The 72,089-nt window shown below is 34.7% G+C and overlaps 2 protein-coding genes across 3 annotated transcripts; one reads left to right on the top strand and one right to left on the bottom strand.

Moving 5' to 3' along the window:
• Nucleotides 1–6,279: 6,279 nt before the first annotated feature.
• On the bottom strand, nt 6,280–8,965 carry LOC104899288 (hypothetical protein). Its single transcript, XM_010686450.4, has 2 exons — nt 8,662–8,965; nt 6,280–6,790 (listed from the first exon to the last, which is right to left on the bottom strand). The coding sequence occupies exons 1-2, from the start codon at nt 8,914–8,916 to the stop codon at nt 6,530–6,532; spliced, it is 516 nt and encodes a 171-aa protein (XP_010684752.2). The 5' UTR covers nt 8,917–8,965; the 3' UTR covers nt 6,280–6,529.
• Nucleotides 8,966–39,326: 30,361 nt separating this feature from the next.
• LOC104885471 (hypothetical protein) lies at nt 39,327–44,978 on the top strand. Of its 2 annotated transcripts, none has more exons than XM_010670160.4 (4): nt 39,327–39,640; nt 41,519–42,098; nt 42,179–42,298; nt 43,611–44,978. In XM_010670160.4, exons 2-4 carry the CDS (start codon nt 41,538–41,540, stop codon nt 44,427–44,429), a joined length of 1,500 nt encoding a protein of 499 aa, XP_010668462.2. In that variant the 5' UTR covers nt 39,327–39,640; nt 41,519–41,537; the 3' UTR covers nt 44,430–44,978. The 2 variants fall into 2 exon arrangements, with proteins under 2 accessions (XP_010668462.2, XP_010668463.2); XM_010670161.4 differs by having other exon boundaries at nt 41,496–42,098.
• The last annotated feature ends 27,111 nt before the right edge of the window (nt 44,979–72,089 follow it).

Genomic DNA, 72,089 nt, shown 5'->3' with positions numbered 1-72,089 from the left:
TATTGTAAGTTTTGAAAAATACTCTTTATTTTTCAATATGGTGTGTGTTGTCCCACTGTCCAGGAGACATTGTTCTTTGTTCCAACTTCTGATGAATTCATATCTTCATAAATATAAATACGATGATTAGTATAAGAAAAATACGTATTTTTATTAATAATAAGGAAAAAATACATGAAATGATATAATTTGAAACTAAGCACATTAATCGATTGTGATCTAAACAAATTATTTTCACTTCAGCATCATCCATAAAAAAATCTGAAACATCAAGGCTGGGCATGGATGTAGTGGCTTCATTAACAAAGTTTGCTTCAGCATTTTTTCCTTTGTTTTTTATTGAAGCTTGATATAGATCTACCAAATGTTTGGCAGTACGACATGTGCGGCCCCAGTGCCCAGTCATGCCACATCTGTGGCAAGTGTCATTTTCTTTATAGGACATCTGCCTATGATTTCGAGATGATTGTCCACAATTTTTTAGAATGTTTAAAATTATTATTTCTTGGGGAAAATCGGCCTCTGCCACGTCCACGCCCTCGGCCACGGTAATTACCACGTCCTCTCCCACGACCGTTGTAATTACCGCGTCACCACTATGTATAGCATTTGCTTCTGGTGGATTAGAGCTTTTAATTGCATTTATCTCATGAGTGGCTGAAGACCCCGTAGGTCTAAGATTATGATTTTTCAGCAAAAGATCATTATTTTGTTCAGCCACAAGTAGTACTGAGATTAGCTCAGAGTACTTTTTGAAAGCTCTGAACCTGTATTGTTCTGCCAATATGATATTAGAGGCGTGGAAAGTGGAGGCGTTTTTTTATCATTTGCTCTTCTGTGATGGGATGATCACAATATCTTAACAATGATACAATTCTAAACAATGTTGAATTGTAATCACTGACGTTTTAAAATCCTGGAACCTCAGATTGGTCCAGTCATAATGTGCCTTTGGAGAAGCACATTTTTTGATGCCCATATCTTTCATTTAGGCTATCCCATAGTTCTTTTGGATCATCCACAAGTAGATATTAATTTTTAAACTTTCATGTAAATGATGTCTTAGGAGGACTAAGGCTTTTGCCTTTTCTTGTACAGTCGCAATTTTAACTGATGCGGCTGTTGTAGTTGCATCCCCTTGTTGGGTTGTCACATCTTTAATTGTATGTTCCAGTCCTTGGCCTTTAAATTCATTTGGGCGTCCACCGTCCATTCTAAAAACTTTTGCCCAGATAGATCTAGTATGTTAAATTGTCTTTTCACTAGATCTCCCATTCTTTTGACTACAAATAGGTAAATATTTGAAATTAGTAATGATGATAAATCACATATATATTATCTCCCCTGATTTATATCATTATAATTGTACATAAATAATACAAACAAAAAAAAAAAAAACTAAAATAGCATACATTATTAATGAAGCAAAAATACAAAAAATAGAAAAAAATACAAGTGAATAAAAAAAAAATTCCTAAAATGCACTTAAAGACAAAAAAAATTAATATTCATGTGTATTTTTCGCCATTCTTCGGGGGAGGGGGGACAAATTTTTTTTGTCTCCTACCGAGATATATCATTAATGCCATGAGGAGGAAAAAGAAACCGGCTATAAGAAATAAGTAGAGTCTTATTTTCCTAAAATCCTGCTCAAAAGAAGAAGATGAGGGCGGAGGACGGTTGTTGAAACATGGTGGCCGGAAGGTTGAGGAAGAACAGAAAAAATTTGTGGTTTAGAGAAAAAAAATCGGAAGAAGATAAGGGATTGTGGTGAAAATGGGGATGGTAATCCGCTTTTATAGAGGGTTATCCCTAACTGTGCAGTTCATTACATTAAAAATATACAAGCAATAAATTTAATATTGACAAATATATATTAGAGCATGCTAGTAAATTGGTAATATAAATATACTAACATGAAAAAAAAATAGAAGATTAGAGACAATAATATATAATAATGTTTTGAATGCTTCCCTGCATACATAAACATTATTGCACATATAAGACATAATAATGCTTATTACTTCACTAGGCCGTCCATATAGGCGGCAATTTCAAAAAAAAATTAACCTGTCCATATAGGCGGTTCAAGAGCAAAAAAAAAAAAAATAACGTAAATAAAATGTCCTTGCCCTCCATGAAGATGGCGTATTAAATTATTTTTTCTGGTTAGCAGATGGTGACGTTTACCACTAGTTTCTTCTTGTTCATCTCTATCTCTTTTATTACTTGGTGGGAGTTGATTTTCAGCTGGTTGTATAGGAGGGTTATTATTGGTGTTGGGAACAGGGGTTTGTGGATTTTCTCTAGCATGATTATTTGTACCGCCGTTAAGGTTATTGGGTTGGGGTTGTCTTACAGATCCCCTCGTTGGGTTGGTAGTGAATGACACATTGTTTTGCTCTATACAAAAATAGACACCCGAGACAGGGATATTGTGCAAAACAATGTTAATCCCGTTACTTTGTCGATCCATGTTCGGATAGTAAAAGGTTAGGCTTGGAGAAAAAATATTTAGAACTTGAAACTTAATGCATGTAAAGATTTTAAAGATACCTTTAATTTTTTTCGGTAGCAAACTCATGCTGATAACGTGTTGTGATACAAAGGAAACGGAAACATTATAGGGTGAGAATGAGAGAGAAGTGATTATTTTTCTCAAAGTTGTGTATTACCACTTATGGCAATAGCCATATTTATACTACAAGATACATGCTTCAAGTCAACATATGTACATTACCCTAGTATGTAGGCTTACGAAAAATTTACCATGCATTAAATACATGGCATTCATTTTTCACTCAATAACAGTTTGGTCTTTATTCCTCCGGAAGAAAGTTGCGTCATTCTAGGTCGTCGCCTGGGAGTAGAGATGGCCAACAGTGCGGGAGAATCCAGCCAAGCCCACCTCGTTGGTTGTATGGGTCGGGGCAGCAAAAAGCCCGGTCCAACCCAACTCGAACCGTGATATTGGTGGGTGGGCCATGGGCCAGATTTCTTGAGCGCAGCCCACTAAAGCCCACTACTAAAACCGTCTAGCCCGGACCATAAAATCGATCCAACCCGACCCATGAATCATACCAGCCCAATCTAAGTAAATATTGAACCAAATTGTGTATATTTTAATCAAATTGTATATATTCTAATCAAATTGCATATATTATAATTCAATCAAATTTTGAAAAAATGAAATTACTCATTAATATTAATATTTGTAAATATTTTAAATTCATTTTACAGATTTTATGTAACAATAATGAATAATATCAATTATTAAATAATTTTGAAAAAATATATTCTCATGCCGGCCCGTCAGCCCAGTCCAGCCCACCAGACCTACGAAACGTGAAAACTGGTAACAGACCAGTGTGGGCCAAGACTTTTCAGCCTGCGAACCAGCCCACCCAACCCATGAATTTTATGGTCTGGTTCTGGGCCGTGAAATCTCAGCCCAACCCACTATGGCCCACGGTCCGGCCCGCCCAGCCAGCACCAGTGGCCATCATTACCTGGGAGTTAGGGATGTGGTCTTGGAAGGTGACATTATGGTGGTTATTGATGCTATCCAATACTTCCTCCGTTCTTTCATACATGCTACATAGAAAAAGTGGAGGTTTTAAGAAAGGTAAAGAGAGAAAGTAAGGACCACTACTTTTTGAATAAAAAACTATTTCTTAATGAAAAAGTATGGGTATTTTAAAGAAAAAGGTCGGAGACCACCAACTTTTTTATAGTGTTTTAAGATATTTATAGTGAAAAGGGATCCATTTATAATATGTAGCATCTATTATGACATTTCTATTTAAGAGTAATGTAGCAACTATAAAAAATTAAGAAAGTATATTGTTGCTGCTCTTATTTTTCTTGCTTGTTCCGATACTAGAAGTCTAGGTCTTGGTTCTATTTCCATGTCTCATGTTAAACGGCCGGCCAATGGTGTAGCTCATCTTGCTGCTAGGTGGAATTCTAAAGTAAATTTAAAAAGAAAAAATTGTTTTAGATAAATCAACTTTTTTGCGATCTTCCAATTTTAAGTCTGCTTTTTTATTATTCCTGTTGGAGTTAGGCTTGTATGTCTATTTTCTTCTATTGAGTTTCAACTTGTTTGTGACTTTGTTTAGTAGGTTACTTATGATACGTGTTATAATTTCCCACCCTCGCCTGTTTTAGAAGAAGAGACATTGTGACACGTATCATAAGTAACCTATTAAATAAGTCACAAACAAGTTAAAACTCAATAGAATAAAACAGACATACAAGTCTAACTCAATCAGGGATAATCAAAAGGTAGACTTAAAACGAGAAAATCACAAAAAGATTGACTTATTTAAATCAATTTTTCCATTGAAAAATCGTATGTTGAACTCTTTTTCCCAAAGTAAGTATGCTTTAACGAACATTGATTTAAACATAATCTTCCTCCCCATTTAATCTATAAAAAAAGTTGTGTCACGGTATATTTATATATTGATATTTCAATTATTTTATTTATGCTTTTTTTGCTGAAGACTTTGGAATAGGAATGTAACTAGTGAATGTCCCGGGCAATGCTCCGGGTTGTTACGTTTGTCAAGTGAGGAAAAATTGACGTAGTGACATGATAAGTAATTTTCATGATTTTTGAAAAATAAACCTTTAAAAATTTGGAGATGAAAGCAATAACTTAACTTTCTACAAGGAATTGAAGTAAGAGTTTATGTCTATAATATATAGTCGTTGTTATCATAGAAAGGTTAGCTATCTAACTACTTGTGCAAATCTTTTCATAAGACATATTAATAAGACCTTATGATATTTTATTTTGAAATACTAAACAATGGTGTTATGTTGGATTAATGGTTATGCTTCTACTTTTCATTTCAAAGATCACGTGTTCGATTCCTTGTAACTACACACTATTATTTTTTAAATTGAGGGTTTGACTTGAAGTATTGCATTAGAGTCTTAGAGAAGAGTGCCACGTGGCACACAGACTTTTTTATGAACGCCTTTTAATATATTAGTATAAATTTTTTCGAAGTCTAGTGAAAAAATATATTTGTGATCATTTATTTGATAGTGAATCGAATTGGAACAAATTTCAAACTTCATTTAAGAAACGAGGTTGAACATAAACATAAATAGGCATTGATTGTTTATGGTTTTTTTTTTTAATAAGGCAAGCAGAGACCTTGATAAATTGGTAGAATAAAGGAAATTCCGACTTGTCAAGCGTGAAAATCGATCCCATAACCTATTAAAATAGAGAAGAAAGCTCTAACCACTACACTATATCTCACCCTCATTGATTATTTAGGTGTATAATGAACAATGAGTTACATTTGTGGAAAGCTTGTATATTGTTTTCCCCACAAAAGCTTGTGTAGATTTTATTTCATTGTTCATTTACAATCTTCTCGTATTTTTTCCTCACTAATATATTTTTAAAATTAAAAGTATTACAAATATATACTTCATCTGTTTAGAAATAGTTACACAATCTCTAACTTTCACGCATGTCGATGTATGATTTATATCATCAATATCTTTAATTATCAATAAGTAAAAATGATAAAAAGTTTATATTAAAAAACTTTACATTCGAGACAAATCTAACAAGACCCCACATGACTATGTTTTTCCTAAATATAAATCACCAAAGACAATCTAACTGTAAGATATGAATAGTGCACAAAATAGATTTTTTTTTCTTTAAGGTAAGATGAAATCCCTTGCAAGAAAAGGGGGAAGTTGGAAATCCCTCGCAATGGGTGAGACTCGATCCCTTGACCTCTAGGATCGGAGGTGATGTCAATACCACTAGGCTATTACCTGCTGCTCGATGCACATAATAGAAATGATGCAACTACATTAAATGGAGGAAGTATATTCCAACTCTAAACAAACTGCCTTAACATAAGGGACAAGATACAAAAAACAATGATTTGTCTAATGCGTGCCTAGGTCACATGTTAACTTACAAATTACAATTGTTATTTGTATTTGGCGGCAAGCTACAAGTCTATTTAAATTGGCGTCCAAGGTCATGCATGGCCTGTTTAGCCGTATCCAACGTGGAGGAACGGACATCTTTACTTGCTCCAACCTATGGTAATGGCAAATAATCATGGATCCATGAAAATATAAGATTAAGTTCAAACATGTTGTAGTTTTTGTTTAACTATGGCTGACAACCTCTGCAAACAACCCTTTTGAAAGTCCAGATGAAAGGCATATGCCTATACCCCTAGAGTGTACGTCGATTGAAGATCTCAGCTCCCTTTGGTGCAAGTAATTGGGTGATGTATAATTATTGAGATAAAACAGCTTTAGAATGGAAAGGGCACACATTAGGCATGTGAACTGTATATAAACATATATGGTACAAATGATCAGATAAGAACAACTACTAGCTGTTCTAAAGAACCAAGGTAAACCGTAAAACTCCTCTCTTGTATTTCACTTTTCCTACAGCTTCCACGCAAGGTAGGGATGAGGGTGGAGATGGGCGGAAAGCAATAAAGAAGAATTAAGACAGAAAGAAACATATCTAGTCTTGCTCTATCCTCTGAGCAATTAGATCAACAGCAGCATTGGCAGAAGAGAAAGCTCCATGAAAGCTTTCCTGGTATGAAATAGATTCTAGTTGACGGGCCATTTTCAACAAAATCTCACCCAGATCAGTAGTCTTCTGCAACAATGACTGGTAATAAGAGTTGGCAGCAACCTTACTGATGTCGTTATTAGTTGGTTCAGGACAATACTCATCATCTAACCACTTATGAAGTGCCACTCTAAGCCACTCAGATTCCTGACAGAAAATGAAAGCAATACACAGGAGTCAGGACTACTACAAAGGTGAACACGACAAAAAATACCTAGGGGGTGGAGGGGAAGACCACCAGAAAAGAATACCTAGGGGGTGGAGGGGAAGACCACCAGAAAAGAATACCTAGGGGGTGGAGGGGAAGAGCACCAGAAAAGGAAGCTATGCAAAATGTTAAACTGTTGAAGGCAGGAGCGTAGAAGGTACAGAATTGGAGAAAAATAGAATAAACCAATTCTAATTGAACTTCCACCATTCAATTAAATGCACTTCAGAACAGACAATAGGAAAAGAACTAGAATCATGTACAAAGCAATGTGAAAGCATTAGCAACCGTCTTACAACTGAATAATTTAATGTCCTGCATTCCAATCCAGGCCAGGTCAACAGAAGTGAAAGTAAAAGAGTTTGATGCAGTTTATCAAGGAGAAGGATAATGAGTTTTTGTGTATTGGGGAAAGGAATGTCCCATTTTGATGTCGATAGTAATGCATCTGCACTATACACACGTCTTTCTTCAATTTCAGTCACACCTTCAGTACATTATGTATGAAAGGTACGTGCAAGCTCTCTCTCTCTCTCTTCCTCTCTATCTCTAGCACCACATAGGTGTTTTCAGAGTTCTTTTCAAAACCCCAACCCCCAATTTAATGAAATATAGCATAGACATTCTCTTTCACATAAACAAAGACATATGCACCTTCATTGTGAAAACTCATGTCACTTATACCAGGCATAAGAAAGCCTCTCGAGTCAGTAGGCGAACAATCTTGAGCAGAGAACCTAATAACTTGTAACATATATAATCCAACATATGGGTACCCCTAGTCCCCTACTCAACCTGATGAAGAACTGTGCAGAAACGCATCTATGAGGTTGTTCTATATAATCCTGCAATTTCATGAATAAAGCAATATGCCTAAACTTCAAGAATGAAAACTGACCTACAGAAGACAACACATCATTATACCAAATATTGATTCTGGGTCTGTTATCCCATTCATGTATCTCTTCTTAAATTGACAAATGAAGTACTTTAAAAAGAAAATGTTCATAGATTTATGTTTGTGATGTGGCATGAGACTGGAAAAAGAAGAAAAGGTGTAGGGCATAAGAAGAGACATCAAATGCGACAGAGAATCTCTGCTGGCTACTGCCAAAGATCAACCACATCAAGATTCATGATAATCCACAGATGGTACATATGTACAGAACAACGAAATAAGATAAAACGCTTTTTTTTTTTTTTTTTTTTTTTTTTGCAAACTTCTGAGTTCCGACTGCTTGATGATCTAAGTTCATAAGTGCTGAAAGTTTGAGATATCTTCTTTGACATTAAGTCGACCCTAATTAGCCTCACTCGATTCCCCATATATATATATATATAATATATATGGAAGAGTAATAGAGTGTAAATTCTAACTTGTAACCTCCACATAAAGAGGCAATTCACCATCATAGGATCATACCATCGCAAACTGAACAAAGGTTTGTCCTCTTCACATTAAAATAAAAAAGTTTCTCCCAAAATAAGTTTAATTCGTTCCTCCAATAAGTCAAATAATAAGTTATAACATAAGCTTCAATAAGTTGAGTTTAGATAAGTGCAGAAAAATTCAGGCCAAGAGAACGAACCTCAAATGGCCAGACCGAAACTACTAAAAGACGACTAGTTCATCATAAGAAACTATCCAGCTTAGATAAACTATGATACTGTATTAAACAGGTTAACTATGATACTGTATTAAACAGGTTAACTTTTTCTTCTTGCAACAAGAAATAAAATTAGGGCAATTTTTACAGTTAAACATTTGCAAAACAAAGAAATTCTGAATTGAAGGTGAATTAAGAGTTACTTGAAGAGCTTTGGCAGGTTCAAGCCAATGATCAGGAACCTGAAGAACCTCAACTGAGCCATTTGGGTCACCTTCATTGAAGGAAGAATTCAGAGAAAATCGAGATTTTGTTACCCAAAACCCTAATTGAAATCGGCGTTTTAAAGGGTGAATTGATGAACAATTGAGCGAGGATTTTCGGGAATTTGAGAGAGAATTAGAGAGTGAAAAGTTAATTGTTCGGAAGGGGATGATAGAGTGGAGAATGGTAGTCATTTGGCTGGAAATTGGAATTCACTTTTAGCAATGGCGGGAACAAGGGCAACCAGACGTTTGATATATATATATATATATATGGGCAAGATCACATTAGATTAGAATGCTCCTTACATGAGAAATGAGAATGCTCCTCAACCACACGATTGGTTTAGAGTTACAACACTTATTCATTAGAGTTATGTCCCTCTAAAAAATTTTGAATTCAAAAAACATTTGTTTTGTTTTTGAATTTTTTTTTCAAATATTTTGTTTTTGGAGTTACATCACTTTTTCATTAGAGTTACATCACTTATTCATAAGAGTTATGGCGTGTAAAATTCATTCTCATTTCTCATATAAGTATGCATTCTCATATGAACTCAGTGAGTTCATATGAGAATGCATACTTACATGAGAAATGAGAATGATATTTACGCGCTATAACTCTTATGAATAAGTGATGTAACTCTAATGAAAAAGGGAGGTAACTCCAAAAGAAAGTATATTAGAAACAAAAATTCAAAATTCAAACTTTTTTTTTTTGGCTGTAAATTTTTTTTTAGGTGGGTGTAACTCTAATGAACAAGTGTTGTAACTCTAATCCAATTGTGTGGTTGAGATTCATTCTCATTTCTCATATAAAGAGCATTCTCATGTGATCTTGTATATATATATATATATACTTCCTCCGTTTTTTATTACTCCCTCCGTCCCAATTTATTTGCTACATTTTGCCATTTAGGGGTGTCTCAATTTATTTGCAACATTTGCAAATATTTTCATACTTCCTCCGTTCCATAATAAGTGAAACACTTACTATTTTAGAACGTTTCAAAATAAGTGAAACATACCTTAAATGGAAAAAAAAGTTATAAAATGACAAGAATACCCAACACAAACTAGTGTGGTTTGCTTTTCTCTCTCCTCCTTTTGATAATAGAAAGAGTATTTTATGACTTTTTGGCTTTTGAAAGTGATGTTTATTAAATCTTGTGCCCAATCCCTATGTTTCACTTATTATGGAACGGAGGAAGTATATAGTACATAGGTCCCACACTTTATTTACAAATTTGCCATCACTCCCTTCTTGATTTTGTAAATGTTTCCGTATATAATACATAGGTCCCACAATTTACCTATTTGCTTTTTTGTTAATTCCATTCATGTCAATGGTCCCCACTCCCTCCTTGGTCTTTGTGAAAAAGTGCTTGTAGCAAATAAATTGGGACGGAGGGAGTAGATGTTACACTTTTCAAATCACAGACTCCTGGGTAATTTTTGGAGAGGAGAGAGATAGAGAGAATGAAAAACAAAAGGGTCCCATGTGAACATTTGATAGGAGAAAGATAGAGAGAAGTTATTACCCAAAATAAAAGTGTAACATCTAATTTAAAATCTCCTAATATAGAAAGTGTAACATCTAAAAAAAACGGAGGAACTATATAGATTTAGGATCATATGAGAACACCCTCCTTATATGAGAAGCTCTACTTATGTTGGTGACAAGTAGAGATGGCAATGGGTAGAATCTGGACAGGGTCCTCCAGGATCCAGACTCGTTTTTTAGACAAGAATCCATATCCTACCCGGATCCACTGGGTAATAAGAATGAGGATCCAGATCCAGATCCGTATGGATCCTATGGATCCGGGTCCTAAACGGATCCAAAATGGATCCTTCCCTATTGTCTTCAAACTAACCTAATTTTCACAATAATTAAAGATTTTAAATAATAAAGTCATCTAATATCAACCATAAAATACATTTAAATTTTGAAAATAACTATTGCAACTACTTACAACTATTCAATTATCAAACTGTAGATTAGTTATTATCAACCCAATTTCGAACTTAATTATCCTGTAAATTCGCACAAAAATCACACAATAATTAGAATAATAATCTTAAATTCAAGCGAAAATCCGTTTTACATGTAATAACTAATATTATAATATTATCAAAATATAATATGAAATTATAATAATATTATAAAAAATGGGTAAACGGATCTGGATCTGGGTAATAGTTTAGGACCCGGTCCAGATCCGTTTTTTTCAAGAAAGATCCAGATCCTACCCGGATCCATAAGGTCCAAAATTTGAGGATCCAGATCCATCAAAAATGAATCTCGATCCACGGATTAGGGTAGGGTCCATGACCCACTGCCATCTCTAGTGACAAGCAGCAGAGTTGCAGTTGTTAAGTTGGATGATAGGAACACCTTATTCCTTGTTCCTCCTTCAGATTTCTCTCAAAATATACTCAAAGTAGCGGGGAAGCTAAGTATATCTGGTGTTCAAGTTTAGAACCTGCTAGTCCTAACTTAGTTTCTCATCCTTCAGAAGATGAGATGAATGATAGAGAGTATATAGCCCATGGTTTGGATAGCATTAATTGCTCTATTGATTTTCTACCTTTTTATTTTATTTTTTCCTACTTCGTAAACATTAATAAAACTATTCTCGTGCTTCCATGATCTATATTTTTGGTTCTTGATATTGATACTATTCTTAGAAATGTTTCTCAGTAAGCTAGAGCTATAAAAGATGATTACATTTATTATGATCAAATAATTTGCTTATGTACATCACTAATTACTTGAATGTACATCATCGATGACTTGAATGTACATGACCTTGAACCTAAATCATGATGTTTATTCTCACTAAATCATGGTGTCTGGAGCTAAAAGAAATGTCAACCTCAACTCAAAGTATTGCATAATCCTTCATTCTAAAGCAAGATGAGCTGCAGTTGCTAAGTTTGGATGATAGGACCACCTTATTTGGTACCTTAGAAGAGGATCGTGATGTGCAAATTTTTTCTTAGAGTCTAAATATCAAGAACACTCAACTATATTTTCAAGAATATTTTTTGAAATTTTAAGAGGTGTTGGTCTACTATATATCAAACTAGGCTTGACTACACCTTTACATATTTGTGAAAGTTAGCGATACTTTTATTGAGTTTTTGCATCAACACATCCAATAATCTTAGCTAAAGTCATGATTAAAATCATTGTACTATCTATTATGGAAATCCAACTTTTATGGGAGCTGAATTACTTCAGCTTAGAGTGACTTAATTCTTTTGAACTACACATGGCCTTTATGAAAGATAGAAGTTGAAATCATCAACCACAAGGATTGTTCATACGTCTAAAAAGCATCAAGCATACTTGTTTTGGCATCTGGTTTACACACGTTTAGTCAGAGACACTAAGTCATTACATTTTCGAAAGTTCATGACCCCTGGCCAAAAAGTACATTAATGATTGCTTAGAAGTACATTACCCAAGATTTAAAAGTACATCAACGATTACAAATGTCTAATTTCTAAAAGGATAAACTTGTAATAGTCTGCATCTTTTTATTTTTTTACAAAAGATTTGGAAAAATTCTACCAAATCCAAGTTCTTCCTATTACTCGCTCATTTCATTGCCTTAGCATTCTTTACATAGGTTGTTGACCACATTGAGTTATCATTAAAAATATCATAGCAGTATTTGCTTTGGTTCCGAAACTTTTCCAAAGATGACCCTAAAATCAGAATTAATATATTCATTATCAAATTTTTCAGAACAAATTATTTCAGCTTATAACCACAATACTCTTAAACACAAAATTCATATCAACTCATAACCAATATGCAACAAGTGAAATCGAAACAAATTGATGTGATCAACATCTACGTCAATTAATTTTCTCCAAAATGATGCTCACTTGCGTATGTTGTTGTAAACAGCTTAAAATAATGTACTAGTTGAGTTTCTTTTTCGCCCCTCTTTCGCAACACCTTTTCTTTTTCTTGTGACAGGTGTATATTTTTTTTTTTGTGCTATAGAACCTTTTAGTTCTAGTCTTATTGAACTAAATGGAATAAAGACTCACTACTCAATTCTAAGGCAAAACTCCTTCATGCATTTACAAAAGTTTTACTTCTGTTTTTGTTTCCTACTCAGGTATTATAAGTCAAACTATAATAATAAGTGTATGAGGAAGTTGCTAGCTAAGTTCTACAAGGCTACAAAGCATGCAGATATTTTTATGTGGAAGAAGCTATCTTATAGCTAACCATTTTGCTTATACACTTAAGTAGTAAGATGTTTTTATATCTACAGGAAAATTAAGTATCTTTTTGTTCTTAATGCATATTGTTTATCTAAATCTTTCTTTCTTAATTTTATCTAAAAGTTATTATGTGATTGGTTAATTGTGAGACTTTTAACAAAATAAGTGTATGTACCAAAACTTTCAATTTAAGACTTGTATGAAACTTGTGAGAGAGTGCACAAATAAAAGCAGGTTGCTTCAAGCCTACAAGCCATCTCGCTGAAGGTTGACTAAAAAATGCTATAAAATCATACTTGTTCCTACATAGACTCTGACCCATCTTAAAAATTTGGGTGGACCTCTGCTATTGTTGTTGTACTTACACTATATTATTCTTCTATGAGACTTGTCACAATTAACAACACATGGTATAGATGAGCAGTAATGGCATGTACTTATTTGTTATCTATTGTATCATCTGTACAAGTGACACATAACTTACAGTAACAATTTGAAAATAAACATATATAAATCTAGAGTAGTTGCCTCCATGGTCCTAAAACGTAGGAACTAGCTTTGCTGCAGGATCATTAAGCATCATGCTTTTAACTTCAATATGAGATTTCAGCGGGTAGATGAAATCTTAACAGACTAACATTCTCTACGTTCATCATATGGATTCATTCGAATCATATAAATTTCATTATGAATAAAAGGCCAACTCTAGTGAAAGAACGTAAATCATATTAACAAATTATATCAACTTATAACCGATATACAACTAGTGAAATAAAAAGTGCATCAGAAATCTACTACATGTACATCATCGACACAATAGAGGTACATCAAATCTCATAAAAATATTTCATGTACATTTCCCCCATTACTAGGCATACATTTAACTGATCAACGTATTGATGTGTACAAGATTTATATGGAGGGCAATGAATGGTTAAGAAATACATTCTAGCTTGTGATTCCTTACTCATCTTGGCCTGGAGACACAAAACGCCTATGCAAGTCCATCAAATATGTTGTTGATTGGGGTAACAACCACATTGACGAAGTAAATGCAATAGAAAGTACAACATAAATCTACTACATGTACATCACCTGTACATTACAGGTACATTAAATCTCATACATATACATCAAAGAGCTTATAACATATAGTAGTTCAAGCAAAAAAAAAAAAAAAGATGTACAATATCACCAGCTTCAGCCTTCACAGCTAATGATACCAAAATCCAAAAAATAATACCAAAATCAAAGTTAAATACAAAATAATATAGGAATATTTTGGAAATGATAACCTGATATCTAAATAGCTCACTGCTAAATTGATGAAAGTAAGAAAAAACTAATGAAAAACACACAAAATTCATCCATAATTAATATTGATACAAGCAAACACATATCCTCAAAGTCATCCCAAATAATACCAAAATTCAACTTTGATCTTCAGTAAGTTTAACATAATAAGATGATTAATATCCCAAAACAAATTAAGAAAACCTAACCTCAGTTTTCTCCTTGAGCCTCAAATCAAGCTATAGATGTCAGAAAGATACCAAGATTTAAAGACGAAATTGAAGAGCAAGAGCAGACAAAATCCAGAAAATCAATGAAATCAAATCACGAACCTGATGATTTCATCCAAAATCACGCCCCGTATTTGACGAGATTGGAAGCAAGAGTAGATTATATACAGAAATTGGAAAGTCTAATTGTTTCTTGTAAATGATTTCATCCAAAATCACGAAACTAGTGTTGAGGAGTTGTAAAATTAACCAACAGAAGTTAGTGTCGAAGAGAGAGAAAGAGGAATGAATGAAATAGTAAAAGGCTTAAAAGTTTGGAGGGTATTAAAAAATGTGGCAAAACAACAACCCTTAGATCTACTAATATCAAGGGGTAAGATAAGTTCTCACATAAGTAGAGCTTCTCATGTAAGGAGGGTGTTCTCATATGATCCTACATCTATATATATATATATATATATATATATATATATATATATATATATATATAGAGGAGGGCTCTTATGAGAACACCTCCTTTATTTGAGAACACTTTTTTATGTGAGAATAAATCTGGACCTTTGAATCTAATCTAATCTAACCATCCTAAATACATTTATGAGTAATGGCATTTTCATAATTTAGTTTAACCCTTACCCCCTTATCCCCCCACCCCTTTCACGCTACTTTTTTTCTTTCTCTATCTTCTCTTTCTCTCTCCTCTGTATCGTCGTTCATGGAGTTTTAGTTCTTCAAAGTTTTAGTTCAATTATTTGCGGATTCCAAACTATTTTTTCTAGAAATTGTGTTGGTTACTATGTATATATATGTATATGTATATATATGTATATGTATATATATATATATACATATATACATATATACCTATATACATATATACATATATACCTATATACCTATATACATATATATATACATATATGTATATATATATGTATATATATATGTATATAGGTATATAGGTATATATGTATATATGTATATAGGTATATATGTATATATATATGTATATATGTATATATGTATATATATATATATATATGTATATATATATATATATATATTATTATATATATATATAATATATATATATATATATATATATATATATATATATATGTAGGAGGGAACTTCTACGAACAACTCATAATGATATTTTAAAGAAGAATTGATGGAGTTCAGTTAGTAAGACGATTGGCTTCTATCACAAATTCTCCCAAAAACTTCATTGGCAGATCTCCGTGGAATAGTATGGCATGAGCAACTAGAGATAGCAAACGGGTCGGGTACGGATAAAGTCATATTCGGGTCAACTTTTTTTTCATGTTACGTTCGGGTCGGGTTCGATCGTGTATGAGTCCATCTCAAGTCCATGAGATTTTGGATCAATATCGGGTCGGGTTAAGTTAAGTTGGGTTTAATCAAGTTTTCAATCTCGCAAATAAATAAAAGACATATAAGACTAATGAGAATAGTTTAAATAATTAATAGATAGTGGCTAAATCATATATTGTATTTGATGATAATTTTTTCCTTAAATTTTTTTAAGAAGTAACTAATATGATAACTTTTCGGGTCGGATTCAGATTTGGGTCATCATTATCGGGTCCATTTCGGGTTAGGTCACTTCCTGATCGGATATATTCAGGTTCGGGTCGTATTTTGGTCTATTATACTTTCGGGTTCAGCTCGGCTCGTGTTATTTCAGGTTTTGCTTCTATTTCATGTCATTGTTTTTCGGATGCGAAACGAGTCTTGGGTCGGGTATTTCAGGTCAGGTCAACGAGTACGCGTTTATTTTGCTGATTATACGAGCGACATTAGTTGATTAAAGTTTTAGAAAGTGATGTCTAAAACCATAATGTGTTTCTGTTGTGAATAAGAGAGAAGTGATTCTTTCTTCCCAAAGTTGTGCATTGCTTCTTATGGCAAAAGCCATATTTATACTACAAGAGATGTATTACAAGTCAATATGTGTACATTACCTTAGTATCTAGGTTTAGGAAAAATTTACCATGCATTAAATACATGGCATTCACTTTTTGACTTCATGACACTCCCCCTTGAATGCCCATATTTAATAGGATATTAGTTGTCTCGTTAAGAACTTTGTTGGGAAAAGCCCAGTAAAAAAAATCCATAACTAGGGAAAGGAGTACAACTACTATGTATCCTTATATGCTTAAAATTAATTGTCTCATTAAAAACCTTGTCAGGAAAAACCTGGTGGGATAAAAACTTGATCGAAGGGAAAAAGAGTGCAACACATATAATACTCCCCCTGAATCTAGCATATATTGCAAAGATGATGCATTCTAATTTCGCGGACTAATTCTTCAAATTTCTTCCGGAAGGGATTTGGTAAAAATCTGCAAGATTCTCACATGATTGGATTTGTGATGTTGATCGTCCCTTCCTTTTGGAGGTCATGAGTAAGAAAGCTTTGGTGATAAATTTTAGTTCTTCCCTTTTGATGTACCCTTCGCTTACTTGGGTGATCATGCAGTATTTCTTCGTAGATGATAGTTGGATTGTTGTTATTGTTTCCATTCCACATCTTCTTGGATATTCTTGATCATTGACCTTAGCCATACACATTCCCTTCCAGCTTCATAAAGAGCAATTAATTCTGCATGATTTGATGATGTCCGTCAAGGTTTGCTTTGTAGATTTCTAAGATATTGCAGTACCTCCATAAGTGCACAGATATCCGGATTGAGACTTAGCCTTTTGTGGGTCTGATAGGTAGCCAACATCTGCATATCCAATGAGTGACGCATTTGGTTTCGACTGATAGAATAATCAGAGATCTTGTGTTCCTCGAAGATAACGTAATAAGTGTCTGACTCATTCCAATGTCTCTTGTTGGTGCATTGTGTATCTAGCTAACAAGTTTACTGAAAAAGCTATGTCAGGTCGAGTATTGTTAGCCAAGTACATTAAGACCAATTGCACTTAGATATGGTACTTCAGGACCAAGAATTCTTCGTTTCTTCTCGTGGTCTGAATCGATCATCTTTCTCATTCAGGGAATGCACTACCATTCAGAACTTATTGGGTGGGATTTGTCCATGAAAAACGTTTCAGAATTATTCTGTATAGTTTGATTGATGGACAAAAATCCCATTTCTTAAATGTTCCATTTGCAGGCCAAGGAAAATTTTTGTCCTCCCGAGATCTTTTATCTCAAATTATTTCATCAAGTACTTTACAGTCGCTTCAAGTTCTCAAGGAGTTCCGATAATGTTCAAATCATCGACATAACACAATGATGCGAATCCTGATTTAGATCGCTTAATGAAAACACAGGGACTGTTTGATTATTTTTGAATCCTTTTTCAATAGGTATTCACTAAGACGATTATACCACATTCTTCCAGATTGTTTTAACCCATAGAGTGATTTTTCTAATTTTATTAAAACATCTCTTTGGGCATTGATTTTCTGGTAGTTTTAGTCCTTCAGGACTTTCATATAAATATCCGTGTTAAATGAGCCATACAATATATGCGGTCACTACATCCATCAATCTCATTTGCAATCCTTTTGAAACTGATAAACTTACCAAAAATCTTAGTGTAGGAGAATATGTTTCATCATAATGAATCCCTGACATTTGTGAGAAGCCTTGGGCTACTAGTCTTGCCTTATATCTAGTAAACTCATTTTTCCCATTTCGCTTTCTCACGAATACCCATTTTGTAACCCAACTGGTTTTACACATTTTGGTATTTGGGTTATTTGTCTGAATTGTTCACGTTTTTCAAGTGATTTTAATTCTGCTTGAATTACTTCTTTCCATTTTGGCCAATCTTTTCTGCAGCGACATTCATCAACTGTATTTGGTTCTATATAATTTTCATCGTATGACATTTCAACCGTTATGGAGTAAGCAAAGATTTCATTCAAGACAACATCTTTTCGATTCCACTATTTCCTTGTAGAAACGTAATTAATTGAAGTTTCATTGTTGTCTATGTTTTCATGTTCCTTTTTTTTTTCTGTAACATGCTTGTCTTCATTCTTATTTCCATTATGAATTTCATCATGCTCTGTTGGAGGACTTATATTAATTTCGTTCGTTATATCAGCTTGCTTTTTCATTTTTCTCGATTTTGAATCTTAAGAACCGGGTGGTCTGTCAGGTTTTCGACGTGCTACTGACTCATTTTCAATGGCCTTATTGTCACTAGGAATTTCAATCCATTCCGGAGCATACTCAACAGATGGGAATACTAACTCGTTGAAATGACAGTCGGCAAATCGAGCCGTAAATAAATCGCCAGTTGTTGGCTCTAAATGTTTGATAATTGATGGGGATTCAAATCCAACATATATTACCATCCTTATTTGTGGACCCATTTTAGTACGTTGGGGCGGAGCAATAGGTACATGTACAGCGCACCCAAAAATTCTCAAATGTGAGATATTCGGGTCTCGACCTGATACTAATTGTAATGGTATAATAGGCCGTATTTTTAAGCATGTTTTAGATTAAGTAATTATGTTTATTAGTTTAATTAAGTTTTAATATTAATGAGAGATTATCTAAGAATAATATTACTATATTCTTATCTGTATTGTGGAAATTTATGAATTAAAAATGTTTTAGGAATTCAATAATTTAAATTCAGATTTTAGATTAAAAAAAAAGAAAAAGAAAAAGACTCCAATTTACTTGTCTTTCGTGGCTTTTGGTGGGAATGCCACAACATTGATTTGTTGTCAAATTTCCAAATTCCTTCAACAAGATAAAGGAAACCCCAAAACCCCCAATTCTTTCTGATTTTCGATCATCCTTTCTTTACCTTCTCAGTACCATTCTCCTCTTTCCTCTATCACCGTCAGTTTTGCCCCTCTGTCGGCGTTATTGCCGTCGTTCTTGCGCCTAGTGTCGCCGGAATTTCTCTCTCCTTTATTCTATTGTTGATTTGTGCTGTTTGGTTAGGTTTTTCTCTTTCCTCTGCGTTGTTTTTCGGTGTTCCTCGCCGGCGTGTTGCTGCTGGTCGTTCTGTTCTTTTTCGTCCCTTGTGCTTCTGTGTTGCTGCCGTTGTTGTTCGATTGGTGGTCTGACGCCGCTGCCGCTGGTGGTGGTCAAGTGTATCGTTGTTATGATTGTTGAGTTCTTCAAATTCTTATCTCTTTAACAAGGTATGAATTTTGGGTTAAATTGTGAATCTTATTTCATCAAGTTCAATCTAATTTATATGTTAATAATGGTTATGATTTTTATAAGTATAGTTGAATTTGTTATTGAGTTGGAAAAATGAGATTATGAGATTTAAATTGGTATTATTTGGGTTGTTGATATTAAAGATTAAAACTTTTGCTCAATTATTAGATTGAAACTTATTTCTCTTTTTTCTATAATCTGAATTCCATTTCTATTTCGAGTTAAAGTATGAAATTAGTTGTTGATTTTTGTTTTAGGTAACTAAGTAAATTCAGAAATTGGTATTGTTTTGTAAACCCTCATGTTAAACTAGAATGTGGGATGGAGAATTGAACTTGCAAATTATATTAGTTGTTAAGAGGAATAAGGTTTATTATAGTTAGCAAGTGAGGACAATGATGTGAGTTAGATTAGAATAAGGGTTTGTATATGAATGTCATAATTAGTTTGCATATAAGATGTTGTGTTTAGCTCATGGAAAAGTTAATGAATATAGGAAAGTCAATTTATTTTTTTTCTAAATTGTAGTAAGATTGATGATTAATTGTCGGTATTGCTTTTGAGGCATCTTATGTATATCAATTTCTGGAGCTTGGAGAATTAAAGGAGCTTAAGGGGGCTGAGTTATTGGATTGCATTTTAAGGAATTAGTTTGCAGTTGAGGTAACCTTTATGTTCAGCAAAACATATTTACATGCTCGTGTGTGTATGTTGTGTTTTTGATATCGTATCATTGTTTATAGTCATGGCCATGGTTATAGATGCATATTTATAAGTTAATTGTGAATTGAAATTTGATGGTTATGAAAGAATAATACTTTGTTATATTATTGGAATTGTTCGGAAAACTATAAAGTATTCTAGAAATGTGAATTGAGTATGATAATGAGGAAATGTTTTCGAAATGGTTTTAGCTGGCTTAGTTTATGAACTGAGATGAATAGTGGGCAAGGTACAGGTGGAGTAAAATGATTCGTATATGAATTAAGACCAGATAAGGTCGAATATTATGTTAAGTTATGTTATAAGCCTGTACTTACCAGCGATTTATGTAATGTGATTAAGCTATGCCAGCGATACATTTAAAAGATGAATTATTTCCGAACAATTACCAAGTTGTTTCTGATATGAAAAATCATCTCTGTATTATTCTCAATTATCACCTCGGCTTTTTCAGTCGGTCTCACCATTCCTTCTTTATACACAATGTTGTCTCCACCTGGAGACCTCAATCTGACGGCTCTAGCATAACATTCTATCACCGCCCTATTTTTACTTAACTAATTCATTCCCAAAATCACATCATAATAATCTAAATTAAAGGGTATCAAATCTACCCGCAATTCGGACCCTGCTATCCTAATTTCACAATTCCTAAATATCCATTTACAACATATCGACTCCCCATTTGGCATACAAATATGCATATTTAAAGGTTACACACATGGTCTACACGACAGATTGCTAACAAATATATTTGAAACAAATGAATGTGAAGCTCCATAATCAAATAGAAGGGGGTAAAAAGGAGGAAAGGAAAATTGAAGAAATTCCGGTGGTAAGAGAATTCCAGGATGTATTTCCAGGAGATTTACCGGGACTGCCACCGCATCGGGTGGTTGATTTTCATATTGATCTGGTGCCGGGGGCAACACCGATATCTAGAGCTCCTTATAGGATGGCTCCTGCATAAATGGCTGAATTGAAAAAGCAATTAGAAGAATTGTTGCAGAAAAAGGATGGTACGATGAGATTGTGTATAGATTATCGAGAAATTAATAAAATCACAATCCGAAATAGATATCCATTACCCCGAATTGATGATCTGTTCGATCAGTTGAAGGGGGGCGGAATATTCTCAAAGATAGATTTATGATCGGGGTATCATCAAATGCGCATCATGGAGGAAGATATACCGGAAACAATATTCAGAACAAGATATGGGCATTATGAGTTCGTGGTGATGCCGTTTGGACTCACTAATGCTCCAGTAGCCTTTATGGATTTAATGCAGAGGTACTTTGAGCCTTTGCTCGATCGGTTTGTGGTAATTTTTATTGATGATATATTGGTGTACTTTAAAGATCGCAGAGCGCATGAAGAACATTTGAGAGGAGGTGTTAAAAAATTGCGAAGAGAGAAACTCTATGCAAAGCTGAGTAAGTGTGATTTTGGTTGGATCAAGTAATGTTCTTAGGACATGTTGTAACCAAAGAAGGTATAGCAGTGGATCCTGAAAAGATAAAAGCGGTAAAAGAATGGCCTGCACCTACCAATGTTGGGGAAGTTAGAAGTTTTCTTGGGCTTGCTGGATATTATAGAAGATTCGTGGAGAATTTTTCGCGAATAGCTTTGCCGATTACGAATTTAATCAAGAAGAATACAAGATTTCAGTGGACAGAGAAATGTGAGAAGGCTTTTCAGGAGTTAAAAGAAAGATTGACTACCGCTCCAGTCTTAGCTCTACCTTCTGGGACAGAAGGATTTGAGGTTTATAGTGATGCCTCTCAGGAAGGATTAGGATGTGTGTTAATGCAGAACCAGCGGGTTATAGCTTACGCTTCCAGGCAATTGAAGATTCATGAGAAAAATTATCCTGTGCATGATTGGAGTTGGCAGCAGTCGTCTTTGCACTGAAATTGTGGAGACATTATTTATATGGAGTTCTTGCAAGGTTTATACTGATCATAAGAGTTTAAAATATATTTTCACCCAGAAGGAAATGAATATGAGGCAACGGAGATGGTTGGAATTACTTAAAGATTATGATATAGATATTCAATATCATCCGGGAAAAGCAAATAAAGTTGCAGATGCTCTGAGTAGAAGACCTCGTCGGGAAGTGAATGCATTGATATCAGTGCCAGAGGAGTTGTATAACGAACTGGTACAATTAGATTTGCGAGTGGTTGCAAGAGGTCAATTACAGGGAGAATTAAATGCAATTACAATGAAACCGTCTCTCTTTGAAGAAATTTGGGAAAAGCAGGATAAAGATGATTTCATCAAGGAGTTGAAGTCAAAGATAGAAAAGAATGAGATGACGGACTTCCAAGAATATGCTGATGGGAGTATTCGTTTAAATGGAAGATGGTGCATTCCTAATGACGAGGAACTGAAGAATAAAATTTTGAAGGAAGCGCATAGCAGTGCTTATTCAGTTCATCCAGGCAGAGATAAAATGATCCAGGATGTAAGAAATATTTCTGGTGGAAAGGGTTAAAGAGAGATATCTCACAGTTTGTGGCAAGGTGTTTAATTTGTCAGAAGGTAAAATTTGAGCGGAAGAAATGTCTGGATTGCTGCAGCCATTGCCAGTACCGGAATGGAAATGGGATTCGATTTCCATGGATTTTGTATTAGGCTTACCGAAATCAAGAAGGGGAAATGATTCTATATGGGTTGTAGTGGAAGATTGACAAAGAGAGCTCGATTTATTTCCATGGGAGTAACTTGGAGCAAGAAACAACTGGCGGATGCATATATCAGGGAAATTGTTCGATTGCATGGCGTACCAACCACCATTATTTCTGACCGAGATACCCGGTTTCTGTCACATTTCTGGGAGAAGTTGCAAGAAGCCTTGGGGTCGACTCAGAAATTCAACACCGCCTTCCATCCAGCAACAGACGGGCAAACCGAGCGAATAATCCAAATATTAGAAGACATGTTACGAGCCTGCGTGTTGGAATTTAAAGGCTCCTGGGAGGCTAAATTGGCATTAATAGAATTTTCCGATAATAACAGTTATCAATCTAGCATTGGTATGGCTCCATATGAAGCTTTGTATGGGCGTAAAGGTCGAACACCTATTTGTTGGGATGACGTGAGTCCGGGTATACCAGTTGGACCTGAGTTGATTCAAGATACAATGGAGCAGGTTTGGGTAATTCGAGAGAAAATGAAAATCGCACAAGATCGACAAAAGAAATATGTTGATTTAAGGAGAACGAAGCTGGAATTTAAAGAAGGAGATAAAGTGTTTCTCCGTGTTTCACCTACTCAAGGGGTGAAAAGATTTGGGCTGCGAGGAAAATTGAGTCCTAAATTCATAGGACCATTCGAGATTTTGCGAAGAATTGGTGAAGTCGCATATGAATTAGCCTTACCAATAGAACTGTCTAGGGTGCACAATGTTTTTCACGTCTTGCAACTACGGAAATACATATATGATCCTTCACATGTGCTATCATACGAACCATTGCAAATAGACGAATCATTGTGTTATGAGGAGAGGCCTATAAGGATTATGGATAAACGAGAAAAGGTGTTGCGAAACCAAACCATACCTTTAGTTAAAGTATTATGGACCAATCATGGAGCGGAAGAAGCAACCTGGGAAAAAGAAAGAGATATGCAAGAGTGATACCCTCAGTTGTTCCAAGGTATGTTGTACGTTTCGGGACGAAACTTCTTTAAGGGTGGTAGAGTGTAATAGCCTGAATTATTAAGCTAATATTAGAATCAATAATCCGCAATCAATTAAGTTAATGACGATTAAATTAAACTGTGATCGATACGCTCCGAATTCTAAAAGTGTAAATAATGTTATGTGAATTTGTTTCTAACGTGGATATTTTGTGTTATTAGCTAACTAATAACATGAGCTATGTGACAACTATTTAATTTATGGATTAAGCTAGGAATATTGAATATCGTCTCAGAATTATGGGATTTGTGTTAGTATTCGATATCGGTTTGTTATTCGAGGAAGTGAGATCAAGGAGTTGATTAGGTTAAGATGTCTTCATTTAGGTATGTGGTATACTTGGGAGAGATTTAGTTAATAATAATTAAGGATTAGGAAGAAATTAAGGAAGATTATCCAAGTTGAAGCTTTGGAAAAATCTGGTTAGTACATAAGCGAGTGAAAGGACGATTTTACCTGTAACAGCCCACTCCATTAGTTGCTTAATCCATTCATGATTCCACTCATAAACCCTCAGTCAATCATGAATTAAACATCTAATCAGAGGGGTGTTACTGAACTACCTCCTAATAACAAGGGGTAGCAAAACGATATCATAATTAACCTACTTGATAATTAGCAATTAAAATATAACTATCAACTATTACATCTTAATCTGAGAGATAACTAAATCCAATTTAAGAATTTACATAACCCAAAATAAGCAGACTATTATAATTAACAGAATAACTCAAAAGCCCAGCTTCCATGCTCCATTTTAACTATTTGAATCACATGCATACTCAAGTGGGTAATCCTTCACACCTTTTCTCCTTATTCCTGCACTTCCATTCAGACTTGTTTATTTTTTCACCTCCCCTTGAGGTTTAAAAGTTACTCCAGTTCCCTCCTCTTTCTTGAATCTTTTTACATTCTCCGCTTTAGTTTTTCCCCCATTTTTCCTCTTTCGATACTCTTCATCTTTCATCTCGATTCGCTCCTGTTCCAAGGCCCTGTCATAAAGTTCCTCGAAAGTGGAGTATGATCCTACCCGCTTCTGATATTTCAAATTCAACCCTTCAAAAAATCGCATAGATTTGATTCTTTCATTTGCCACAAAATCTGGGGCAAATCTTGATAATTCTAAGAACTTTGCTGCATATTCCAACACAGACATTTTAGCTTGTCTTAGAAATAGGAATTCATTTTCCTTAATTCTCCGCAAAGCCAGAGGAAAGAATTTGTCTTTCAATTTTTCAGTGAACTTTTCCCAGCTGAAGTCAGGCTGCTTGGAAATTCCTTTAGTGGTGTTCCACCAAATATCAGCAGGTCCTTCTAAATAGAAGGAGGCCATTTTGACCTTCAGGTGCTCTGGACAACTCACCACATCCAGCAATTTGGTCATATGATTCACCCAATCCTCAAACTTAACAGGGTTCGCCTCCCCATCATAGAATCGAGGTTGATGAGAAGCTAACCTTTTGTAAAACTTTTCCTCTTCATCAACCTTACTAGCCCCTTGAGCTTCTAGTAAGGCTAACAATCTTTCATTCATTTCTTTCAGCATTTGAAAAAGAATCATCTAAAGATGAGCAAATTCAAATGCTGAAAGAAATGAATGAAAGATTGTTAGCCTTACTAGAAGCTCAAGGGGCTAGTAAGGTTGATGAAGAGGAAAAGTTTTACAAAAGGTTAGCTTCTCATCAACCTCGATTCTATGATGGGGAGGCGAACCCTGTTAAGTTTGAGGATTGGGTGAATCATATGACCAAATTGCTGGATGTGGTGAGTTGTCCAGAGCACCTGAAGGTCAAAATGGCCTCCTTCTATTTAGAAGGACCTGCTGATATTTGGTGGAACACCACTAAAGGAATTTCCAAGCAGCCTGACTTCAGCTGGGAAAAGTTCACTGAAAAATTGAAAGACAAATTCTTTCCTCTGGCTTTGCGGAGAATTAAGTAAAATGAATTCCTATTTCTAAGACAAGCTAAAATATCTGTGTTGGAATATGCAACAAAGTTAGAATTATCAAGATTTGCCCCAGATTTTGTGGCAAATGAAAGAATCAAATCTATGCGATTTTTTGAAGGGTTGAATTTGAAATATCAGAAGCGGGTAGGATCATACTCCACTTTCGAGGAACTTTATGACAGGGCCTTGGAACAGGAGCGAATCGAGATGAAAGATGAAGAGTATCGAAAGAGGAAAAATGGGGGAAAAACTAAAGCGGAGAATGTAAAAAGATTCAAGAAAGAGGAGGGAACTGGAGTAACTTTTAAACCTCAAGGGGGAGGTGAAAAAATAAACAAGTCTGAATGGAAGTGCAGGAATAAGGAGAAAAGGTGTGAAGGATTACCCACTTGAGTATGCATGTGATTCAAATAGTTAAAATGGAGCATGGAAGCTGGGCTTTTGAGTTATTCTGTTAATTATAATAGTTTGCTTATTTTGGGTTATGTAAATTCTTAAATTGGATTTAGTTATCTCTCAGATTAAGATGTAATAGTTGATAGTTATATTTTAATTGCTAATTATCAAGTAGGTTAATTATGATATCGTTTTGCTACCCCTTGTTATTAGGAGGTAGTTCAGTAACACCCCTCTGATTAGATGTTTAATTCATGATTGACTGAGGGTTTATGAGTGGAATCATGAATGGATTAAGCAACTAATGGAGTGGGCTGTTACAGATGGTATCAGAGCCGAAGGTTCTTGGTTACAGACAACTAAAGGAATAGGATATAAGAATAATATATATATATATATATACATATTATGTGGAGTAAAACAGATCTAGGGGTAAAGAAAAGGAGGATTTAAGGTTGTGATAATTATGTGGATATAGGATGTTCTGTATATAATGGTTTATTGAACTATAGGAAAATGGCTGGAAATGGAAGTGGATCAAGCGGGAGTAGAAGATCTGTGTCCGTGGAGTTTGAGGATGGACCTGACACATGGAAAGCTACTTGTTGGGATGAACCTATCAGTCACATGATAGATGTGAAAGAAGGAATCAAACAATGGAATGAAGATCATGGTGAAGGAGATCATAACCCATTCTCTCGTTCCGAGATTCAAGCCTATACTCTGATTAAGACCTTACCTCCCTATGAACCTTGGGTGACGTTTAAAATGACCTATTGGAGAATATTGGTACTCTTTGTGGCCACCGGTGCTTATCAAAATGATGGTGTTAACATGGAAAATATTAGCAAAAACCTGATTCGTTGGAGGGGGGTCCCGGAAGAGGTAGAAAAGGAAGTAGAGTGGACTAAGGAAGCATGGGCTGTTACATTACCCCTAATACTAAATCGAAAATGACAAGTTTACCCTTACCCATTCTGCATATATTAGAGGGGAAGGTCCTCATTCAGTATCACCAAAATCATCTCACAAACAAACACAAGAAAACATCTTCTTCACTCTCTCTTCTCACGCCATATCTGGCGTCCCAGCAGGGGAGCTTTGGCAGCTTGTTTCCCTTGGTTCTTTGTTCTTATTGTTCACATGCAAATACTTCCATAGATTCTTCAAGGTGTCCTTAACACTGGGCAGGCGTTAGTTTTAAGGTTTCATCACTGTAAACATAAGAAAAACTAAGGAAGGTGAGACATGGCTTAATTTCAGCATGCATGAGGTATATTGGCTTTAAATTTGATTTCTTTGGGTTCAATACTAACTTTGAGGTAATGAATGTTTCTATTAAGGTCTTAGGAGGTTGCAGAAGGAATAGTAAAGGTTGCTAAGCAAGGTTTAATTTCCTAAACACCAAAACTAAGGTACACAAGAACCACCGTTAAGCTTATTTTTCTCCAGTTTTGTCATAATACTTGTTTATGGAGATTATTGAGCTACGAATACATTTTGTGTGGAGGAACTTACTGTTTTGATAATGAGTTATAAGTATGTGATTTCAATATGTTAATTATACTTTGTGATTGATGATTTCGAATAAAAAACCGTTGCATGTCAAGTTCCTCTTAAAAACTGACTTAACCATGTTTCTATTTCGATTGTGTTTTGGTATTAGGTGCTTCCATTGTTGTTACCCTTACATGATTCCTACTGTAAATACACTTATATTGCTGCTTAATGACCTTGTAACACATCTTTTTCGTAGATTGAATATAACCTCTTTTGAGAAGAAAACTACACCTAAAAACTCGACTTTTCGCTTAACCACTTTTGGTCTTGAAAACCTTTGTGCCTTCGACCCTTTGAATGTGTTTCTCTTGATGAATACCTACTGTATTTACATATATATGAAGTTAGAATCCTAAACTTTGGCTAAACTCAAGAAGTCCTATTAATTCATCGCATAGAACCATTGTTAATAACACCAAACCGAGAACCATCTAAATGGACCTATGTTCTATTTGTGTGAAGTAATCTTCCATAGGTTAAGTTCGCTTTATGAACCTTTCACCTACTGCCATACCTTGTTAAATCATCCTTTGATCACCTTTGTTCACTCTTACGCCTTTTAAACCATGGTTGTTAAGTCACCTTTCCAAACATCGCGGAACTTGACATAGCAAGTGTGTTTTCGAAACTTGTTTTGATAATTAAGCTAAGTTGATTATTAAGTTGGTTAATCAAGTATTGGAAAAGAAAGTTTTGGATATAATTAAGTATAAACTAAGGCTATTTTTAAAAAGGGAAGTAGCTGCATTAGCAGTGATGAACAACAATTATAGAGCGGGTTTACTCTTTGAGTCATTAGAGCAGGTATTGCTCCGGAGCGGGTATTGCTCTGTTATATAGGGTCATGACCTAAGAAGTCTTGCAAGCAGAAGTTAAGAAAAGTAGGGAGACGTCCCTCGAAAAGTTTCCATTTGTGTTCCTTCCCAAATTAAAAGTATTTTGAATTTTGTATCTATGTATTTAAGTGAGTATCGGAAGAGTATAAGTATTGTTCTTGAGAAGTTATTTATTATGTTGTATGGGTGCCATTATGCTACTTAATTTCGAAAGAGGAGCATTATGATATTTTTTAGCAAAGAAATATTGATATTTATGGATTATGATACTATTTAAACCAAATGAAAATCTACTTTCCGCCACCTTAATATTGTGAACTAGTGGGCTTGTGTACCAGCGTAAGCTGACTGTTTTCTTCCTTTGAACCTGTCCTGGTGGGGGCAGATTCAATTGTTTTGCAGGAGTGAACTGAAGGTCAAGAATTAGCTGAGTCTGGAAAGTCCGTGCTACATGTTTCTGTTGCTACGTTATGTTATTGTATAAATTAATTATGTAATGTAACTTATATTTTTGAACTTAAACTTTTAGTTACTGAGACTATGATGTAATAATTAAGTATCTTAAGTGGATTTCGTAAACTAAGCTCAGATATATGCAGGTTCCTAGCCTTCCAATGGCTTGGTGGTTAGGAATCTGTATTAACAGCATCTCTAATTAGTAGCTTAATCCTTTAATTAATTAGAGTTAGTCTTAAATAAGTTGCTAACTAGAAAGGACTGTTACACTCGAATAATAACGGCAGCAACACAGAAGCATAAGGGACGGAAAAGAACAGAACGACCAGCAGCAACACGCCGGTGAGGAACACCGAAAAACAACGCAGAGGAAAGAGAAAAACCATAACCAAACAGCACAAATCAACAATAGAACAAAGGAGAGAGAAATTCCAGCAACACTAGGCGCAAGAACGACGGCAATAACGCCGGCAGAGGGGCAAAACTGACGGTGATAGAGGAAAGAGGAGAATGGCAGTGAGAAGGTAAAGAAAGGATGACAGAAAATCAGAAAGAATTGGGGGTTTTGGGGTTTCCTTTATCTTGTTGAAGGAATTTGGGAATTTGACAACAAATCAATGTTGTGGCATTCCCACCAAAAGCCACGAAAGACAAGTAAATTGGAGTCTTTTTCTTTTTCGTTTTTTTTTAAATCTAAAATCTGAAGTTTAATTATTGAACCTTAGTTTATGAACTGAGATGAATAGTGGGCAAGGTACAGGTGGAGTAAAATGATTCGTATATGAGTTAAGACCAGATAAGGTCGAATATTATGTTAAGTCATGTTATAAGCCTGTACTTGCCAGCGATTTATGTAATGTGATTAAGCTATGCCAGCGATACATTTAAAGATGAATTATTTCCGAACAATTACCAAGTTGTTTCTGATATGAAAAATGTTTGCGAATCAAAACCTTTTTGACGGGCTGAAGTAAAGTTACTGAGTTTTCGCTCATTTTAGTTTTGTTTTTGTTTTGTATTTTCGTCTGTAATTTGCAGGTGTCTGTTCGGGTTTCGGAATGAATCAAGAGAAAGAGTATTCAGTTAAGAGATGAAAATTAAATTAGTGATTCGAAGTTATATTTAGAATATAAGTAGTTGAATTTTAAGTTCTCATATGATATTTAAGTATTGTTTTGTTTTGGGATTCGAGTAGGGTATTATGTAATCTGTTAATTGGTATTGAAGGTGATTTATTATTGTGGGCCCATATCCCACAAGTCCAGGATCACTTTAAGGTTTATGTTTCCGCTGTAAGTAAATATTAATTCGAGGTTATTAAGTGTTAATTGAGTTTTATTAATGTTTAGTATGATTAGCTAGCAGCTCAGAAGTGCGGGCTGTTACAGGTGGTATCAGAGCATGGTTATTTTAGAATTGTCGTGATCTTCATATCATGGCATATGAGGTTAAGAAAGATATTTGGGAATGTCTGAAATTGATTGGGTTATTAGTTAGTTGAAAATCTAGGAATTGGAATTGAGAAATTGATGGTTGGGTGTTGTGAAATTTGGAAAAAGGTGAAAAGTTCTATCGGGGTTTTAGATTTGAGTGGTTATAAGAGAAAGATCGAATCATATAATTGATATTGTAGAAAGTTAGGAAGTTTTTCTTTTGAGATATTATAGTTTGTTATGAGTTCTGCGTTAATTTTTGTGAAAATGGTTTATGTAATGTATTCGTTATGAAACGATCTAAAGTTTTAAGTTTTTAAATTTCGAGGACAAAATTTATTTTAAGGGTGGTAGAGTGTAACAGGCCGTATTTTTAAGCATGTTTTAGATTAAGTAATTATGTTTATTAGTTTAATTAAGTTTTAATATTAATGAGAGATTATCTAAGAATAATATTACTATATTCTTATCTGTATTGTGGAAATTTATGAATTAAAAATGTTTTAGGAATTCAATAATTTAAATTCAGATTTTAGATTAAAAAAAAAGAAAAAGAAAAAGACTCCAATTTACTTGTCTTTCGTGGCTTTTGGTGGGAATGCCACAACATTGATTTGTTGTCAAATTCCCAAATTCCTTCAACAAGATAAAGGAAACCCCAAAACCCCCAATTCTTTCTGATTTTCAGTCATCCTTTCTTTACCTTCTCACTGTCATTCTCCTCTTTCCTCTATCACCGTCAGTTTTGCCCCTCTGCCGGCGTTATTGCTGTCGTTCTTGCGCCTAGTGTCGCCGGAATTTCTCTCTCCTTTATTTTATTGTTGATTTGTGCTGTTTAGTTATGGTTTTTCTCTTTCCTCTGCGTTGTTTTTCGGTGTTCCTCGCCGGCGTGTTGCTGCTGGTCGTTCTGTTCTTTTTCGTCCCTTGTGCTTCTGTGTTGCTGCCGTTGTTGTTCGGTTGGTGGTTTGACGCCGCCGCCGTTGGTGATGGTCGAGTGTATCGTTGTTATGATTGTTGAGTTCTTCAAATTCTTATCTCTTTAACAAGGTATGAATTTTGGGTTAAATTGTGAATCTTATTTCATCAAGTTCAATCTAATTTATATGTTAATAATGGTTCTGATTTTTATAAGTATAGTTGAATTTGTTATTGAGTTGGAAAAATCAGATTATGAGATTTAAATTGGTATTATTTGGGTTGTTGATATTAAAGATCAAAACTTTGGAAAAATCAGATTATGAGATTTAAATTGGTATTATTTGGGTTGTTGATATTAAAGATTAAAACTTTTGCTTAATTATTAGATTGAAACTTATTTCTCTTTTTTCTGTAATCTGAATTCCATTTCTATTTCGAGTTAAAGTATGAAATTAGTTGTTGATTTTTGTTTTAGGTAACTAAGTAAATTCAGAAATTGGTATTGTTTTGTAAACCCTTATGTTAAACTAGAATGTGGGATGGAGAATTGAACTTGCAAATTATATTAGTTGTTAAGAGGAATAAGGTTTATTATAGTTAGCAAGTGAGGACAATGATGTGAGTTAGATTAGAATAAGGGTTTGTATATGAATGTCATAATTAGTTTGCATATAAGATGTTGTGTTTAGCTCATGGAAAAGTTAATGAATATAGGAAAGTCAATTTATTTTTTTTCTAAATTGTAGTAAGATTGATGATTAATTGTCAGTATTGCTTTTGAGGCATCTTATGTATATCAATTTGTGGAGCTTGGAGAATTAAAGGAGCTTAAGGGGGCTGAGTTATTGGATTGCATTTTAAGGAATTGGTTTACAATTAAGGTAACCTTTATGTTCAGCAAAACATATTTACATGCTCGTGTGTGTATGTTGTGTTTTTGATATCGTATCATTGTTTATAGTCATGGTCATGGTTATAGATGCATATTTATAAGTTAATTGTGAATTGATATTTGATGGTTATGAAAGAATAATACTTTGTTATATTATTAGAATTGTTCGGAAAACTATGAAGTATTTTGGAAATGTGAATTGAGTATGATAATGAGGAAATGTTTTCGAAATGGTTTTAGCTGGCTTAGTTTATGAACTGAGATGAATAGTGGGCAAGGTACAGGTGGAGTAAAATGATTCATATGTTAAGACCAGATAAGGTCGAATATTATGTTAAGTTATGTTATAAGCCTGTACTTGCCAGCGATTTATGTAATGTGATTAAGCTATGCCAGCGATACATTTAAAAGATGAATTATTTCCGAACAATTACCAAGTTGTTTCTGATATGAAAAATGTTTGCGAATCAAAACCGTTTTGACGGGCTGAAGTAAAGTTACTGAGTTTTCGCTCATTTTAGTTTTGTTTTTGTTTTGTATTTTCGTCTGTAATTTGCAGGTGTATGTTCGGGTTTCGGATGAATCAAGAGAAAGAGTTTTCAGTTAAGAGATGGAAATCAAATTAGTGATTCGAAGTTATATTTAGAATATAAGTAGTTGAATATTAAGTTCTCATATGATATTTAAGTATTGTTTTGTTTTGGAATTCGAGTAGCGTATTATGTAATCTGTTAATTGGTATTGAAGGTGATTTATTGTTATGGGCCCATAACCCACAGGTCCAGGATCGCTTTAAGGTTTATGTTATCGCTGCAAGTAAATATTAATTCGAGGTTATTGATTGTTAATTGAGTTTTATTAATGTTTAATATGATTAGCTAGTAGCTCGGAAGTGCGGGCTGTTACAAATGGTGAGAATTTGTGATAGCCTGTCAGCCTTAATCTTATCAATGATACTGCATGTAATATAGCATGACCCCAAGTAGTAGAGGGCAATTTTGACCTCATTATTAATGGTCTTGCAATTAATTGTAGTCTCTTGATTAATGATTCAGCAAGACCATTTTGTGTATGTACATGATGTACAGGGTGCTCAACAATAATCCAATAGACATGCAATAGTCATTAAAGTTTGGGATGTAAATTCCCCAGCATTGTCTAATCTTATTCTTTATTTATGATCTGGGAATTGAGTTCTTAATCGAATTATTTGAGCCAAAATTTTGCAAATGCAACATTTCTGCTTGACAAAGGCTCACATGTGACCATCGAGTAGGACATCAATTAATACCATGAAATAACAAATGGTCCCATGAGGTGAATAGGCCCACAAATATCTCCTTGAATTCTTTCTTAAAACGTTGGAGATTCAGTGGCAATCTTATTTATAGATGGTCTGATTATCAATTTGCCAAGTGAGCATGCAGAGCATGTTAATTCATTTGACCGAGGAATTTTGACATTTTTTATAGAGTGTCCATTTGAGTTTTCAATGATTCTATGCATCATTCCTGTTTGGCCTAGGATGACCTAATCGGTCATGCCATAGAGTAAATGATTTTCTATTATCTAACTTCTGGTTAGATATCATATTAATTTCAATCGGACGTATATCTATGCGATATAGTCCCGAGGAAATTGCTGGCAATTTTTCATAGATGTATTTCTTGCCGTTTTCTCTGCCATTAGGCATATATGAATTCCTCTTTGTTCACTGTCATTGTTTCCAAATGGTAACCATTCTGACGTACATCTTTGAAACTTATGAGGTTCCTTCGAGATTTACTCGAATATAATGCGTCATTAATTATCAATTTTGTCCCATTTGGAAATATAATGCAAGCTTTTCCAGAGCCTTCAATTAGCTTGGCTGTCCCAGAAATTGTACTAACATTTGCTTGGAATATTGTAAGTTTTGAAAAATACTCTTTATTTTTCAATATGGTTGTGTTGTCCCACTGTCCAGGAGACATTGTTCTTTGTTCCAACTTCTGATGAATTCATATCTTCATAAATAATAAATACGATGATTAGTATAAGAAAAATACGTATTTTTATTAATAATAAGGAACAAATACATGAAAGTGGATATTGAAGATTAAATAAACTAAGACATTAATGATTGTGATCTAAACAAACTTTTTTCTACTTCAGCATCATCCATAAAAAAATCTGAAACATCAAGGCTGGGCATGGATGTAGTTGGCTTCATTAACAAAGTTTGCTTCAGCATTTTTTCCTTTGTTTTTTATTGAAGCTTGATATAGATCTACCAAATGTTTGGCAGTACGACATGTGCGGCCCCAGTGCCCAGTCATGCCAATCTATGGCAAGTATCATTTCCTTTATAGGACGTCTGCCTCTGATTTCCAGATGATTGTCCCCAATTTTTATCAGAATGTTTAAAATTATTATTTCTTGGGAAAAATTGACCTCTGCCACGTCCACGTACTCGACCCCGGTAATTACCACGTCCTCTCCCACAACCGTTGTAATTACCGCGTCCACCACTATGTATAGCATTTGCTTCTGGTGGATTAGAGCTTTCTATGCATTTATCTCATGAGTGGCTGAAGACCCCGTAGGTCTAAGATTATGATTTTTCAGCAAAAGATCATTATTTTGTTCAGCCACAAGTAGTACTGAGATTAGCTCAGAGTACTTTTTGAAAGCTCTGAACCTGTATTGTTCTGCCAATATGATATTAGAGGCGTGGAAAGTGGAGAGCGTTTTGTTTATCATTTGCTCTTTTGTGATGGGATGATCACAATATCTTAACAATGATACAATTCTAAACAATGTTGAATTGTAATCACTGACCGTTTTAAAATCCTGGAACCTCAGATTGGTCCAGTCATAATGTGCCTTTGGGAGAAGCACATTTTTGTGATGCCCATATCTTTCATTTAGGCTATCCCATAGTTCTTTTGGATCATCCACAAGTAGATATTCAGTTTTTAAACTTTCATGTAAATGATGTCTTAGGAGGACTAAGGTTTTGCCTTTTCTTGTACAGTCCCAATTTTAACTGATGCGGCTGTTGTAGTTGCATCCCCTTGTTGGGTTGTCACATCTTTAATTGTATGTTCCAGTCCTTGGGCCTTTAAATTCATTTGGGCGTCCACCGTCCATTCTAAAAACTTTTGCCCAGATAGATCTAGTATGTTAAATTGTCTTTTCACTAGATCTCCCATTCTTTTGACTACAAACATGTAAATATTTGAAATTAGTAATGATGATAAATCACATATATTATCTCCCCCTGATTTATATCATTATAATTATACATAAATAATACAAACAAAAAGAAACTCAAATGGCATACAATATTAATGAAGCAAAAAAAAAAAACCAAAATAGAAACAAAATACAACAAGCAAAAAAAATACCAAAACAAAATGCACTTAAAGACATAAAAAAAATTGATATTCATGTGCATTTTTTATCATTCTTCCGGGGGATAATTTTTTTTTTTTGTCTCCTACTTATGTATTAGGAGATATATCATTAATGCCATGAGAAATAAGTAGTCTTATTTTTCGAAAATCCTCCTCAATAAAAGAAGATGATGGTGGAGGACGGTTGTTGTCGGCGTGAAACATGGTGGCCGGAGGGTTGAGGAGAAGAGATAGAATTTTATTTTTGTGAGTTTAGAAAAAAAAATTAGAAGAAGATAAGGGATGTGTGGTAAAAATGGGGATGTGTAATTCGTTTTTATAGAGAGTTATCCCTAACTTTGTAGTTCATCTACAGTTAAAAATATACAATGCAATAAAATTTTATGATTGACAAATATATATTAGAGCATGTTATATTATACTACAAATGCAAAAATAATAGAAGATTAGAGACAATTATATATAATAGTGTTATGAATGCTTGTTCCTGCATACATATAACATTATCGCATATATAAGAGATAATAACTTTATCACTTCGCTAGGCTGTCCATACAGGCGGCGATTCCATAAAAAATTAACTTGTCCACATAGGCGGTTCAAGAGAAAAATAAATAAATAACGTTAATAAAATGTGCTTGCCCTCCATGAAGGTGGCGTTATTATCAAATTATTTATTTTCTGGGTTAGCGGCATGATGACGTTTTCTACTAGTTTCTTCCGGCTCATCTCTATCTCTTTTATTACTTGGTGGGGGTTGATTTCCAGTTGGTTGTATAGGGGGGTTATTATTGGTGTTGGGAATAGGGGTTTGTGGATTTTCTCTATTATGAGTATTTGTACCATCGTTAAGGTTACTGGATCGGGGCTGTCTTACAGATCCCCTCGTTGGGTTGGTAGTGAATGACACATTAGTTCGCTCTATCCAAAAATAAAACCCCTGAGATAAAGACATTCTGCAAAACAATGTTAATCCCGTTACTTTGTTGATCCATGTTTGGATAGTAAAGAGTTGGACTTGGAGAAAAAATTTAGAACTTGAAACACAATCTTTTTTTTTGGGTAGCAAACTCGTGCTGTTATGAAACAAGGATAACAGAAAGATTTATTGAGTGAGAATAAGAGAGAAGTGATTCTTTCTTCTCAAAATTGTGCATTGCTTCTTATGGCAAAAAACATATTTATACTACAAGAGATGTATTACAATTTACAAGTCAATATATGTACATTATCCTAGTATGTAGATTTATGAAAAATTTACCATTTAGCATAATATACTTGTAATGCAACCATGTGTAGCTTAGTGATTTTTGTTCAAAAGCATTGAATGCATCTTCAACTGCCTTCACAAGTTCATCTACATTAGAAGGAAAAGCTTTGTATTGCAATGATTGGATTGCTGCAAAAAAACCCAAATCTATGTTTAAATCTGGGCTTTGGGCTGGCTGACATGTTAATCTGATATGAAACCCATCCTTTGTTGCAGCTTCATTGAATTCTGCATCATTGACATTGATATGGGGCCTTGCATTGTCTTGTTGGATACAAATTTCCTTGCATGAACGGTGAACCTGCTAGCCATTTTACCCTTATAGCGGGAAACACTTCATTAATGAGCTTTGATCTGATAACCTCTTTAGTTATTCTCTGAATTGCTTTAGTTTCTGCTGTCCCCGCATCCTCGTTGCATGAATTTCTTTTTGCATACTGAATCTGAGGAAAGCAAATATTCCAATCTTCCCATCCCATATCATGACCCCATTTTCAGCAATAATTGGCCTAGCTACAACGAACATAATTTTGGAATAAACTTTTGTTTTGACATGCTCGAAGGTTCTTCTTCCATGGAAAAGATAGAACTTTGAGTTTGTTTGCTCATATAAAACCACTTCTCATCTATTGTATGACATTATACATACATGAAAATCTAGGTAATGAATCAACAGTTCTTCGAATTATTTGGCCAAGTATAAAGCGAAGCCTATTTATCTTATGCTTATCTGAAAGTGATGGCTTAATACTACTTGTATGTGCTCTTAACTTGCCTGATTTCATTAGTCTATAGACAACAGAAATTCCAACCTCAAGTGCATTGGCTAAAGCTCTTATAGTTGTTCGTTTTTCAATTGGGATTGCCTTGATTTTTTCTGAATCCATTCTTTCGGTTTCCTCCCTGCCCTTCCTTTTTTTTTGTTGTTAACATCAACTACTAACCTTGTTGCAACTGTGACTTGACTGTTGACCACAATCTCCAAAGTGTGACCCTAGTAACATTGTATTCTTCACAATTGTCTTCATGGCTCCTTAGGTAAACACCTCAGTTCACCTCATTAACAACCTATCAACTAAGAATTTCCTTTGGTCATTTGTTAAATATTTTTTGTTTCCCTCTCTGTCAAAATTAATGACATTAGTCCTATTTTCTGAGTTTAATATATCCTCTTCATTTTCACTTTCAGATTCAGATGAGAAGCATACCTCCATGCCTGAATCAATATCATCATCTTCCGGGTACAAGGAGAAATATTCTTGCAGTTGAATGAGCTCTTCTACAGCTATTTGTTCATCCATGGAATTGAATTTTGGTTGCTCTGAAATGTGCTTTTGCTGCCACGTTGCTAAATAGCTGAACTTTTGTAAATTCTCTTCAGCTATAAATTTTAAAGAGAAGACTAAGTGGAATGTGTAAATTAATTTTTAGGATAAATTTTTTTGTAAAGGGAGCTGCTGTCAGGCAGTTGACTTTTAAAAATGTTAACTAAAGGTAACTTTTGAAATGTGAAAAGAAAGTGGAAGGAAGAAGCCAAAAAAATAGCGCCACATCATTTCCCACCACTTTAATTTGGGGTTCTGTTTTTCATGATGTTCAATATGGATGTGATTTTCTCTCTCCTCCTTTCACTAATATAAAGGGTATTTATGATTTTTTGGCCTTTAAAAATAATGTTTATTAAATCTCGTGCCCAATTCCTATGTTTCACTTAAACGGAAGAAGTATTAAATACATTATATTCACTTTTTGACTTCATAACCGTTCTTTTATTATGTTCGATTCACTTTGAAAAGTCTGAACTTCAATTTATATCATAGCGGACCCAACTTTGAGGATATCTATACTAATATATTAAAAGGCGTACCTAAAGAAGGAACGGTGCCACGTGGCGCTCTCCCTAAGGGGGGTTTACTCCATGTAATTCACAACAATAAAAAAAGTTAGAAATTGCATAGCATATGATTTGATCCCGGGACCTCAAGAACATATACTAAAGTCTTAACCACTAGACCAAATAATATTTAGTGTTATCATCTTAAAGTATATAATATTAAAGAATGAAAATTTTCCTTACCCGGAGCATAGCCCGGGCCTAATAACTAGTTGAAACAAATAAAATCCCGTACATGAAGAAGAAGACAATTAAATAAAATAAAATAATATAAAAAGAGAAGAGGAAAACCCACCATAAAAATTGAATCTCTAACCCTAACCCTCGATTACAATCTTCAACTCTCTTTCTCGGTTCATCAATTTCAGCTTTCAATCTAAAAAGTTGAACAATTATCGCACAGTTTCAGATTTCCAGTATCAAATTGCCTTCTCCAAATTCGATGAACAGATAAGAAGATTGCGAGAAGTAGACTGCGGACAAATTAGACATTTTTCAACCATCAACTATACTAGAAACTTGAATTCTCCAAAAAGTTTCAAGGTTTGTTGTGGAGTAGTTTTAATATTAAATTTTAGGATTTAACATTTGTATCTACTCATATTTTGGGCAAATTTCGGAATTTATCTCTCTTTATTTTCATTGGTAAGTTTGAGAATGCTCGGATTTGATACTTGAGATATGTGGCTGACAACAGTTTTACAATTTACATAATATATGTCCACAAATTACGAGCTATACATATATGAATTGTTTTGGACGGAAATGGTTGCTAAAAGCCTGATGTATGGAATATTTGTTTGGTGGCATTGGCGAGGCTATGCATATATAAACAGTTGTAAATTGTCTCTAATTTAGGAGGATCCAAGTATGCGTTTGACTACATTAGCTGACAAACAGTAAGGTTGGACTGTTGCTTGTGGCCTTGCTTGATTCGAGCTCGTTGATTGCCAATGTTAAAACTCAAGGCCTGATTGTATTTGACTAGGATAATGTGCCCATATATAAACAGTTTTGATTTGTATGTTGTTTTATAAGACTCAATCGGAGTTTCTGAAGTGTGATGCTAAGTAGTGCCCATTGTTGTTAATGAATTAATTGTCTAAAATGCATATCCCCACTCCACAATTTCACTTCACACTTGCCTGCATCCATCAATCCTCTATATTCTCTTTTAAACCACCACCGCTGCCCCCTTCTACCACCCACTTGTGGATCTATAACCTGGCTAAGAAGCTTTTTGTTTGATGAAAACAAGATTGCAAAAATAACTATCACAATTAAACACAGTCCGTTATACATGATTCGTGATTATATTCTTCCTCTATTTTTTTAGTTGCACCATTTGGTTTGGGCACAAAAAACAAGTAAAGAGGAAAGAGAGTGAAATTGGACATAAATGAAAATTTATTATAATAGGAAATGGTACAACTAAAAAAAAATTACCCATAAAAGGAAATGGTTCAACTGAAAAGAACATAGGATGTCAAAGTTCCCAAAATTTCCAAATGCCAGAAAACTGTAGAAGCACAACAAAGAAAATTGATTTGCAAATGAATTAAAACAACCATCAGTTGCTGGACTTTGAACAATCAGCATCATGATTGGTTATCTCAAAAGGCCTTCATGTGTTGTCTCATTAACACTTCAATATCAACAACTATTATGCTCATCAATGTCCAATACTTTCTAGTGGAACCATGGCAGGATCATCTGGAATTTCTGATGGAATCATCCGGAGATTTCAACTCCAGAATGGCTTCAAAGGAAATTCCTGTCCTGTCATGGTAGTATGGTAACGTTGAATTTTTTGGAAGGTTCCATTAAAATTTGTCTTTACATTGAATCTTTTTTTAATATAGAAACCTTCCGGGTATGTTATTCAACGATGTTTTAAAGTAGTGTTGTAGTTCGGTGGTGCATTGATCCATGTATTCAACAATTTTCTTGTGATATTGTGGTTTCAAATTGTTCATGGTTTTTTTTTTTTGCTAGAATGATAGGGTCTATGTATTACGAATCAGCCACCTTAGCAGTATAATTTGTTGGTCACATAGGCTCTCTTTTCCGGTGATCATCCGATTTAGTGGAAGACTTTTTTTCTGTTTAGGTATGCTTCTAAAATGATGCAAGGTTAATTGTGCGAAAGTTATTACTATTTTTGGTGGACAGTTATGAAGTTTTAATCATATGCGAGGAACAAATATGGTTTTTGTTTAGTCTTTTGCTAGTGAATTTGAGAAAGAAACTAAACTGGTGCTCGTCTTGGAAACCTGAAAATTGCAATTTCAATAGTTTGTTAAAAGTCTATTACCAATTGATTTTCTGTATATATATTCTTTGAAATTTAAAAAGCTCATTGATTTGTTAAACTAAATGAGCTGACTAATTCTGAAAGGTTTCACTAATTGGGATGTTCAGTTAGCAAGAAAAAAAGATAATGGTGCAGAAGAGTGGTAAGAATTCTAAAAGGTTCCACTCTGCTCAACTCCCAACCTCTGAAAGGTATGCTTTGAAGCTCAAAGGAAAACAGATGAAAAAATCGATGAGACGGAAGTTGAAGAAAGCAAAAGATGCAGAAGGTGTCTCAGGGAGTCAAGTCCCAAATGAGAATAAGAACAAGACAACTGCCGAAGCGAGTAAAACAAGCAATCTAAATACTAGTGAAATTGGGAAAGAGAAATTTTTTTGCAAGGGGAACAATGATACAAAGAATGCAAATAAGAGGGGTGAACGAAGAACAGCTGAGGCTCCAAATTCTGACAGAAAACTTGGTGGATTGATCTTCATGTGCAGTGCAAAGACAAAATCTGATTGTTTTCATTACAAAATCATGGCTCTCCCTGCCAGCAAAATGGAGGTTGTGCTTGGTATAAAGCCTGGTTTAAAGCTCTTTCTTTATGATTTTGATCTCAAGCTTTTGTATGGAATCTTTGAAGCATCTTGCGCTGGGGGTTTAAAACTTGAGTCTGCTGCTTTTGGTGGGGCTTTCCCTGCGCAGGTGGATCATCTCATGTATGGTTTTTTGTTTTGCTAAGTACTTCTCCCTTTCTTTGTATTGATATTGATGGCGGTTTTCAGGTGCGCTTCAAAATATTTGAAGACTGTTTGCCTCTCCCAGAAAGTGTTTTGAAGAAGGCAATTAAGGAAAATTATGATGAAAGAACCCACAAATTCAAGACTGAGCTAACTTCCAAACAAGTAAGAATTTAGTTGTCTTCTTTTCCCTTGGGCTGAAAGTGGAACTCGAATGGCTGTACATTTTGATTGGTAATCCTTCGTAAAACAATCATACACATTGTTAGGAACATTAGTGAGAAGCCTTTTGGAGGAGTAGATCTATTATGGATGGTAAGCAACAATCTAAAGAGACATTTGAAATATGAACAATCTCAATGTCGCATTTACTAGTCGGCAAACTAGTTTTGAACATATTTTGCACATAGGCAAGGCTGGTAGCATAATGGGGACCCCGATGGGAAACAACAAAATGCATAATTTTAAGATACTGTTAGGGAAAAGAAATGGTTATATTGGATAATGTGAAAGAACTTACTATTCGTTAATTTCTTTTAGCACACAACTAGTTGTTGATTCAGGCGATGTCTCGGATCATTTACCAATGTGAATCTAAAGCGTTAAATCAAATAATTGAAAGAAGTGGAAAAAGAGTAATAGGTATTGGATTGTGCTCGTGAAATAATTTTTAAGTTCCTTTTAATTTCTTCACATAGTAAATTATAATATGCATTATAGATCAATATAACCCTAAGCTTTAAGAGAGTACATATACATAAATATATAATAAATTAAAAAGATTTTAATACAATCTTGTTTTTGAAATTTAGATTGATGTGTAAGAATATATCCGCTCCAATTAAATAGTGTATATTGGTGCTAATTAGGGAGGTTATAAAAATTTAAGAGTTTTTTCTTTTAAAAAAAATGTAAGAGTACTGAAAGGTAGGACAGACTATTATCAGCATTAGATTAATGAATATTAATATATACATTTGTATTTAATTGTTTTAAGAAGACAAATATTAGTTGGTTAATGCATTTGTATTTCAAATAAGAGGTTATTGTTTCGAGTCTTACCACACACATTTGTATTATTTAATATATCTCATTTGATTGTGTGGGGAAAGGGGAACTACATGTAGCATCATGACATGTTTTTGCCTTGGATTCTATGTATATGTGTAGATTTGGGATATTAGATGGTAAAACAGTTGGGGAATTAGGTTCACACACTAAGTCAATGACATGAAGGGAGAAAGTTGGGGAGAGATAACAGAGGAGGGTGAGAGAAAGGAGAGGGCCTCAAGACAACGATGGAAAAGCCAGACTCAGCACTGAAAAAGATCGACTAATTTAATTATTATGAGTCACCTTATCGCATCTGTGTCAGATGATAAAAGGGTCTCTTCGCAGTGAGTTATTACTTTTACATACGGAGTTTTAAGCTAAATGCTTCTAACAATGTATTGGATCACATGCTCATCATTTGCAGGTGAAGAAACTGCAATCTTTATTTCGTCCTGTTCGTCAGTCTCATCAAAAGGACCATTGTGCCCTGCGACCTACATTATCTGATCCACTTTTTGTCACTGAGGAGGAATATCGCAGTCATGGCCTTCGACCAGAATTACGTGGTTTGAGGCTGGATACTACTCCCTACATTTCAGTTCAGGAGTCTTATGGAACTAATCAAGAGAGGCAGCAAGTTTTCAGGAGCCCTACTTTGATATACAAGGAGGCACCAGCTACACAGGAGCAAGTATTCAGGAATCCTTCCATAACGTATAGGGATATATCCTACACACAGGAGGAGAGGTTTGGGAAGCCTGACTCAGTATATGGGCCTTTTTCCTCATTGCGTGATCCGGGAGTTGGATCTGAGCCGCTGTTTTTTAGTGAAAATGAGTATCGAAAGTATGGTCTGCGAGGTCGAAGCGAGCATGCACCATCATTAAATGCCACAAGAAGGCCAAGTAATGAGTCGGATGGTTATCGAGAGAATCAATACCAAACCCAAAATTACAATGTGACCTCATCTGATCCGTTCTCTAGTTTAACAAGATTAGGGGGTGCTACTCATACATACTCTCAGTTGACAGCGACTGAGGCCTATCGTAGTGATCTGCGGTCTGCAAGTTTCACTGCTGATCTTAGTATACCAAGAAGGGTTTCTAGTGAAGGGCTGTATCCAGCATATGCTTCCCATGACCTATCTTACAACCAGAGTCATGGTGATGATCAATCTGAGCCTGCACCTGCATCCGTCTCATCTCGATACTCATTTGCTGGGGCGTCCTATTCCTTAAGTTAAACAATATTTCAATTACATCATTGCTGTTCCAGAATGTTCCCTGACAAGTATTGGAGTGCCTAATGCAACTGGAGGCGAGGTTAATTTGGTGATCTCATGATGCATCTGAAGTATCCCTTCCTGTTCTACTACATGTTGTTACGACTCCGCGCATTTGATTGCTAGTTGAACATCAAGAAATATCTCGAGAATTTAAGAGTGGATGATGTCGTATAGAAGCATCAAATCATAATTAAGGCTGCATCTTTATGTCCTAATGCAACAACTTTATCCCTTCTCGAGCATTTCAGGTTGTCATTTTATAGTTGCTGTATCTGCCTTTATGTCTCGGTGACGGCCTCAGCTGATTAAAGCATATTCAGTGCAGAAATAGAAAATCCTGACTTATAATCTGAGGGCAGGAAGGGAAAATACTTTCTGATTGGCCATATACTGCATAATTTGAGCAGCCATAAACTAAAGCAATAGTTACTACACTTGATATTGTGAATAATTGTGAAGAATTGCATTTGGCTGTTTATGTTATTTTTCTTTAGATTTGGTATTGTATGTCCATTTCTTTGGTTTATTATTAATCTTTGTGGATAAAATGACAATGACTTTAAAACAGCTTTTACATTATACGAAACATCTGCTTTTGGAAAAGCAATTACATTATTGTCAAGCAGCAGATGGCAAAATCATTGTTTAACGGCACATCGGTAGTGAACTGGAAATGGAAATAAACTGTGGAACTGGTGAACGGATTATTTGAGTTAGGTTTATGTAGGAATTAGGATTATAAGTTTTATAAGCGGAATTTTATGAATCATATTCATAAGCACTTAAAACAAGATCTCATGTATGTTGAATTTTTAGAGGAGAAAAAAGGGAAACATGAAGAGAATCTGAAAGACTACGTTTTTATATATTTTTCATACATAAATAACTAAGGAAAAATTGATTCTAATAATCCAACCTTTGAGCCGTTCGCTCAAAATAATCCAACCTTTTGATTATTATTTAATAATCCGACCTTTTAGTTGTATTTGCTCATAATGATCCATGAAACTGGTAACCTGTTGAAGTTGTAAAATTAATTTTTTTTTCCATATATTTTTTTCTCTAACCCCTCCCTCCCTATCTCTCTTCTTCCCCCTTACCACCCTTTACTCATCACTTCACCCACCCCCTCCCCTCCCTGACCCCCACTGTTAGCACCCCTCCCTTCCACTTCCCTTCCCGACCCCCACTGTGAGCACCCTGCCCCCTCCCCTGCCCTCTACCCCTACTTTGAGCACCCCCCACCCCACCCCACTAGCCCCCTCCCCCGCAGCAGCGCCTCCCTATCCCGCTCACCTGCATCCCCCTCCCTCTCCCCCGCCCCGCATCCCCTTTGAATCCCCTCCCGCTCCCCCACATCCCCCTTCGAATCCCGCAGCAGCACCTCCCCCCCTTCGAATCTCTATCTCTCTCTTCTTCTTACTGATGCCACGCCTCCCATCTTGGAATTTTGAATTGGGGTGGTGGGGCAGATTGTGCAAAAGGTTTTGTGGTGGTTGGTACTGCGATTGTGTGGTGGTGGTGTAGGTGAAATGGGGGTTGTTAGCAGTGGTGGTGGTGGGGTGGGGTAGGGTGTTGTTTGGTGGTGTGATGTGAGGTACTGCGATTGTGTGGTGGTGGTGGTGTTTGGGGTGGGGTGAAATGGGGGTTATTGGCAATGGTGGTGGTGTGGGCGAAATGCGGTTGGCAGTGGTGGTGGTGTGGGTGAAATGCGGTTGGCAGTGGTGGTTGGTACTGCGGTTGTATGATGGTGGTGGTGGGGGGGGGGGTTGTTGGCAGTGGTGGTGGTGAGAAATGGGAGTTATTGGGAGTGGCAGTGGTGGTGGTGAGGGTGGGGTGTTTTTTGGTTATCTTAATTAAGATTAACATGGATTAATTAGATCACAACAAATTAGAGCAAGACATGTGTGCAATTAACCTATTTTAATGGTCACCTACCTGTTTCAACAGGTCACGGTGCATTATTTGCAAATTGTCCTAAAAGGTTAGATTATTAAATAATCAAAAGGTCGGATTATTTTGAGCGAAGTGCCCAAAGGTTGGATTATTAGAATCAATTTTTCCAATAACTAAACAAAACCATCTTTAAATAGGCATACAAAACTCTACTAATAACATGTCCACTACTTAACTCACTACTTGCTATCCCACTACGTAAACCATTATGTAGACCACTACTTGTTAGTCCACTAACTACTTATTAGCCACTAGTCCTAACTATTAGGAAAACTATTTGAGTAGTTTTGGAGCATAATCCAACACACCCCCTTGTTCCAAAATTTCTAAGAGCCAACATTAAACATTGTATCACAATCTTGCTTGTTCGTAATTCTTCCCGGATGATGGACTTTCAAATTTTTTTTTCTTAATCTTCATGGAGCACTTCTCCCCATTAACATAGAAGCACTTATCTTCCTAATGTAATGCACTTCTCATTACCATCTTCAAATTTGTTGATGGACTTCTCATCAACCTTCAACGATTGAGTGGAGCACTTCTCTCCATAAACTCTCTTCGACATAGTCTTGTAAATTTGACCACATCCCACTAGTAGATTAAATGCTATTTGCTGCGGTTTTACCCCTACGCAGCAATATATCACGTTAAAAAAAAGAAAAATATAAAATAACCATATTGCTGCGGTTTCGGCCGAAAACCGCAGCAATATGGTTTCAACGGAAATTTTTTGAGATTTTTTGATTATTTGACCAGATATATTGCTGCGATTTCTGATAAAAACCGCAACAATATATTGAAATAATATAAAAAAAATATTATTTGAACCTATCGCTGCGGTTCCTACAAAAAACCGCAGCAATAGGCGTTTAAAATTAATAATAAAATAATCCACCCCACTCTTCACGCCTAAATTAAACCCTAAATGTTCTCACACTCTCTCCTCCTCTATCAATCTCACGCCTCTTCTCCTCCCCCTCATATTCTCTCTCTTCATCTCATCAGTACCTCTCCTCCCTCATCTCCTCTCTCTCTTCCTCTCTCTCTCTCTTCCTATCTCTTTTTTCCCTCGTCGTTTCCGCCAGATTTCGTCGGAAAATCGCCCAGATTACTACGGAGAGGCGCAACGTCTCGAGTTCTTCGTCGGTTGTTCAGAAGAATCGATCTGAAAACAGATCTGTTCTTCGTGGCTGTTCTTCGTCGGTTGTTCTTCCTTCTTCGTCGCGCGTCTGCTTTCTCTTCGTCGGCTGTTCGTTTGTTTTTCGTCGGCTGTTCGTTCGCGCGTCTGTTCGTTTTGTCGCGCGCCCTGATTCCTACGAAGATCGAGGCTTGAAGATGGAAGACTCCAAGATCGAGGACTCCAAGATCGAGGCTTGAAGATGGAAGACTTGAAGATTGAAGACCGAGTCTCGAAGATTGATGATCGAAGACTCGTTTTGTCGCGCGTCTGTTCATTTTTATTTTGTTTGTTTTTCAGATTATTTTTTTCGTTTTTCAATTGTATTTTTTTTTCGTTTTTATTATTATTTCACATCAGTTTTTTTTTTTAATTATTTCAGATCTGTTTTTTTTTCCTTTTGTTCTGATGTAATATAAGTTTGTCTCTTTATTTTTTTTTTGTTTATGTGTTAGAATTAATGTTAAGTTTTTATGATGTAATTTTAAGTTTGTCTTCAATTTTTTTTCGTTTTGTAGCTAGATTTTGATGAAAGTTTAAAATTTTTGGCTATTTTTCTGAATTTTGTTCGATTTCGAATTTCATGGCAAAATGAAATTTTTTTTTTTTTTGGACCTAATGGAGTATATTGCTGCGGTTTTCCTTAAAAACCGCAGCAATATACTCAATTTTGCTAATATATAAAATAAATATATTGCTGCGGTTTTACAGGTAAAACCGCAGCAATATGTTCAAATATTGCTGCAGTTTAAAACCGCAGCAATATATTAATTACCTATTGCTGCGCCCTTAATTGCTGCGCGGCCCAAACCGCTGCAATAGGCCAGTTAATCACCGCAGCAAATATCATTTATTGTACTAGTGTCCACTACTAAAATTCCCAAATCCGTGTCTGCATTGACTACGGACTTCCACCATTATCAGATTGCCAATTATTTGATTTTCTTGTGAAGGTTGTCCCATCACCCTAAATATTTACTCCCTCTTTTTTTTTATAGTAACCAAAAATAATTTCATAGACTAAAAAGGAACTCATTCACACATCTAAGTAAAACCATTACTTGCCATGGTTAAACACATAAAACACTCATAAATTTTCTCATATTTTTTTTTAAATTTTTTTCTTTAACACTTTTTCTCTCCCCTTTTTTTTTTCTTCTTCATTTCTCTCTACTTTTTTTCTATCTAACCTGATGCTCTTGATACCATGTAGAATTTTTAGAGGAGAAAAAAGAGAAACATGAAGAGAATATGAAAGACTACATTTTTATATATTTTTCATACATAAATAACTAAACAAAACAACCTTTAAATAGTAGGCATACAAAACACTACTAATAACATGTCCACTATTTAACCCACTACTTGCTATCCCACTACGTAAACCATTATGTAGACCACTACTTGTTAGTCCACTAACTACTTATTAGCCACTAGTCCTAACTATTAGGAAAACTATTTGAGTAGTTTTGGAGCATAATCCAACAATGTACATACAATCAAGGATCACATAATAATTTAAGAATTAATCTTTGATGCGTGATTTCCACAAAGTTCGTCGAGGTTCGGAGATGGAACCGCAACTGTGATTTCTCTACTTGGCCCACCAATCCAGATCAACACTCCACTAATGCTAGTTGGAAGGAAGAATCACTACAAAAAAATTTGGTTATAGAGGCACGTTGTTTGGCCGACTTGCCTCTAAAAGCCCCTTTTAGCATTGCATAAACACGGTTGCCCCTAAATTATATGGTGTTTAGCGTCAAGTATATTCTGGTGCCTCTAAAGATACATTTCAGCATCAGATGAATGTTGGTTGCCTCTAAAATCATTGTTTTAGCATCACATGAATATTGGTTGTCTCTAAATCCATATTTTAGCATCACATGAATTAATTGTCTCTAAACCATTTTTTAGCATCAACTGTAAGTTGTTGTACTAAACCATTATTTAGCGTCACATGAATTAAGTTGTCTCTAAAGCCATTTTTTTAGCATCAACTGTAGTTAGTTACTCTAAAGCCATGTATTTAGCGTCACATAATTAAGTTGTCTCTAAAGCCATTTTTTTAGCATCAACTGTAGTTAGTTGTTCTAAAGCATGTATTTAGCGTCATATGAATTTAGTTGTCTCGATAGCCATTTTTTTCAGCATCACATAGATTATTGTTGCATCTAAAGATATTTTTTAGTGTAACTTGAATTGTGGTTGCAGCGGAACAACAAGGTGCAAAAGTTGTATGAGTTAAGTCATAATACAATATTATCGGGTGAATGACACATCCATTTCCTTAGCTAAAATCTGGACCCAAATGCACTCAGATAGCTTCCACACTTCTATAATTAGATGATGCCATGAAAAACTGTTTTTATATTCATTGAAGTTCATACAAAATCCACAACTAAATATCAAACTATTTCTTATTGAACAGTAGAAAGTACACCAATATAGCAATATTCAAACACTAGCAATGCAATTCTCTTCGCAAGCCTTTACAAACACAACTACATAGGCACTAAAAAAAGTTTCCAACTTTCCACACACGTTGAGTAGCATTTTATGTCATCAGCCTTCTTTAAGCATCATTATTTTGCCCAAACATTAGCAAATAGCAATGTAGTTCAACCGCAGTTTGTTCCCAAAAAATTTTGCCCAAATTTTAAACCACCTGCGTACTACATTTCACCTAAAATTTGAACCGACCCTCTTTTCATATTCATTTCAATTTCATTTTCATTCACCCTTCATTTTTGTCTCTCTCTCCTCTCCTTGTGTCCCTCTCTTCGTCTCTCTCTCTCCTCTTTTCATTTCTCTCTCCTTTGTTTTCACCGTCTCTCACTTCGTTTGGTGGTAAAGAATTTCAATTTTGGTAAGATTTTCTATTTTGGTTAAATTTATTTCAAATTTTTTGAAATTTGAATCGAAATTCAAGGGTTTGGTGCTTTAAATTTTGGGCTTTTGTGGTTGAATTTTGGGGAGTTTTGTGGTTGAATTTTGGGGGGTTTTGTTGCTAAATTTTGGGGTTTTTGGGATCTCGAATTTGGCGTTGAATATTGGTTGTTTTGGTATGTCGAATTGGGGGTTTGTGATTGTTTGTTTAATTCGAATTTTCTGGGTAAATTTTGTTTTAATTTTCGTTCGTTTTTTTGGGCTGACTTTCGTTCGTTCGATTTGGGTTGAATTTCGTTTTCTTTTTGGATTGAATTTCGTTTTCTTTGGGTTGAATTTCGTTTTTTTTGGTTGAATTTCGTTTTTTTGGGTTGAATCTCGTTTTATTTGGGTTGAATTTCGTTTCTTTTTGGTTGAAATTTCGTTCTATGTTTGGTTTAAATTTCGTTCGTTTTTTGGGGTTAAATTTCGCTTTTTTTTTGGTCAATTTTCTGGTTCAAATCTTTTTTTTTGGGAATTTGATGTAAAATTTGTGTGGGATTATTTGTGTTAAATTTAGTTTCTTCTGGGTTGATTATTTGTGTGGGATTTGTGGATTTGTTCAAGATTTTCTAGGTTTACATAGCAGCGACTCATTCATTCAATTTTGTTATCCAATTTATTTTTTTTGTTGCGATTTTCACCTAATTTGTTCACTGATATTAATTGCTTTATTTGTTTGATAGGATGAAGATTCAAAGAAGATGAAGAACCTGGATGAAGATTGCTTACAATTTTTATATAGAAATTTATCTTGTTTACTTTAAAGATTTTAGATTGTAAAATTACACATTAATGTCAATTATTCCTTAGACTTTACAAAACATTACTTTACAATTGTTCCAAATCATATTATTCCTTTGCTTCCAAATATTATAGATCATTGCAACAAAATAACACTGAAAAACTCTCTTTTTAAAGGACTTCTAAAAACTAATACATTCTAAAAAGTAGCGACAATGATAACACAATAAAAAGAAAAGCCAATCAAAATCGACTCTATAATTAAACTCTCATAATGCAATCAATATTTATAAAACATTCACAAACAATACTAGAACATACCACAAAAAATGTAAGTATTCAGAAGCAGCGATAGTAATTTGATGGCAAGTAATGACAAGGAGAATTGATTTGTACAATATTCAATCGAATTGAATGCAAACAGCCCAGTACAATTAACAAAGTGGGCAGATCAGAAAAATTTAGATCAGAACAAATATGGTAAGAAAAGTTTAGATCAGATCAGAAAATTTTAGACGAATCAAACACACCCTTATTTTAAAAATTAAGGCATCAAATAAGATAAGATAAAAAAATCCAGAATAGGGTATGATAAATTCTGGAAAAAAATCCAGTTTAGATCAGATCAGATAAGGAAAATTATAACAATGAAAACAACTATAATGAGATAAATTCATATCATAACAAAAATTTAAGAACATATTAGATAAAATAAGAATAATTCTAAAAAAGATAAGATCAGATAAAAAAAATCTATAGTCGATCAAGAAATTTCAAATTAGATCAGAATAGTTCAGACAAAATGAACTCACCATTAGTTATTCATATAATGAAATAACAAAAAAAAATAAAAGTACAAAAGTGGCGCCGTTTAAATGTGCATGCAACGATTTGAATCGAAAATTCCTGCGATCTTACAATTCTAATATATTGATCGATTCAAATTAGAGGTGATCAAAGTGAGCCCGGCCCGACGGCCCGACCCACCCGCAAAAAAGTGTGGGTTTGGGAACTATTTTTCGGCCCGACCCGATTTTTTTGAAAAAAAAAGTGGGTTTGGGATATGCAAAAATGACGTTTTTAGTTAAAATTTTGTCCCGGTCCATTTTGGCCCGAAAATCCCGCTATTTGGCCCTAAATATGCGGGTTTGGGCATGAAGATTTGTGCCCGAACTTTGGCCCGACCCGACCCGCTTGCTTGGCCCAAAATGGGCCGTATTTTTTAGCTATGGCCCAGCCCTGCCCATGATCACCTCTAATTCAAATTGTTATGTGAATCTTAAAAGTTTAAAATCTCAACTAAAATTGTGAAAAAATTATTCAAATCGTTAAAATCACAATTTTTTTTGACGATTTAAAGAAAGAATGAAACTAAACAATTGGGCCAGGCCCATTCTTATAATGCTTGATATTTTCTAAACCCTAAATCATCAAAGAACATCTTCTCTCACCTCACTCATCTTCTCAGATTGTCAAACCACAGTCATTCAATGATTCACGTTGCAGCCTGCTACTTCATTAGTTCACTTCGGCAAATCGGCAAATCGGCAGTCGGCACCTGAACGGAAATTGTTCGATTTTTTCGTATTCCTACTTCAATTCTAATCTTTTTCGATCTACTTCTTGCAAAGAGAGGTTAGTACTTAGTTGATTTGTTGGAAGCTATTTTAACTTTATTTTCTCATTCTTTTTTTCTTTCCATTGCACGAAAACAACTGCTGCATACGAAATCTGCATTCTTAACTTGCTGCTATTGTTTCCACTTTCCATTTGTAAGATTTTGTGCTAATTGAATTTATGTGAAATTGTGATGGGTAGTGTAGAATGATCATTTTTCTTTATTTTTATATCGATTCTCACAAATTAGAACTTATATTGCTGCATCTGTTTCGTTTAGAGTAGTGAGCAGTTGAGGACCTTTGATACAGAGTAGTCATTTAATTTAGTCGAAATTAACTTATTTGGGTGAAAATTGCTGATTTTTTTGCTTTTAAAAAAAATAGAATTAATGTGAAGTTCTGCTTTAAGGGCCTGTTCTCCCCAGCTTATTTTCAGTTCAGTTCAGTTCAGTTCAGTTCAGTTCAGCTCCCATCAGTTCAGTTCAGCTCCAATCAGTTCAGTCCAGTTCAGTCCAGTTCAGTTCAGTTCAGTTCAGCTCCATTCTTTTATAACCATTTTGTTAAATATTATTATTATGTTGGTATAATTTATTTTACTAATTACTCTTATTATTTTTATCATTATTATTATTATTATTATTATTATTATTATTATTATTATTATTATTATTATTATTATTATTATTATTATTATTATTATTATTATTATTATTATTATTGTTGTTGTTGTTGTTTCTATATATTATTTTGTTTATTATAGCTTTACTCATTATTATTACTATTATTATTAGGAGGAATATGGTTTAGGTCAAAGCACAAATAAATAACCCACTTTTTGTAGCCCATAAACAAATAAAATCGCGTCAAGACGATTTATGATGTAATTTTCGCGGTCCAACCCAATCATTATTTTTATTACTAAATATTTTTATATTATTATAATCTAATTATTAAAATAGTAATATTAATTTACTTTTTAGATTATTGTTATTATATATCATCATCAAGTATTAATATATTCATACAAATAATATAAAATAATAATTATTAATTATCATTATTATCATTATTATCATTAATTATTATTATTATTATTATTATTATTAATAATAATTTATGATTATTAAAATTATTTATTTATAACTATCATTTAAAAATATCCAAAATACTATTATTATTATCGTTCATTATTATTACTTATCATTATAATTATTATTTAATATTCATATTTTATTATTGTTTAAAATATTATTTATATATTTATTACATTCAATTTAATTCAATTCGATTCAATTCAATTCAGTTCAGTTCAGTTCAGCTACAATAAGTTCAGTTCAGTTCAGCTGTTTTATGCCGAAGAGAACATGCCCTAAGTTTAAAAAAGAAGTCAAAAACAGCAGCAGGTAGTGGGGGAGCCACGTGGTAAGAAGGGGTAGCACGTGTAACCCCTGTTTTTTTTTTTTTGAAAAAAAAAAATTCGAAAAACAAAATCGCCTAAGCTAACCTAAACGCGTCTTTCACTCTTGCGCCGTTCTTGCTTCTTCTTCTCACTCTCTCAGACCCTCAGACCCTCTACTCATGTCTCTGTCAATCTCTCTCATACCTCGTCTCTCCTTTTCGCTTCACTTACCACTTACCAGCAAGTGGTGAAGGCTTTGTGGCATCTCGTCTTTGCCTCTTCGACTTCGATCTTCGTCTGGTGATGAGTGGTGAAGGATTTGCGTCATTCTTCGACTTTGCGTCCTTCTTCGCTGCTGATTAGCGCATGGTGAGCCACCACGCCGAAGCCTTCCGCCGCCGCTACCATCCGTGTGATTGTGGATCTGAGGTTTTTTTCTTTTTCTCTAACTATTTAGTTGGATCTCTGAATTTTAATTGAATCCCAATTTTAATTGTTCCACCCAAATTCGCCAAAAAAACTCTCATGATTTCACAATTGTAATTGAATCCCAATTTTAGTTGTTGTTTGCTTTGGTTTTGCGGCTACAAGTCTAGATCAGTCGTACACAATCTTGAAAATTGGGATTAATGAATTTTTGGTGAATCAGAATTTTGAGCTGATAGATTGTTAATATTATGGAAATGAGTTATTAATGGATTGTTAGGAATGAATTATTAGTGAATGAATGGTTTATTGTAAAGTTGGAAATGATATGTTACTGAATTTATTGGTGAATGATTGTTAGTGAGCAAGTTCTTAGAGAATTGTTGTTGTAATTGTGGGAATGGATTGTTAGTGAATAATGATTACAGAATAAGGAAATCATAAACTTCAAAGCAGCAGGTTTGTCGTTTATTACAGGTAAGATCGTTAATGAATTGTGGAAATGAGTTATTAATAAATTGTTAGGAATGAATTATTAGTAGATATATTTGGTTCACTGTAAATTTGGAAATGATATGTTAGTGAATTTATTAGTGAAAGGTTGCTAATGAATAACTTCCTAATTCTTTTGCATCATATAACAAAGAAAAATTGTTCCGGCTTGCTGAATTTTAGCCAAATGAATTTTCAAGCGGTAAAATGTTTTTTTTTTTTTAACATTCATTTGATAATATAATTGATGTTGTTCCAAATGAAGAGAGGTTTTGGAATGTGAACACTCTCAATGAGCAAACTTTCTATGAAGTCGTTGAGACAAAGAAATATGAAGTTCATTCAAAAGGAACATTTTTTGGTTCACGGAACAAGTAACTAAGATATGGTAATGCTTATTGTTTCATTGTACTTCTAATTTCATTTTTGAATATTTACTTAGCTATGTAGTTTTTATGATATCAGTTTGAACGCGATAAAGTAAGGCCATAAAGTAAGGCTTGGATTGTTGGATTTGTATGAGGAGACGCGCACCAATAGTGACAAAACACTTATTAGTAAAATGACACATGAAACTATGGTAAGTAGTATTAGTTTAACTTGTTGAAGGTTTCATGTTATCAAAATCATGTTGTGCAGCCATTTTGTAACTAAATTTGCTAAATTTTTTTTTTGTTTTTTTTTGCAGATAATTTTGGTTGCTTACATGATATTGCTGACAAGCCACACGTCCATTTCGTCATGCTTAATGTGCAGTCGTAGGAAATTTGAAAGAAGTGATGCTGGCAGAATGAGTTGAATATATTATTACTCATGATGCATTGATTAGTCTGCTTTTGTTTAGACTTTTGTTGCTAGGATTAAACTATTGTTTTTGCTTCTTTTGGCTTGTTTGTCGTTTTGGATGTACATTTGGCTTGTTTTGCCTACTATTTTGGATTGTGTATAGATTTCATTATCGATTGAATGAAATATCTTTCTTTGATTAATATATATTCCATTTCTTTGATATGTTATAAATTTCTTCTTTTTAGACCAAACAAAAATTATGAATAAATTAGGTTGCATATGCAAATGCCATCATGAGAGTTTCGTGCATCAAAAAACCTATTTTGTAAATTTTACAGTTGCATCTAATTGTGATTAGGAGCATACAAATAAAAATGTCCCCAAAGGTTTTTTTAGGCTACAAAATATAATTGCCTCTAAATATATTTAGAGGCAAAAGAAGTGGTTGCCTTCATTCATAATTTGTCGCAAGAATTATAATTGCCTCTAAACGTTAGTACTTTTAGATACAATATTTGTGTGCTCCAAAAAAGTGGCAATAGAGTCAACTCACAATTAGAGGCAGACTTATGGTTGCCACTAAAAACATAGTGGTCTTATCACCAATAAACACTGTGTGCCCCAAAAAGGTAGAATTAGAGGCAACCTATATTTAGTGACTGCCTAGTGGTTGCCTCAAAATGCAAGTGGCTAAATAAACACAATGACTTGTGTGCCTCAAAAAGGGGGCATTAGGGGCAACCAATTATTTGTGACATGCACATGGTTTCCTCTAAACATAAGTGTCTTTAGAGGCACCATAACTTGTGTGCCTCAAAAGGGTGGCATTAGGGGCAACCTATAATTAGCGACGGACTAATTAGAGGCAACAAGAAAATTGCTTCTAAACACCATTAGAGGCTACAAACATATATTTAGATGCAACTTATGATTGCCTCTATATGTAGCTTTTCTTGTAGTGAATTGCTCTTCTTTTCTTAATGTTAATATGACGTAGCATTTGAAAGGAGATAGAAAAGAGGAGAGAGAAAATAATGAGAGAAACTGACTGCTTTATTTTCTAGTCTCCCCACCTAATTATAGGAACAAATTAGGTTAGGAGTCCCCTTCCCTTACACCTCTTTGGCCGGCCACCCTAGAATCTTTCATGGGCTCTAGGTCTTTCTATTTTGTTGATCCAGATTAAGTGTAACTTGTAGGAAGCATTTAATTGGGCTATAGTTTTATTATTTACTAAACATGAAGTTCTACAACATTATCTAGCAAGTCGTATAGACGATCCAATTTAATGAATTTGTTATCCCCATAATACGATCCATGTTATATTTAGTAATTCCATTAGAGTCGAGGAAATAACTCCTTCAATCTCCCACTTGTCCAAGACGAGTGTGCAATATTCAAATTCCTTAAGTCTCTCGGTGTCTAATTTGATAGTATGACCATATTTATATGCCATCCATACTAGTCTTCAAATTAATCCTTGAAATCCGAATTCGAATCGACAAACAAATGATCATCATTCAATCTAGGGGTAAAAGTTTGGTGTACGGTTTGCATTAGGGCCTAATCCAATCAGGTCAGAACAAAATTTGGATTTCAATTTTCCAATCCGAATCCAAACCGATTAGAGTTTGAATTCGATCCAATCCAGTCCAAATTAAATTTTCATACTCTAGATTGAATCCGATTCGAAAATCTATTTTTTTAAACTCTAGTTTTTCGATGAAATAAATTAAGAATAACAACAACCTAGTAGATTTAGGAAATGAGGATGTAAGTGTTGTTAGGATTTTAGGGAAAAGGGTGAAATTGATATCCTTATTGGGCTATGGACTGGGCTTTTCTAAAATAAATTCAGTTAAGTATTTAAGCCCAATCTATATACATAATACAAGGCATATTGTTATTCGGTTCTATTGGATTTTTGGATCCAATTACCCTCAATCCAATTTGAAAATCCATTTTTTCAAAAAATCTCAACCCTAACACAGTTTGAATCCGATCCGAATTACTAATTCGAATTGGATTGGATTTTGGATTCGAATTGGATTTATATGGTTATATTATTGGGTCATTGTCCATTGTCCATCATGTTCTTCTTATTCATGATTGCATAAGTAGTCAAGTAACAACCATAAGGGTTATGGCATAAGTCCGTAGATACTGATTATTGATTAGAGTTATTAAATTTAAACATTTAGTTAATTAGTAACTTACTCATTCTCAAGTCTCAATGCGTCACTATAACAACAAAAAGAGTAAGAATTAAAGAATTAGATTGGCATTAATGAAAGCATCGTAATTATAAAATTGTTCGACTTTCATCGTTCATGTAACAACTAAACAAGTAACAATGATCAACGTTAATCAAATATGAATATGATTCATATTCATATCAATAGAGGATGGAACATTGAAATTATGAAGTAGATCATAGTTAATACCAAATTACCAATCATATTAGTGGAAGATCAAGATCGTTGATGTTTCGTTTGTTGATTTTAAATTATAGTAATATAGGAGGCGATCTTATTACGATCCATATTAGAAAAACCACGTCACGATTGATTATTCCAATTTTATTACACGATTCACAATAATGGAAGCATCTTTAGATTAAATTAATCGATTTCGTTATGTTAAGGTTCACATAAATCAAATGATCATAAGATTGATTGTCTTTGACATAAATCAAAACCATCAAAAGATATCATCTTTCATCCTTCGTGTCACGGATTATGCAAGATAGGGCTTGATCATCGATGCTATTATTACACAATTAACAATAATTGAAGCATCATTAGATTGATCGACTTTCATCGTTGATGTTTCAGATGTGGATCTGAAAAGATAATAAAATAGTAACATATGACTTAGGAGTCAAGTCTATTTGATTTTTCGTCTCTTTAAGTTGCTATACGTATCGTCGTATCAGTATTACGGTAATTACACTATTACAACTTTGCCTTTACAGTTTCACGTCATTCATAATCATATTTACATGAATCAATTTGTTTGAAATTAAAAATAATAATCAAACTTCTAAAGTTTATAATTTTTATTAATTTATAATATTAATAATAGTTGAGGAATTTAAGTAGATTACTAATTACTTAACAAATCAATACTAGAAGTTTAAAATTATAAATTTAGAAATTAGAAAATAGAATATGTAACCTTAACCATTGATTTGAGAAAGATAAACATCCAACCATTGATATTATGAAATCCATGTTCTTGGTCACTCTTAATGCTCATTGGTCAAAAAAATAATAATCAAGGATCATGAATTGAGACCATTGATTAGCCAATATTAAATCTGAGCCCTTCATTTCTTTATTCTCTGACCTAGTAACCTTAGAACTCTCTAGACTCTTTACTCTAAAATCTTATCCCTTCACAAAATCCAACGGTTGAGATTAGGTGATTAACCCTCAAATCTAACCCTACCATCCATACTATATAAACTCTCTTTTTTTATTTCCCTCATTTCGCCACTTTTCTAAACCCTAATCTCAGTTTCTCTCTTTGCAATTCAAATCAACACCATCTCTCAGAAAAACCCTAACCATTCTTCTTGTTCTTCTTCAAACCAAAACTACAAGAGAATCTTCAGCTTGCAAACCAAAATCTAAATAGTGCTTACCCGAAGCAAATCTATGATCTACCACCACTTCCTATCAACTTTACCCTTCACCCAATTCTCCATGCCACTGAACACTCCAAAGTCGTATAAATTTTTAATTTCATTGAGTGAACCACACGACTTGCATCTAAAAACAACATCTGAAACTCGTTTAATGTCGCTCCCTCTTCCAGTCCCAGCTTCAAAATCGATTAGGTCCTTCACCAACATTCATAATGTGAAGACCCTTCGAGAATTTTAACCTAGTTAAACAATGAAGGTCGAGGAATCCATCTAACACCGAAGCATGTAGTCCAGAAGACGACGAAAAATAATGGCAAGAAGAATCAAGAGGATAATGCTCTGTAGTCCAGTAAGCGAAAGGGAGAGTTTTCGGTAGACTCAACAACGAACTTTCTAGGTCTAGCTTCTACTTTCTCTCTCTTATTCATCATCATTCTTTAGATTTTTCTGTTTCAAATTTGCAGGTTGATTTATTGTATTGTTACCGTTCTATTTTTTGCAGAAATTTGGCATAATTATGGCGAGATCAAAGGTATCATCTCCGCGTTGCAGCAGATCAGAGAGAAAGCTAAACAAGATGGCCTGAAGAAGAAGGAAGAAATGATTTCTAGGTCATTGTTGAGATTCTGAATTGAAATTATGTTTGAGTTTGACATATCTGATTGTTCATCCATCTTGGGATGAATAATTTTTTACAAATTGAAACCCGACGCAAAATGAAACAATTTTTTTTAATTTTCGGTTTTCTGTTTTCATTGTTTGGGTTCGTTTATGTTTATTCTTGTGTTTTCGTTTATCAATTTCTCGGTTCTTTTCAGTTTTATGGTTTTTTGTTCATCTTCGTTTACAACTTTTGACATTTCTGATTTATATGTGAACATGTGTGTGGATATATAATTTCTGTTAGAATTTACAATTGAGGGTTCGTTTTACGCGAACGAAAATTAGATTTTCAAATTTTGGGTTCGTTTGGGTTTGTTCTTTCATTTTCGTTTTCGTTTTTCGATTTTTCGGTTCTTTTATTTAGCTTTACTATTATGTTTTAGTTTGCTTTTACTTTTCTAATTACTTTTGTGATGACTATTTTTGCACTTTGTTCAACAATAAACTGTTGCCGATGTGTTGCTGTTAATGTGGTTGTGGTTGCTGTAGACAATCTTATGAATCTGGCGTGGTTCTGCTCATGGTGGCTCTATCATTACATTGTCATGAAAATTGACTGAACAATTAATTGCAAATGTAATTACATTTTTGTTCATGGGAAAATTGTATATTTGGTAGTGTGATCAAACTCTTGATCTTTGTGCACATCTTGAACATCGAATATAATTTTGTTGTGGAGTATGATATAATTATACTATTTTGTGTCTTGATGACTAAAAAACATATCATTGTTCATTTTCATATTTATGTGGAAAATTAGAAATTCAAATTTGTTGTATGAATCTTTTTGCATGTTATCCAAAAATAAAACAATAAATAAAGCCTCAAAAAATAACCTCTTTCTAGAAAGGAAACAATTTATATTTTTTTCAATTTTGTAATTATCAAATAATATACAATACTTTTCTTTTACTTAATTTAAAATCAAAAGGTGAATTTTTAATATTTATTTGATCTTTAAACATTCTTTTAGTAAACTACCACCGTATGAATTCGTGGGTGAGAAGTTGAATCCTATGTTTATATAATAATTAACTTACATAATATACAATAGTTTATCAAAAAATATTATATGTTTAAAAATACACTTCCTTTTTTTGTTTTGTAATCTAAGTTATGTGGATCTTCTAATATACTATTTGTTTGAGATATATTGGTGACAAAATATACTAACTAAAAATGTTACACAAAGAAAAATTAACATATTTAAATGACTTTAGCTGGTTCAATCAAATTCTAGTTGAGGTCAATCATAAATAAATTGGGTTGAATCGGATGTTTACTGGGTTTAGTCAGGTTTTGGTTAATATTTGATTAGGTTATGGTCAAGTTTGGGTTTGAATGCAGATCTGTGTAGTCAGGTTAGAATCTGAACTTGTAGGGTGCCGATCAGGTCTGTGTAATCTCAGGTCAGATTTCGGGCAGGTCTGGGGACAGACTCTCACAGGTCGAATTAGGTCGATATCAAGTTGATCCATGGTCAGATCTGTTTCTGAAACCAATAAATGAAAGTATATCATAAAGTTGAGTAAAATTTAAATTGAGTTTAGAGTATAAAGCAGTGAACTTGACATAGTTGAAAATTATCAAAAGATTAAGTTATATGTCATAAATTGAAGTACTAATAAAAATTATCATGATAAAATTTGTACGTGAATTTGTATAATAAATCGATTAGTGATTGTCATTTAGATTTATGGAATGGTTTATATCAACTAAGTTAGTCGAATTAGTTTATTTTTTGAAAATTAGTGGGAATAGTTCCCTGAGTATCATTATTGTTGTGGTGTTGATGATTGTTAACTAAGGTGATTAAATATGTTGAGTTATGTGAGTCATTAAAATTAATAGAATAAGAAAGCTATGAGTTAGTAAGGGTGATGTAAGTTCCTTTGGTTCTAATGATAATAGATCGTTGTTAATCCTTCTATAGTGTTGGAACAGGAGTTTCGCAAAGGCAGAAATAGATAACTTTCAAGGTTGTGCCGTGATAGGAGATCACTGACTTGAAAGCAATTACGGCCCGACAATGGTGCTTATCGAACTTGGCCGGAATGCTCCCCAAGGTTTACACAGCAGCTAAGAATGCCACCACTAGCAAACTGAGCTTTAGAGAATAGCACGAAAACCCAGGAAGAGAAAAGAGAAGAGAAGGAAGAAGAGTGTTTTTTTTTTTTTTTGTGTATTTGACTGAACAGAATGGCACTGATTTTATAGGGAAAAATCAAGCCAAAAACGGACAGCAATCAAGACAGAAATCAATGGGCGGATAATTAGGGATTGCCATGAATACTGTAACGGTAAAACTTTACAGAATTCCAACAGCCACACACGCGTAGCTCCCGGATCCAAAACTTTAGTTAAGTTAAGTTTATTCCCCAAAGCCCAAAGCCCAAGGCCCAAGGCCCATGGCCCTGGCGGGCGGCGCGCGCGCGTGTGTGATAGCAAGCCCAAACCAAACATATCATCCAACCACAAAAGCATCTCTAGTCACAACTCAATAGATGGAAGGAGGGAGGAAATATATAAACATAAGAAATTCCCTCCCACAAGCAATGTGGGACAAACAAGAAAATGAGCCAAGGCTTTTCCAAGCCTTAACTCCAACAATCCCCCACAAAGGCTCAGAAAAGCAAAAGAAATTCCTGGGTAAGGAAAGGAAAGTACTTAAGCACCAATATCTTTCGATTTGAATTGATGCATAGTGAAATGAGGCAACAACTTACTATCTAGTGAGTGAATTACTCTTGAACTCACCAGAGTTCCGTTGAGACCCCCACAACACATACCTACCTTAAGATCGTGCAATCTCCGCGATACATCACAAGCGCTTTATAGCCATGCGCATTCCTTGGGTTTATTAAGTTCTCTAGAAAGACAGCCCAGTCTTTCATATAAGACGGCTTAACCTCCACACTTACGTAGGTAGTCCATCAAGTGTTTCTCAATAACACCACCCCGAGGGATATGGAACTATTAAGAGCAAAATGCTCAACCTCTCAATGTATATCCATCAAGTGCGTCTCAGAAGCACCACCAATAGGCTATGGATAAAAGCACTACCATGTGTCATAGGGATGGGAAATGTAGTGCAAGTTAAGATTTTATGGCTTCGTTTGACCTCAAACGGGTATCCACCTTAAAATCTCAACATGGGCTTTACCCCATCCCCTCGACGACTCTAGGACAACTCTCCTAGATAACCCCTTAGTAAAGGGGTCCGCAAGATTTCTTTCGGACCTCACATAGTCCAAAGAAATCACCCCATTTTTCAGGAGTTGTTTGACGACTCCATGTCTGATCCGTATGTGTCTCTTCTTACCATTGTAGACACTGTTCTTAGCAACACCAATGGCTGCTTGAGAATCACAGTGAAGAGAGACAGGTGCACCCTGTCCTCCCCTAAAGGAACATCAGACAGCAAGTTTCTCAACCATTCAGCTTCTTGCCCTGCCAACTCGAGGGCAATGAACTCAGACTCCATGGTGGAACGTGCTATACAAGTCTTTCGAAGACTTCCACGATATAGCACCACCACCAAGGGTAAACACATAGCCACTAGTTGAACTAATCTCATCATTACCAGATACCCAGTTTGCATCACAAAATCCTTCAAGAACAGCAGGAAATTTAGAATAGTGCAAACAAAAATCAACAGTTCCTTTTAGGTATCTGAGAAGACGATGAAGAGCACTCCAGTGTTCATTACTAGGGTTATGTGTATATCTACTAAGTCTACTCACTGCATAAGCTATGTCAGGTCGAGTACAGTTCATGAGGTACATCAAACTACCTATGATTTTCGCATATTCACTTTGAGAGACACTTTCACCTAAGTTCTTGGTCAAATGAATACTAGAATCATAGGGAGAACTCACTGAACTCAGGAACAACATCAAAGGAATTAAACTTTTTAAGCACCTTTTCCACATAATGAGACTGGCTAAGGGAAATGCGACCGGAGACTCTCTTAAGCCTGACTCCTAAAATCACATCAGCTTCCCCCAAATCTTTCATCTCAAATTTTGAAGACAGGAAAGTTTAGTATCATTAACCACCTTTAAGTTGTTACCAAAAATCAGCATGTCATCCACATAAAGACATATAATCACACAATCTGATCCTATCAATTTTGAATAAACACAAGAATCAGAGTTGTTTACAATGAAACCATTTGACACAACAATACTATCAAATTTTTCATACCATTGTTTTGGTGCTTGTTTGAGACCATATAAGGACTTCCTCAACTTGCACACTTTATCTTCTTGACCTAGCACCACGAAACCCTCAGGTTGAGACATGTAAATCTCCTCCTCTAAGTCACCATTCAGGAAAGCAGTCTTAACATCCATCTGATGTATAACCAAGTCATGAATAGCAGCAAGAGCAAGCAGGGTCCTAATGGTGGCTATCTTAGTCACAGGAGAATAAGTGTCAAAGTAATCTAGTCCTTTCCTCTGAGTGAAGCCCCTGATGACAAGCCTAGCTTTAAACCTCTCAATAGTTCCATCAGGTCTCAACTTCTTTTTAAAGATCCATTTACTATCTATGGTCTTCGATCCCTTAGGTAAGTCAGTCAACTCCCAAGTAGAGTTAGACACTATGGAATCTAACTCGCTCTTAATGGCCTCTTTCCAAAAACTGGCATCCACAGATCTCATTGCCTCATCAAAGGTCTTTGGGTCCTCTTCTATCATGAAAGCATAAACTAGTTCATCACTCAACAAGTCAACACAAGAACTTTCAGATAGAAAAGCAGTAACAAAATCTGAACCGAAGTCTTTTGCTACTCTAGGTCTCTTACTTCTCTTAGGCTCATCTACGACAGAAGAACTACTAGCATGCATGTCAACTGAACTACTACTCAAAGTCAAATCAACAGGAATATCACTAGTAGGTAGAACAACATCATGCGTAGAACAAGTAGATAAATCAACAGCAGGAGAAGAACAAGAAGGCACAGATGCAACATCACCTTTTTTTAAAGGGACAACATGTTCAAAAAACTCAGCATCTCTGTACTCACAGATAGACCTATCACTCAAAGACATGAATCTATATGCAGCATGAGCATAACCAATGAATACAACATCAAAAGTCTTAGGTCCTATGTTTGACTTTTTATAGTCAAAAAGCCCAACTTTGGCTAGACTCCCCCACTTTCTCAGAAAACTCAAGTTTGGAGGATAACCCTTCCATAGCTCATAAGGGGTCTTATCTAACCTTTTGTGAGGAACCTTGGCGTTGAGGACATTGGTAAGCCTTATGATTAGGCTTTCCACACACATAGCACACAAAGGTCCTCTTTTGAATATTACCACTTGGTTTGTTCACTTTTCCTTGCTTCTTACCCTTGTTGAAAACCTTCTTACCCTTACCCTTGAACTTATCAGAACTTGGCGCAGCAACAGATTCCACCAGATTAGCTTTGGAAACATTGACAAGAGCCGAGTCTTGATTATCTTTGATCCGGTTGGTCTCTGCAATCCTCATATGGCTGATCAGTTCCTGAAGAGACAGGAACTCTTCCCTATGCTTCAGATTGTTACGGAACTCCCTCCAGGAAGGAGGAAATTTTTCCAGCAGAACATTAGCCTGGAAAACCTCACAGATTTTCATGTCCTCATTTAGAACATCAGCACAGAAATTTTTCCAGCAGAACATTAGCCTGGAAATTTTTCTGCCATTGCAAATATTAGTAATTGCTTTCAAATTGCTGGAACAAGAGTTTCGAGAAATAGATAACTTTCAAGGCTGTGCCGTGATAGGAGATCACTGACTTGAAAGCAATTACGGCCCGACAGCCACACACGCGTAGCTCCCGGGTCCAAAACTTTAGTTAAGTTAAGTTTATTCCCCAAAGCCCAAAGCCCAAAGCCCAAAGCCCAAAGCCCAAAGCCCAAAGCCCAAAGCCCAAAGCCCAAAGCCCAAAGCCCAAAGCCCAAAGCCCAAAGCCCCAAAAGCCAAGCCCAAAGCCCAAAGCCCAAAGCCCAAAGCCCAAAGGCCCAACCAAGGCCCTGGCCCCCGGTCCGGGCGGGCGGCGCGCGCGCGTGTGTGATAGCAAGCCCAAACCAAAATATTATCCAACCACAAAAGCATCTCTAGTCACAACTCAATAGATGGAAGGAGGGAGGAAATATATAAACATGAAGAAATTCCCTCCCACAAGCAATGTGGGACAAACAAGAAAATGAGCCAAGGCTTTTCCAAGCCTTAACTCCAACATATAGTATTTGTATTTAGTAATTTTAGTTCACTATTGTTGGTAAGCTAAAAGTATCACAATTATGAAGTTCTAAATATATAAATTAATTAGCCAATGACAATTTGTATAAATTTTAAGAATGAATTAGTTAGGTGTAATACTCCTTTTTTTTAGTAAGTTATTATTTATATTTTTATAAAAGTTCTAGTTTTTAAAAAGGTTTTATTTACTAAAGGCTTATTATTTATTAAAAAGGCTTTTATAAGATAAGTTTCGGGTATTTAAAATAAATTTTAGCCCAAATGAGTTTTGGGTCTAACTTTTGTAAGTTTTACATTCAAGTAGTTTGTTCAAAATAAAATTAAAAATGTTTTAAAGAAAATCCAAAAAGATTGCAAAAAGAAAAAAAGAAAAGAAAAAAAAGAAAAAAATAAAATAAAATTTCCGGCGGCGCATCTTGCGGGATGGTTTGATGAAGTTTTGCTACCTTTTGTTTTTACTTATGTTTGATTTATCTTTTAGTTATTTTACCTTTGTATTATGGGATAATTTATATCTTTTCCTAATCTTAGTTGGATAATTATAAATATTAGTTATATCTTACTTAGATTAGTTTATCTTTTTTCCTATATTTATCTTTTAGTTTCCTAGTCCTATTCCGATTCTACCTATCCAACTAGTATAAATAGGGGTCTCCACCCATCATATTTTTCACACAAATTTGAGAAATAAATCTCTTTTCTCAAGTTTAAACCTCTCTCTCTTAGCCTACCATTCCTTTCTCTTTCTCCCTAGTAATTATTAATTTTCAAGGTGCGCGTATTTATAGATCTTTAATAATTGTTTTGCGAGTGTAGTATCATGTTTTTAGGAAAACATTTTGGATTGAAATACATGTTTTAATGAGTTATATTATGAACTGCATCTGTTTTATATGAGCATGTTTGAATGTTTACAGATTTTATTTATGAACTTTGAATTATGTCTTTTGTTTAATATATTTATAAAGTTTGATCTTTGAATTTATATTCAAATATTTTAGAAGGAGTTTGATCTTTTGATTCATGTTTAAATATTTAAAAAGGAGTATTTTTGAACTATTATTATTTTTCAAAGGTTAAGCCTTGAGCAAGTTATTTATTTATGCCTTTATATGGCTAAGTTTTAAGAATTATCTTTTTAAAGGAGGATTATTTCAGAAGGATTTTTATTAGATATATGATCTTTTATGATCGCAATTATAAAGAGGCAAGCTTGTTATTTATTAGCAAGAACGGTAGCATTATATTATTTACCCATGTACTTTTTGTATAAGTCATGTGGACAAGGTAGTAACCCCTCGTAATACACTCGGTAAGGAATACTAAACTTGGGGGGGTGTGCACACTTTAGGCAAGGTACCTAGACAAGGAAAATGAGTTTTTTTTATTAAAGTATCCAGAAAGGCTTTTCGAAATTAAATATTTCAAATGTTAAATCAAATAAAGTGTTTAATATTCCGCATATACATGTACTCAATATTTTTACTGACACGCTTTTTTTGTTTTGTTTTATGGCTTTGTCCCTGTGATGACCCTATTTTGGCGAGAAGAATTTACAGGTTGATATGATGCATACTTCATATGGGGAGCTAGTGAAGAATCATAACTAGTCAAGGAGTTGTTATTTTATTTTCTTTATTTTCATTGTTATATAATTGTACAATAAAATTTATATTAATAAAGAGAAGTTATTTAAGTTATTTCCGCTGCATTAGTTTAAGTTCAGTTAATAGTTAGTATTTCCATACATCCAACTTCGATCCATTTCTAAAAACCCCAACACATACACACATATAAATTATTCTCAATTAAAAAAATTCACATAACTCCAACATAACAAACTAATATTCAATGCATGCTTCCATTGGGTCCTTATTACTCCAATATAACCCATCCTTAAACATCCAATCCCACAAGTGAATGCATGTATCATCTTTGATTCTAAGTAAAATTCGGCAGCATTTCCCAGTTCTCCAAGTACACGATAAAGATAATTGTTTATCTTATATGTACCTAGAGAACAAATTAGGAAAATGGCTAACCGTATTTCACTTAGAATCAAAGAATCAACACACATTTCACCATTTAAGTGGGATGTGACATTTAAGAATAGTCCCAAAATGGGGACTATTCAAGACTTACTCCTAATGAGTAAGTCTTGAATGGGTATCTAGGCAATATGATGTACATAAAAACAATAATCGCATTCAAGCGATTTCAAGTTATCATCAAATAATAAGTACCAAACCATTCCTTAGATTTCCCTTCCCCTCCCATTGGTGAGTCTATCAATATAAATGCATTGCATATCACTTTAAATAAAGAATTGCAAAAACATCACAAGAACTTAAGCATAAACAATCCCGTATAACATATTAGGGCATACAAAAACTAAAGCAAAATCATCACAAAATTAGTTTTTAATACTCAATCTTATAACTAATCATATATATACTTTATACTAATCATTTTAAACTACAATTTAAGCCAAATAAATTTTTCATTAAAAACATTATTAATTAAGAAAAATTTACAAAATTAACCTAATATGACAAACCCTCGCCGGAAATTCGGAGGAGAAGCGCCGGAGGTGAAGGAGTGGCGCCGGTGAAGGAGTGGCGTCGGTGGAGAAGCGAGGAGAAACGGACCCAAAACGAAGGAGGAGTAGCGAATTAAAAACCTAGTCGCCGGAAACGTCGCCCGCACCCAGTCGCCGGAAACTAACCTCGTCGAAAACAAACTCGCCGGTTTTTTGGTAAGAGTGTGAGAGAGTGTGAGAGGAGAGAGAGAGGAGACAGAGAGACTTAGAGAATATCGTAAAAAGAAAAAGCCCGCGTTCGTTTTTTGGTAAGTGAGATGAGAAGCAAATATTGTCGCGGTTTCCACATAGGACTGCAACAATATTTGCTGCTCTTGGGTCAGGGGCATTTAAAAAGTATTCATTGACAACAATATTGCTACTGTTTTGGGTGGAAACCACAGCAATATTATTATTTTCTATTTTTTGTTTTCTTTTTACATGATATATTGCTGCGTATGGGTAAAACCACAACAATATCATCGCAGCAATAAGCATTTATTCTACTAGTGATAGATATGTATCTGTTGTGATTGCTTGAAGTTGGGTTGTTATATTTGTTGTTATGTGAATGATTGTGTAATATAAAAGAAATAATCAGATAAAGATATAATAAGTATATGATGAAAAGTGAGTAGATGTGATGCATGTTGTGACAGATACGCCATGTGACATGGGAATGAATCCTTTTTTCGAGTTTTCCATGTTGAACCTTGCAAGAACTTTATCAATATAAGTTTCTTGACTTAGTCTAATCATCCTTCGAGACCTATCTCTATGGATTTTAAATTGCAGTATGTACTTAGCCTCTTCAAGGTCCTTCATGCAGAAACAACTTTTCAACCATTCCTTGACTGACTCAAGCATTGGTATGTCGTTTCCAGTGAGTAGTATGCCATCTATATAAAGAAACCAAGAAGACTAAGCTGCTTCCACTAAACTTCTTGTAGACACAAGATTCTTCTTCACTTTTGAGGAAACTAAATTGCTTGATTGCCTCATCAAATCAAAGATTCCAGCTCTGACATGACTGCTTTAGTCCATAAATGGATCTCTGAAGCTTGCAAACCCTTTTAAGAGTTCTCTGGATCCTCAAAACCCTCAGGTAGTGTCATATACACAACCTTATTCAAGAACCCATTCAAGAATGCGATTTTAACACCAATCTGCCAAATTTCGTAATCCTAAAATGTAACAATCGTTAAAAGTATCCGAATTGACTTAAGCATTGCTACTGACAAAAAGGTCTCATCATAGTCTACACCATAAATCCTTTTCAACCCGTCTTGCTTTATAAACATAGACATTTCACTAGTGGAAAAAACCTTATCTGTCACTTAGGAAGAGATGCGATTTTTACAAAAACGCATCAGAAAATCAATTAAAAAAAACGGGAAGGAAAGCCGGGAGGACAATCTGATGCAGTCCTCTAGTGGACCGCATCAGATCTTATAATCTGATGCGGTTTTTCTAATCTGATCCGGTTCACAAGACCGAATCAGATTTTCGTTAATTCTTCTATAAAAAAAATACGGGAATCATGCTTGATGGGGAAGATGACCAAGTCACTATTTTTTGGAAAGGGTGAAAAGGTCCGCGATCTCTTAGGCCTCATACGTACAGATGTTTGCGGGCTTATGAGCACAAAGGCAAGGGGAGGGTTTAACTACTTCATTACCTTCACTGACGATTTAAGTAGATATGCATATGTTTACTTAATGAAAAATAAGTCAGAATCTTTTGAGGAATCAGAGAGTTCCAATATGAAGTACAAAATCAACTGGTAAGACAATTAAAGCTCTATGATATGATTGTGGTGGCGAGTATTTGAGTCAAGAATTTGATAATAATTTAAAGGATTGTGGAATTCTTTCACAATTGACTCCACCAGGAACACCACAGTTAAATGGTGTGTCTGAAAAGAGGAATCAGACCTTATTGGATATGGTTCGATCAATGATGAGTCTTGTTGATCTTTCAATTCTTTTGGGGATATGTTATCAAAATAGCTGCACATGCACTAAATATGAGCCCATCAAAGGCTATAGAAAAGACTCCATATAAGTTATGGAATGGAAAAACTCCAAACTTGTCTTTTCTTAAGATCTGAGATGTGAGGTCTATGTAAAGCATTTACTATCAGAGAAATTTTCACACAAGTCACATAAATGTCTCTTTGTGGGATACCCAAAAGAGACAAGGGGTTATTACTTTTATAATCGTCAAGAGAACAAAGTGTTGTTGCTCGTGATGTTGTCTTTTTTGAACAGGATTTTGTTTCTAGAAAGAAACATGTGAGTTAAATAATTCTCGAAGAAATTGGAGATGAGCAACAACTTGACGTGGTTAACACCATGTCACAGACGGCACGAAAAGACGAAAGTCAAGTTTAAGAGATGACGTATTCAACGCGTGAACCTCCTATCATCCCACTTGAATATAATTCAAGCGAAGATCTTCAAAAAGTTGAAGAGAACATTTCTCTTGATGCTCAGGCCCTGCGTAGGTCAAGTAGACCAAGGATTCCAAACAAGAGGTTTTTGAGTTCCTGTTGACTGAAAACTCTAAAATTAGGATTTTGGAGAATTCAGACCCTACTACCTACAAACAAGATTTGACGACCCGAGTAGATTCCATGTTTGAGAATAAAGTTGGGACCCTGGTCGACATGCCTAATGGGATTAACCTTATTGGATGCAAGTGGGTGTTCAGATTGAAGACATAGAACGATGGAAACACTAGTGGAAAAAAGTTCATCTGATGCGGTCAAAATCGAACTTACTGATGGGTTTTGGTCCGCATCAGATGGCTCACGGCAGATCCCAATTGTTTACTAATCCGGTCCAAAACCGGATCAGTAAATTATTTACTGATGCTGTTTTAAGCTAAAACTGCATCAGTTAATCGCATTATTTGATGTGGTTTTACCTTAAAACCGCATCACTTATC

The sequence above is a fragment of the Beta vulgaris genome, chromosome 7 (assembly GCF_026745355.1).
Source record: "Beta vulgaris subsp. vulgaris cultivar EL10 chromosome 7, EL10.2, whole genome shotgun sequence".
NCBI lineage: Eukaryota > Viridiplantae > Streptophyta > Magnoliopsida > Caryophyllales > Amaranthaceae > Beta > Beta vulgaris.
This window is presented reverse-complemented; position numbering and strand designations above follow the sequence as displayed.

Excerpts from the sequence above, each read along its gene's own strand:
- LOC104899288 (XM_010686450.4), bottom strand. The coding sequence starts at position 8,916 with ATGACTACCATTCTCCACTCTATCATCCCCTTCCGAACAATTAACTTT. Across the intron at positions 6,791-8,661 it reads AACCTGCCAAAGCTCTTCAA|GAATCTGAGTGGCTTAGAGT; the intron begins GTAACTCTTAAT and ends ATTTTCTGTCAG.
- LOC104885471 (XM_010670160.4), top strand. The coding sequence starts at position 41,538 with ATGGTGCAGAAGAGTGGTAAGAATTCTAAAAGGTTCCACTCTGCTCAA. Across the intron at positions 42,099-42,178 it reads GTGGGGCTTTCCCTGCGCAG|GTGCGCTTCAAAATATTTGA; the intron begins GTGGATCATCTC and ends GGCGGTTTTCAG. Across the intron at positions 42,299-43,610 it reads CTGAGCTAACTTCCAAACAA|GTGAAGAAACTGCAATCTTT; the intron begins GTAAGAATTTAG and ends CATCATTTGCAG.